The following is a 72,089-nucleotide window of genomic DNA, read 5'->3' as shown; positions in this document are numbered from 1 at the left end:
CGAGCGGGACATTTCCATTGCCTAAACCTTAATGAACGAATGATTTTGTTTGCCGGGCACATAGAATCTACCTTGATCCAGTCATGAAAAGTAGCTGAAAACTGTGGGAAATGTGTCTTCATGATTTTCGCAATTCTGTTAAGTAAAAGTATATCGATCCTAAAAAAGCGCGAGCTCGTTCAGATTAGAGATAACACAACCTAAGATATTAAATAATGTATGACCTTGAGCCGTGCATTGAATACTCTGCAAAAGGTGACCTCATTAGCAGTGGAAAAGTGCCAATCTCCCATGATGCTCAGGAGTATAAACAACATTGCAGTCCCCATGTTCATGGTCATGGTTGCTAAGGGAATGGTGATTTCGCGCCATGGCACATGGCCATCTCCTTCTCATGTAATCCCAAGGCCATCACCGTAAGTTTCCCAAAAAACAGGCCACTGAAAGGAACGGTAAGAATTGTGATAGATGTAATGCCATGATGCGGCCGGCTCGTGATATGGAAGATCCAAAGTTAGGGCAAGCTGTTGTTCAGAAAAAATATGATGTGTGCCACCAACTAGGATTGTGAAACCATCTAAGTATAAGTCATGTGCATGGTTGAATGCTGGTGTGTCCTCCATATTAGCATAAAAGTATGCAGCCAAACTCGGAGAATAAGTTTGGTCAGGTTGAAAAACTAGGGAAGACCACCCAATCTTAGTGATGTAGTCACGGAAGAGATGGCCATAAGTATTGGAATCCATCATAGACTGAAATGATTGCTCAGGAATGAGTTTTGGAGGTGTCATGTTTGATGAAGATACAATGTTTGATGAAGATGTCATGGTAGATGAAGTAAATAAAAGGGTAAGGATAAAGGCAAACTGGATGGATAAATGAGTATGGAAGAAAATAAACCCTCCTGTAATGACATTGAAAATCACATGTTAAAATTATTTTAGTCACAATGTAAATGATGACAATTCTAGTAAGCATTTCTTACAAAAGAAAATACAAAAATAATAACAAAATGCAATGATATATTCGATTATTTATTTATTAACTTAGGATTATTATTTTATTTTTATTTAATCATAAAATCATGGATTATTATGTTGATTTTGGAGACGCATATCATGCACCAAACTGTTTAGTTCTTCAATTTGTTGGCTGAGCTGCATCTGAATGTCCCATTGGCTGGCAGAGAGTGTAGTTTGATTCGCCATTAGGAGAGCGTGATTTTGCAAGGACTGAGAATGATTTTCCAAGATTTCCTCCTGTTCAACATCATGCATTACTTGACGTTCTTGGAAATCCTTAAGAGTTGTAATGATGATATTTTGACGAGCGTGTAGTTCCCGCATGCCTTGATGAAGAAATTGAATGCCTTCCATGGGATTAAAAATGTTTAGCATGACATTTTCATCAAAGAAATGTTCAGAGTTGAGCTTGGGTCGATTCGCTCATTCTATATCGTGAGTCCAAAACCAATGGAGTATCGAGGGAGTCAAAACCATTGGCTCTTTGAAGGGGTGTCTGGAGAAACATTAATATTTGCTCTTTGAAGGTAGAGGTGCTGACCTTCTTGTTTTCCTGGTGATCGCGTTCCAGAGGTGTTGGATTAGACAAAAATCATCCCTTTGAGTATGCAAAATCCAAAGTAGGTGAAATTGAGGCTTTGTGACTTCTGATTGGTGTGATGTACCTACCACATTGTGTCCCAACCAGTGGAGCACAACTCGTTGATTATGTTTCAAAGAGCGTTGAAGAACAACGTGATGTCTATTTCCGACTTCGCCATGAGATATGGTAGCTCGTAGTAAAATTTTAACGTAATCAAATGATGACTCTGGAAAAAGGAACTCCTGGGTATTAATTGGGATTTGAAGTATGTCGGAGATAATTTCCCTAGTCAATTCAAATCGTCGTCCATATGCATTGAAGTAGAATTTTCCATTTTCAGGTCCGCTAAATTGGTATAACATCAAAACCAATTATTGGGAATAACCAACAGCTGAATGATATAGAAGAGGCGTCCATCCTCGACGTACAATTTTGGTGACAGAATAAGGAGAAAACCGGCCATCTTCAAAAAAATTCAAGTAGTCTTTCTCAGACATTATTTTTCTTGGTTGATCCATTTGGAAGTATTACTAAGGGAAGGATAGTGAAGAATGCTTGAAATGAGAATGTCTGAAAAGAAGATATTTATAGTCAATCCATGAGTCTGTACCAATCAGGATTCCAAGTGTAGTTAAATCCAGAATTAATATATGAAAACACAAGTGATTCATGTGTTGTTGTAACACCTACCTTTAGGAACAACAACAATGGGTATCCATAGTAAATCTTTTCATATCGGAATCCCAAAAACAATTAATGAGATGTTTCAATGTTAGAAAATACGGAGAAAAGTTTCACAGGGCAGTTAGACCTACACGTAATTTCAGAATTGATGATCATACCTCAATAATAGAAGATGGATAGAATAATCGAGCTGCGTGTATAACAAGTGTTAGGCGTACCGTGTAGCGTGCACTATCTATTCTGAAAACAATAAGTTGAGATTGATTTATTTTGGTGCGTTATTGATTTTGCTTATTTGTTATTGTTTTGATAACTATTTTATGTTTATGATAAGGTAAAAATACAACTAATATACACAATTATTAAATAGGGTACTTCTCCATTTAATACGTAACCCGTACAAATGGTGAAGAATTATTTAACACACCGTAGTAATATACAAAGCAACAAAGGGAAAAAAAGATGTCGGTTACATAGATCTAGATATTCTGGAGCATGTTATGCATGAGCGACAGTAGAACAATGATAAACACGGTTATCACGAATACTATGACAACCCATTCGTGTTGCTCATGTTCCAATCACTCGATCGGATTCATTGTTTTGAATGAAAAGATAATATGTGAAGATAAAGTTGTGGAGAGTGAGAAAATGGGATGAGTGAAAGTGGATGAGGAGAGTTGGATTTTATAATGGAAAATCTTACCGTTGGGTATCTGACCGTTTGGATCAGTCCATTGGGTTTTGGCAGTTGGGCTTAGAGAGTAGACCCAGTGTATAAAGGAACAAACTAATATATTAGGAATTACAATAATTGCATAACATAAATAATTTCTCATTCAAACCGTCTGGAGATACAATATTATGAGAAATCAAACGATACATAATTTTTCATCACTAGAAAAATAAAAATGCAGTGCATAAGGAAAATAAATGACATAGTCATTTCAAAACCAAGGGAAATAAACAGCTACTGGGAATCCTTCGGGTTAGCAGAAGATGAACCAGGGTTTCTACGTCGTCGGCCACGACCAACTCCTGGCTGAGCTGACTGGTATGGAATGTGGCCTAAAGATTATAGCAGTTGATCTTGGAATTGTCGTTGATCTGCCATCATCATTCTTTGGAAATGGCCTTGGCGATTACGCATTTCTTGCTGGAAGTCATTTTGGGAAGTAAGCATCTCTTCCTGACGAAGAAACATCCTGCGCATGCTAGTGTTCATGTGTCTCAAAGCTTCCATGGGAGTGTTGATTCAGTGCATGGTATCCTCATTAAAACAGTTGGGTGGTGAAGGAGGAGGGGGAGGTACGTTATCACGCTCAATATCATCTCTCGCTATAGGGTCCCAGTGATCCATGACACAAGTCTTGAAAATCGCAAAATTTTCGAAAGACCTTGTTTGCATTAAAGGACTAGCGGACTGGAACCCTAAATTAAGTATAATCTGTGTAATAAGTACAGCAAGAAGAGCTGACCTGTTTGACGCAGTCGTAAGAACATGGCCCAGAAAATAGACCATACATAAGGTATCCTTCTTCTCCTGGAGGATCCATAGCAGGTGTAAGAATGTCTTGTTCACGTTAGACGTCTTTGAAGTTCCAATGACGTTGTAAGCCAGCCACTGAGTAACGGCTAGTTGGTTACGTCTGAGTGAGTGCTGGTACATGCAGTTCGAGGTAGCATTGTATTCGCCCTCGAGAAGCGTGTCAAACATCAACTTCATTATATTCGGATACTCCGAAATCAGCAGTGTCGGACTATCGGAGTTGATTGGAATATTCGTCGTAGTCGATATCAATTCCAACGTGAGTTCACGTTCCAACCCATCCGCCGTAATCCAAAACTCATTCCCCTGAAAACCTCCATTGTTATAGAACTTCAACACTAAATCTTCGGAATAATGAGCTGGAATTCGATGCAAAAGGTAGTCCCACTCCTTACTAGCAATTTCCTCATCAAAAAAGGGATGAAACATGCCGGAATTATAGAGATTTGTAAAATTTCTCTCAACTGTGATTCTCCGATTTCCAGCCATAGAATTATCGAGATGAGTTTCTGAGGGTAAATATTGGTTGTGCGGAGTGAGGGTATGGTGGTGGAAAAAAATTGGACGAATCGGTGGTTTAATGCCCGCGTGCACTGGTTAAATTTGGACTTGGGATGCCGCGTGCGCGAGGGAGTATGAGGGGGAGCAAGATCTAGAATTTTGGGGGGAAGAAATGGGAGAGGCTGACGCGTGGGTTGCCCCGCGGGTTGGGTTTTGTGACTGGACTTGTGAATTGGTTCGGGTTATAATTTTTGGCCCAAGCCCAAATGATTTCCATAAATTCCCCTTATGTCCCGAAAAGTCCCAAAATTTCAAATGTGGAATTTCAATTCGTTTTAACTCCAAATTGAATGAATGAGATATCAAAACGATCAACATTAAAAATGTCATCCACTGGAATATGACAAAATCACATTCAAATCTTTTTATTTTTATTTGGGGGGGTTGAATTTTGTAAAAATAGAACGCAACCCCCCATTTTTATTATTATTATTTTTTTAAGTGGAAATTTTATTGATACTGATGAGGGATTTTACAATTAATTAGGACAAGCGTGCAACAAGCTGCGCCACAAGTCATTTCTGAATAGCAAATCCTATTCTTCTAAAAACAAACTCGTTAGAACCTGCTGTCATAACGTTATTGTCCATAACTTTCTGAAGTCTCTTGAGAAGCTCAACAGCCTGTTGTTCCAAGAAACCGAAAGTATCGAAACTAAATGGAATGAAACAATGCTGGTTAACTGTGCAAGCTTCCTCATGTTTCTCCATCTTCCCTGTCACTGCTTCTCCCACCTCAAAGACTCCATTCCCAAGCCCTACCAACGAAGAGGCGCCAGTTACATCAACACATACATGTCTCCCCTCAGACCAACTTTATATCAATACATCCGCAGGGCGAAGTGTAGATCTTTCCTCATTCGGATCAATGAGAAAATTCACGGGAGCCTCCTTCTTCACTTGTACCCCAGCCCTCCAAAATGCATCACATAAAATATCTCTGACATGATCATGTCGGTATTTGAAACCTAAAAAATGTCTACAATGTGCTGCATGGTCCCCAAAAGCATCTAGTCTTTTTTTTTTTTTTTTTTAGAAGTTTTTATTTATTTACAAATTTTATATACAAATGTACAAGGGGAGATGAACTTGTCAACAACACCGGACTTCAAGAAGAAAATCATTACTGTAAAATCGGGCAACTGTCATGTCTCGACTCGAGCTTAACCTAATCCAGCCGTGACCGTGTGGCTTAACCTTTATGTTTTGGGATTCAAGACGGTACCATCCCTGACCAGTGTGCAATGGTCTAATAATAATATTACCCTTAGTACATATGGTATAGCCTCAAACCGCCCCGAACTGTCATCAAATAGAAAACTATTCGGGGTTGGCCTGGTGAAATCCATTGCCCGTGTGAACAAGGGACCATCTGATGTTGCATATCACGACTCTCTTTGTGCACAATACTTAGTGCAAAGGTGAAAATAAAAGACACGAGTATAAACAAGTTGAGTCTTTTAACGTTAGATCCTCAAGACGAATGTGAGTATTTTAACGTCAGATCCTCAAGACGAATGTGAGTCTTTTAACGTCAGATCCTCAAGGCGTTAGATCTTTTAACGCCGATCCTCAAGCGAATCCCAACTGTGGAGAGGGAGCGGACGACGACGAAGTTTATCCTGCTGAGCTGGTGTCAGACAGTAATGTACCTTATACCGGCTCATATCGGATAGTAGATCAAAACCTGGACAGAAAGGTGTTTGACAATTCATACACCACCCCATCCTTTTCGCACGTCGCTTTCGAGCAAAAGTACTACGACCATTACCTATTCAAGATGGGTGAGATTTATACCAAATGATTAGCTTAAGTTCGCGAGGAAGAGAATAGAAAATGGAAGAAAAGGAGGGAGTTGAAATTTTTGGTATCCATTGTTTACCAGAAGGCACGTTTTCTCGATTAACAGAAGATATTTATACTCAGTTCTGAAGTAGAGTTTTTGTGGACTAAGGTTCCGGCGCTTGCAACCACACACTCTAGGGATTTTTAGAAAAGAAAATAGAAGAGGTCCCGGCTACCCTAATGACGTACTTTCCTTGTTTATATCACATGGAAAGAAGTACACCAGTGAATCTATTAGTCTGTATAGACTGGATCTTTGAGAAGAGTCTATTCGACATTTGGAGAGCGCAACTCATGATAATGTTTAACGCGTTGGCCATTTACTTGAAATTCGTTGTCATCATTTACATTTTTCAAAGATATTTCCCCATAAGGGGTGACAACAGAGACAATGAAATGACCAGACCATCGAGTTTTTAATTTTCCTGGAAAAATGTGTAATCTTGAGTTGTACAACAAAACTTTTTGACCAACTTTGAAATCTTTTCTCAATATGTGCTTGTCATGCACTCTTTTCATGTTGGCTTTATAGGATTTCAAGAGATCATAGGCATCACTCCGAATTTCCTCAAGCTCATTCAACTGCAATTTTCTCTTTGCGCCTGCCGCATTAGTATCATAATTGAGGCTTTTGATGGCCCATAGAGCACGATGCTCAAGTTCAACCAACAGATGACAAGGTTTTCCAAAAACGAGGCGATAAGAAGACATCCCTATAAATGTCTTAAAAGATGTTTTGTATGTCCACAAAGCATCAGATAAACGTAGAGACCAGTCTTTTCTAAATGGATTAACAGTTTTTTCCAAAATGGATTTGATCTCTCTATTAGAGACTTCTACTTGCCACTGGTTTGAGGATGATAAGGAGTTGCCACTTTGTGCGTGACTCCATATTTCTTTACTAATGATTCAAAAATTTTATTACATAAATATTTTCCCCCATCACTAATTATAGCTTTTGGAACGCTAAATCGAGAGAAAATATTTTCCTTTACAAACAAAACAACCGTTTTGTGATCATTAGCACGACATGCCAATGCCTCAATCCATTTTGTCACGTAGTCAACTGCTACCAGTATGTATAGGAAACCATGAGAATTTGGAAAGGGACCCATGAAGTCGATGCCCCATACATCAAAGATTTCCACAATTAAAATGGGATTTAAGGGCATTATATTGCGTTGAGTAATGTGTCCTAGCTGCTGGCAGCGGTTGCATGCTTCACAATGCTCATGTGCATCTCTAAACAGTGTTGGCCAATAAAATCCACATTGTAAAACCTTGGCCGGTGTTTTCTTACCACTAAAATGACCACCACAAGATTGTTCATGGCAGAAGGATAACACATCATTGTGTTCCCAGTCGGGAATGCAATGACGGATTAGTTGGTCAGAACAATACTTGAAGAGGTAGGGATCATCCCAGAAATAAAATTTCACAATGGATAAGAACTTTTTTCGGTCATTACGAGACCAAGATGAAAGAACTTCCTCCGTAACTAAGTAATTTACTATGTCAGCGTACCAATGAGACGAAAAAACGGAATATAAGTGTTCATCCGGAAATGAGTCATAGATAGGTTCGGTATTAGTATCAACATCACCGACAAGTCTTGATAAATGGTCTGCAACCACATTTTGCAACCTTTTTTATCTCTAATATCTAGAGTAAATTCTTGCATAAGGAGAATCCATCAGATTAACCTCTGTTTTGCATCTTTTTTCGCTAATAGGTAACGAAGCGCTGCATGGTCAGTGTAGACAACTATAGAAGAACCCACTAGGTAAGGATGAAACTTATCCAAGGCATATACAACGGCGAGAAACTCTTTCTCAGTGGTGGTATAGTTACGTTGAGCTTCATTAAGGGTTTTACTTTCGTAGTAAATGACAATTGGCTTATCTTCTCGGCGTTGCCCCTAGTACAGCTCAATAGCATAGTCGCACACACACATTAATTCAAAAGGTTTAGACCAATCGGTGGTTGAATTATGGGAGCGGTAGTTAAGGCGGATTTTAAAGTCTCAAAAGCTTGTTTGCAATTGAAACTGAAGTAAAAAACGGCATATTTAAGCAAGAGATTGGTTAAAGGTCGAGCAACCTTTGAGAAATCTTGAATAAATCTCCTATAGAAACCTGAGTGTTCTAAAAATGAAGCGAATGTCGCGAACTATTTTTGGTATAGGAAATGAAGCAATTTTTTCTATCTTAGCTTTGTCGACTTCAATTCCGTCTTTTGAAATGATATGTCCTAAAACTATTCCTTTTGTAACCATGAAATGACATTTTTCCCAATTAAGAACAAGGTTTTTCTCTTCACAACGTGTAAAGACCTTTTCAAGATTTGATAGACAGCTATCGAAAGAATCTCCATATATTGAGAAGTCGTCCATGAATACTTCTATAAAACGTTCAACCATATCACTGAAAATGTGAAGCATGCAGCGTTGGAAAGTACCAAGTGCATTGCAAAGGCCGAAAGGCATTTGTTTATATGCAAATGTACCAAAAGGACACGTGAACGTAATCTTTCCTTGATCAGCAGGATCTATGACTATCTGAAAATATCCTGAATAACCATCAAGAAAACAGTAATATGCATGACCGGCTAACCGTTCAAGCATCTGATCGATGAAGGGCAGTGGAAAGTGATCCTTACGAGTGACTGCATTAAGTTTGCGATAGTCAATGCATATTCGTCATTTCACTAGAATACGAGCGGAGATGCATTCATCTTTATCATTGCGTACAACTGTAATGTTAGATTTCTTTGGAACAACGTGTACTGGACTCACCCAAACACTATCAGAGATAGGGTAAATAATACCCGCATCGAGTAATCTTAAAACTTCCTCCCGTACCACATCTTTCATGGTTGGGTTTAGATGACGTTGCGGTTCACGCGACGTCTTAACATTTTCTTCAAGATGTATGCGATGGGTGCATACACTAGGGTCAATGCCCTTAATGTCATCGAGGGACCATCCAATAGCAAAACGGTGTTGTTGAATGACATCTATTAAACGGGATTCTTGATCGTCAGTTAATTGAGATGATATAATAATTGGATGACTACCATCTGGATCAAGATGTACGTATTTTAATTTCAAAGGAATAGGTTTTAAGTCAGGGGAGGGTGGAGTGGGTATTAAAGATTCTTGAGGAAAGTCGTCTTTCATGGAGTAAACAAATTGATGTTCATCCAAGTCACTGGACAAATAATGGTATTGACTCTAATAACTCGTTTACTTCTTGTGTATAATCATCATCCTCAAATTCAGAATCGCTAAAGGAAAGAAATTGGTATACTTCATCTTCAGGAAAATAGTTTGTTAAATACTCTTGCACAATGTTGTCAACCCTGTTCACCTCACCATCAATATCAGGCTCTGGAATTTGTTTCATCATCTTGAACACATTTACCTCGACCGAAAGATTTCCAAAGGACATGGTCATGGGACCATCCCTACAGTTAATAAGAGCATTAGCAGTTGCTAGGAATGAACGTCCTAAGATGATAGGAATGGAATCACATGCAACTTCTGTATCCAAAATAACAAAGTCTACAGGATAGAAAAAGTCTTGGACTTTTACAAGGACGTTTTCCACAATTCCTTTGGGATACTTAATGGAACGATCGGCTAACTGTAGAGTCATGGTGGTAGGTTTCAACTCATGAATACCTAGTTGTTTAAATAAATAATATGGAAATAAGTTCACACTAGCTTCTAGGTCTAGTAGCGCAGTAGCCGTATATTTGTCACCTAAGGTGCATGGAACCGTTGGTCTACCAGGGTCCTTGTATTTGACTATACCATTATGTTCGGTGATGGATGGAAATTGTTCGGTGAGGAATGCTTGTTGAGGAACATTAGTTCTCCTTTTTGTGGTGCACATATATTTCAGAAATTTTGCATATTTTGGCAATAGCTTTAAGGCATCGAGAAAAGGTAAGTTGATTGTCAAATTCTGAAAAGTCTCTCGAATTTTATCAAAATTCTCATCAGATTTATTCTTTGCCAAGTGTGCAGGAAACGGTGCCTTAGGGCAGAATTTGGCAAAGGGGTCCACTTACTTGTTTCCTAAATTTTGAGATGTTGACTTTGTTGTATTTGGTGAATCCCCCGTAGGTTCATTATAGAAAATAGATTCATTGGAACCGTTGGATTCCTTTGGTTGATCATCCGGCATATGTATGTGATTGTCTACAGTTTTTCCAAATCGAAGAGTAGTGATTGCGTGCACCTCACCTTGGTTGGGAGTACTTGTACCAGGTGCATTGGTGAGTTCAAAGGTCGTGTTTGCTGGCTTAGGGTTTGGAACTGCTTGTTTAGGAAACACGCCTTTCTGACTTTTTTCTTGCGCCAATTGTTGAAGAGATTGTTGGATAGACGTTAAAATTTGAGATTGTTGGTTCATGTAAGCTAAAAGAGTCTCGCTTGTCCTATCCGTAACGAGTGGCGCAGGTTGTGCAACAGGTACTAGATCACGATTATTGCTGAGAAGTTGTTGATTATAGTTGGGATTTGGATTGGCTGGAACAAGGCTGCGGTTGGTTTGATAGTTAGCATCAGAAGTATTTTGAAATTGATTCTTACTTTGTTGGTATTGCTGATTATTTCCTTGGCGGTAAGGAATAAAGTTGTTGGTTGGTCGAACTGGTGGATTAGCGAAACGTGGAGGAGCCCCCAGTTGTTGGTTATTTTGGCGCCAAGCGAAATTTGGATGTTGTCTCCAAGGTACATTAGGAATGTTGAATGCACATGACTCCTCCGATGGTTGAGTAAAGGAAGCATATAATAAGGGACAATATGCATCAGGATGGTCAGGACTAAGACAAACAACACATGGGGAGGTGTCAACATTCATCACCTGTTTTGGTAGTTGATCATTTACTTGAACTGCAAGGGCATCTACTTTTTTAGTTAGGGATTTTATCAATTTTTTTAATTTAGGATCAGGTTTTACCTAAAAAATAGATGTAGCTTTTGTAACAATATCCTTTGATGACCTAGACGATTTAGTGTTACCCCAGTGTGTACCTTTTTTCGCTTGTTTTTCAAGAAAAGTATATGCTTTAGTAGCTCCTTTGTCCATGAAGCAACCGCCGTTCATTATGTCAAGAGTTTCTTTTTGATGATCAGAAAGTCCATTAAAGAAGGAACGAACAAGGACGGCTTTGTCTAGTTGGTGATGAGGACATTCTAAAAGAAGATCAGTAAAGCGACTCCATGCTTCCGTAAAGGATTCATGAGGATTTTGAAGAAAAGAATTGAATTTTCTGAAGCATTTCAGTTGTTTTTCTTCTGAGTGTAAAATTGAAGCATGAAAGCTTGAACAAGTTTATTCCATGTGTCTATGGATTGTGGCTGTTGTCCTGCAATCCAAATTGACGCTTTTTCTGCTAAAGTGAATAGAAATAGCCGAAGCAAGAGTTGTTCCTTAGAGACGGCTGGATGGTGAAATGTTGTGGCCACTTGTTGAAGCCTATGAAGATGATTGTACGGTTTTTCGTGATCCAAACCATGATACACAGGTAACAAACTAAAAACGTTTGGCGGAATTCAAAAATCACCGACAATGTCCTCAAGTTTGATGCAGGAAGAAGGTCCTTCCTATAATGCAGTATAGAAGTCTGACAGGGGCTTCTCAGCTGGTGAAGGATCGTTGGCCATAACGACAAAAGTTAATGGCGACGAAGGATCTTGATGAAGGTAATTAATAGAAGAAGAACAATTTATAGGTGAGAACTTACGCAATTGCTTATCGTATTTTTTTCGACGATAGGTATGTTCAAATTCTTTAGTAGAACCAGACCTTAATCTCATGCAAGCATAAAATTAGATCTAGTTGACATAAAGAACTTATTATTACTTGAATTTTATGATTCTCTTGGAGTATTAAAGTTGAACAACGTAGGCCTAAGCTGCTGCTAATGTAGCAGTAAAGCGAGGAATACGTGTGCATAAACCAACAGCCAAGTTACAAGAGAGATGAGGGAGGTTTTCTGTGCAAGCACAGTTCTAATTAAGTAACCTCAATCTTTCAAGTTTCCTAGACACCGTTGGAATATGATTAAGATTTATGGAATTAAAATCTATTCAAGATCTTTTTTTTTTTTTTTAAAAAAAGATTTATGCAAGGGTGAAAGTACAAGCATGCAAATACGACCTACTCATACAATACTAGATGCAGTAGCATATGAAGATACTCTACTCATACGTATAACAATACAAATAGGCAAGGATGTATCATCGATAAATACTTCGATACGTACATGCAAATATATATAAGTAATACGTATATGTACGCTAATTTATAAATATATATTACGTAGACGGATATCTATAGTTACTGGCAAATTTGAATCACTCATACGTATCTAGATACATTAGCATCAAAAAAATATTATCGTACGTGGATAGATACGACAATGCAAAAATGTTTACTAAACATGCAACGTATTATATCTAAACTAAAATACGACTCTTGTATTGCATAATAATTCGATTTCGTCAATACTCATTGAGATTGCGAGTGTCATATAGAGAGCAGCTTCACCCCGTAGGGTTTAGAAACAACTTACCCAACTCAGATTTTAACCCTCGTTGAAATGTTCTCCTTTTTATTGACAAAATCGACTTATTAAACAAGACCGTGTACTTATACGTAGAGAAATACTAAACATGCAACAATAGACACTTATATGTATAGATAGAGATAACCATGCAAAACAGTACTATTTGTATATATATATACATTAATATGCAATTCATACCCACTTAATTATATATATATATATATATATATATATATATATATATATATATATATATCTTTAATATTAACATGATTCATGCATATTTCTAGCCTAATACGTAAATAATAATCCATAAACTAGTACATAATATCTACATACATGGTATTCATGCCAAAACAGTATAAAATTTGGAACCTGCAGCTTCCCGCAAGTCCGCCAAAAAATTGAAACAGACGTTTCAACCCATCGACGTCGTTAATCCCAGAAGATATTTGAAGTATCTGTTACAGGTCCAGAGAGTTAGGCCTGGTAATGGATCAAGATTTATCAGTGAATGCTGGAGCTAGAACATGAGCATCAACAGAGAAAAGACACCCACGGACGCAGCGGGTTCCACTCGACGCTGAAGTTCAAAGATCAGCATTTGTAGCGAGGATTTTCCCACAATGAGCTAAAATTTTCATAGCAACCTTAGATTCTTGTGTAGTTTACTTTCTCGGTCCTAACTTTTTGTTCTTGAAAGTACCACAAAAAATCTGTTAGTGACCAGGTCTTTTGCGAGACAAAAATGTTGAAAAAAAAACAAAACGTAAGAAATAAGCAAAAATGAAGGAAGGATGAGAGTGGGGGTTCCCCTTGGAGCAATTTTCAGTATGTAGCACAAGTCCTTGGTCTTTAGAATGTCCCCGGCAGTGGTGCCATTTTGATATTCACCTTTTGCTATGTTAGAGATTTGAATCTCTTCCTTGGACAAATTGCGAAAACAAAGAATTTTCCTTACTCACGATCTTCGTGTGCGTATAGTTTTTGAGTAGGGATTCAAACCAACCTAAATTCTAGGACCACTTACAACTTTGTTTTGTTCTTTGGAAACTAGTGAGTAAGTTTAGTTAAGATTTCATTAATACTAACTACATACTTGGTTTCTTTTAATGCACAAAATAAAACAAACTTAAGTTACGTAACATGCAACTAAAACAAGAATAAAAATTTACTAAGACAAAAGTGGAGAGTTAACTTTTTCTCATGTGAAAATAACCTCTATTATTTGATTTTTAGTAAGTGCATCTTAATCTTCCTATAACTCTTAGACAAGTCCTAATACAAATTAACTTGATCCCTAACGTATATGACTCATCTCTAAGATCATACATGATAGCATGTAGAACCAAAGCAATGACTTATTTCTAAGCTCATCACTTTGATTCCTAACTAGACTCTACACCAACTACCATTTTGGGATAGGATGTAGGTCTAGTTGTTCTTCCTAAACAACCTACTAAAATCAAATACAAAGGTTATCCCTCACATGAGCATCATTAACTTCCCACAAGGGAAGGTTTAGCTCATGTTCCTTGGGAGAAAAATATGACAAGTGTGGAATATAAATGTAAAAAGAGAGAGGGAAAACAAGAAGAAAAAGAAACTATATACATATGAACTCACTTGCATGAAGAAGTGAGATTTATTTTCAAGAGGAACATAAAGTTTCATCCATTAAAACTATTACAAGCTTTTTGTTCCAAACTAAAAAACTAAAATACAGACTAAGACTAAGGAACTAAAATAATGTATGGTAAAGGAAAAGAAGTCAGGGGAGTAAATGGAGTGTCCCCCCCTTGTTTTGTTTTCTTCTCCATTTGAGAGAAATCTCCTTTTCTCCCACATGAAACACCAAACCATATTTACTTCCTTCTTAACCACACAATCTACAACAAAGTGACACCTATCTTTTTTCACTATTAACACCTAATCTCATCTAACTTTATTAAGTACATGCAAGGTGTCACTTTTGCACCAATTATTTGCACCTTTGTTTTGACTTGTATGATGACTCATCAAATCTTGTGGATCGGACCCGCATAGTGGATCCAGTGACGGTCCGGTTTTTTGGCAATTTTACAACTTCCCGCCTATGCGTAGAGTTCATCGCCCTGATTGTCTGAGCAGCTCACTTGTCGCATTCGGAGTCCTGGTTCAAGAGGTAGGAGCTTCGGAAGTTTGATGCTTCTGTGCGAATTTGTTGGGCTTCACATGGTTGATTTGGAAGAATTCATATATACATCGTTCCCCGTGCTTTAACGCATGTTTAACCAACATTTTCATGTTTACTACGAATACCTACAAAAGTACGAAAATATACTCATTTCATGATTATTAAACACATAATTAACCAAATTTATATATCTCGATAGGGTTTCACATTACAGTTTTGGGTGCTTATCATAGACGAAATGTAAATGTTGTAAGTAATCAATTGTTTTTTTTTGTGTCCCAGGTTATACACCTCTACAAAAAAACTTTGAGTGACTTTCTTGGACAGATTGGGAGAAAAAGTAACTCTCATGACTATTTTTTTTAATCACTCACAAAGATCGGGAAGATGAAAGGTCAAGTATATTCCTAGCACGCAAAATAATAAATGGCCCGACCCAACCGAAACGACCAGGTGTATATAGTATGAACAATAATTGTTCATACCTATACATAAGCTATGAATAATCACTGTTCGTATGACCAATTTTTATTCATACCTCAACATAATATATTATCAATAATAACATCTCTAGGTGGTAGTATCACTTCCCAATTTCTCCAAATTTGCTTCCAAAACTCGGAATTTCACGGAAATCCAACTCTAGGTGGAAGCAAATTCGGTCACATCACTTGTCTAACTACATCTTTGGAAGCAAATTTGGAATTTTGGATGCGGATGCGACACGACAGTGGTAATGTCGCGTGCTACTCTTAATGTCGCCCAAACTTTTTTTTTTTACTTTGACTAACACACCACGCTATTACTAATGTCGTGCGCCATTGCCAATGTCGCGTGGGTTATTTTATTTTTACTTTTTCAATTTGGCACGACAGTGGGAAGGTTGCTTGGGGGGTTTTTATTTTAAACTTGGGGCGACAGTACCAATGGCACACAACAATAGTACTGGTGCGCGACATTACCAATGGCGCACGTGGTTGACCCTACGTATATATTTGCGTCCAGAGTTGGTCAAAATTTGCATCTAATTTCTTCGAATTTCGCTTTCAAATTTGGAGGTGATACTACCACCACCTACATATACTCTAATAACACTTATTGGAGTATGAACAATCAATGTTTATAGCTATTTGGGGTATTATACGATCAGTAAGAACATATATTGGAGTATGAATAATTATTATTCATATTTATTTGGGGTATGAATAAGAAGCCGGGAGAAACTCTCTAGGACAAATCGAGGGAGAAAGTAACTCGTAAGGACAATTTTTTTTTTCAATCACTCACAAGGACCGGGTAGATGAAAGGTCAAGTATACCCTTGACGAAATTTAAAATGGCTCGGGTAGATAAAATGTCAAATATACCTCTAATGTTAAATAATAAGTGGTCCGACCCAACTGAAACGACCCAGTGTATATAGTAAGAACACCTATTAGAGTATGATTGATTATTGATACCTATTGTTCATACTTTAACGCCATGAGCGAGCCATGAACACTCATTGTTCATATGAATACGAACAATTATTATTCATACCTATTTAGAGTATGAACAATCAATGTTCATACCTCAATATAATGTATGATCAGTAATAACACCTATTGGAGTATGAACAATCATTGTTCATACTGTTCATACCTCAACATAATATATGATCTGTAAGAACACTTATTGGAGTATGAACAATTACTTATTTGGGGTATAAATAATCAGTGTTCATACCTCAATATGAGCTATGAACACTCATTGTTTATATCTATTTGGGGTATGAACAATCAATGTTCATACCTCAATATAATGTATGATCAGTAAGAACACCTATTAGAGTATGAACAATCATTATTCATACCTATTTGGGGTTCATACCTCAATGTAAGCTATGAACACTCATTGTTCATATCTTTTTGGATCGAGTATAAACAATCATTGTTTAAATCTTAACATAATGTATTATCAGTAAAAACACTTATTTGAGTCTTATTTGGGGAAACAATCACTGTTCATACCTCAATATGAGCTATGAACACTCATTGTTCATATCTATTTGGGGTATGAATAATCAATGTTTATACCTCAACATAATGTATGATAAGTAAGAACACATATTGGAGTGTGAACAATCATTGTTTATACCTCAACATGAGTTATGAACAATCATTGTTCATACCTCAATATATTACATAATGTACGTTAACCTATTTTGGTATGAACAATCAATGTTCATACATCAACATAAGGCATGAACACTTATTGTTCATAGCAAAACGACTGAAATGGTAAAATTGGAAAATATTTATTTAAAATCCGGGCTATTTGTCCTTACAAGTTATTTTCACTCGAAAATTGGTTTTCACGGTTATTTACACCCGAAAATTGTCACTAAGAGTGATTAAAAAAAAACACTGGTTTTTTGTGAGTGATTTTCACTCGCAGATGGGCTTAGGTCCAATTTCTTGTATGAATAATCACTATTTATACCTCACATTGTCTTTGAGAGTGATAAAAAAAAAAAAAAAAAAAAAAACACACTGTGGCTATGAGAGTTATTTTAACTCGGAAAATGGGCCTTGGACCAATTTATTAACAAAAAAAATTTAGTCCTCAAGGTAAATATGTACGAAATATAAAAAGTTAAATATCGATTCAACAAAAGCGGAAATTTGGTTATTGTATAAATATAAATAAAAATTGATTGGTTTCCAACAACAGTCAAATAATTCATTCCTTGAACACGAAGAAAGAAAGAAATGGGAGATCAGATAGCAAGAGGAGAAGATTTCGAGAAGAAAGCTGAGAAGAAAATCAACGGTTGGGCTCTCTTCGGTTCTAAATATGAAGACGCTTCTGAACTATACGAAAAATCTGCCAATTGTTTCAAGCTCGCCAAATCCTGTAACTAACTAATCTCTCCCTCAATTTTTTATTTTCATTATAATCGTAACAGATCACATATTTTTTATTTATTTTTTTATTATTGATATTGTTTAGTTATTAAACTAAGGTTTATGTTTTATGATTGTGTGTATCAAGATCAAGTCTTTATTTTGCTACTAATAATAAGTTATCATTAATTAATATAATAATTTTTTGTTTCAGGGGATAAAGCTGCCGCAGTGTACATTAAATTAGCTAACTGTCACTTGAAGGTATAGGACTTTCCATTAATGGATATGTAGATGTTTTACTTTACCTTTATTGATTTTTTATTGGTTTACAGCTTGACAGCAAACATGAAGCTGCTTCAGCTTATGTCGATGCTGCAAATGCATACAAAAAGATCTCTCCTAAAGGTGTTTCTGTTGTTAGCTCCCAGTGTTTATATATTCTCAGTCATGTTATTGAGTCACTTCCTGTGATGGTAAAAAAAAGCCAATTGCTGGGTTTGGTCTAGTAATGTCAAATTTCTTAAGGAATTTCTGTTTTAATACTTAGAAAATGCGAATAAAGGGTGAATCCTTAGAAAACGCCACCATTCAGCAAACCTAAGTCTTGTATTTGGACATAGCTATCTATACGTTTGTGTGTAGCATATTCTTTTCATACTTGGCTTTCCTCGTCTGATTATAAATATCTTATTTTCCATAGTAAAGTAAAAAACTTTATTCTTAGAGATAGAAAAAAGCATGTCGAGCTTTCTGTCCCTAAGTGTTTTCTTACTGTTTTGAAGCTTGTTGTCGTATTCTGTAAAAACTGCACCGGAGTTTGGTCCGTGATATCCTTTTCTCTTTCTTTTTCTTTTGAATGCTAATATTCTTTCCCCCACACACTAATAATCTGAATAGAGATGGCTTTATCATAAAAGATGAAGACAATATATTGGATATTGAAAATTGAACTACTGAGCCTGGGTCTGTATGTCTGATTCTCAAACATTTATGTGAACTTCTTTTGTTACAGCCTCTTCTTTTGACTATTCTTTTAGTTTTTTGTCTGAATAGTTGTATGTCCTTTTGGCATTCTATCTGTTATTTTTTGAACTCATCTCATCTTCTTTGCTCCTTTTTACATTGGGCCGTGTGCAGAGGCCATAACGTGCTTGGAAAATGCAGTGAATTGTTTTACAGAAATTGGCAGACTAAATATGGCTGCAAGACACGCCAAGGTGAAATCCCTATATTCTGTTAAAAATCCATTTCATCTCTGAAATTATAAAGTGTGGGCTCTAGATGCATAACTTATCCTATTTGGTATAATCCTATGAAATATTTTATTTTCTATTATGCTTGAGCGTGGGACTCTCGAGTTTTCACAATGAAGTGAATATGCATATAGATAGATATTTAGGATTGATTTGATGTAGTTCATAGCGCATGTGAGTTTAAATGTGTGTAATGACACGGAAGCACATCTTTGTGCAGGAAATTGGGGAGTTATATGAGACTGAACAAGATCTTCTTCAGGCTATTGCTTACTTAGAACGAGCAGCAGATCTTTTTTCAAGTGAAGAAGTTACCACTTCTGCAAACCAGTGCAAGCAGAAAGTTGCACAGCTTGCTGCTCAATTGGAACAGTAAATTCCTTTCCTTAATTATGATATTGATTATTGAATCCTTGTATTTATTTATTTATTTTTTATTCCTCCCGTTGATACTCTTCATTCTGTTTTGTTTTTGTTTTATACTTGGCTTTGGGGTTCTTTGTATTCCATGATTCACTTCCCAGTAAGCTGATTGTGAACCCTTCTATTCTCGGTGTTATGGAACAATACCACATAAAACCTTGTCAGTCAATACTAGTTTGACCATGATGCTTAGAGACCCTATCCCCTTGCTGAAGGCGTGGATGTGTCTCAAAAGATTGCACCAGTTAATAGAAAAAAACTCCAGTGGCCACCAACTTAACCTGCTTGCTGTCATGCTAAGTATTAATAATCCTTTTATTTGTAGGCATCATCTGGGTATCCACATCTCCAAAAACATGTCCTAAAGGGACTCAGATGCCTTATACTCAAGTGTCAGGCTTGCAGTGCATTAGTTGCATGTTTGGCAAGAGTAAACATTATTTGAGAATGTTTGCCCCTGATAATGACGAATTCTACTTGTGAGAGAAAAAAAATTAACTAAACAAATATATGCACATACTTGCAGATATGCAAAGGCGGTTGAGATTTATGAAGAGATAGCGCGTCACTCACTCAACAATAACCTTCTAAAGTACAGTGTCAAAGGGTATCTTCTCAATGCTGGTCTCTGCCAACTCTGTAAAGGCGACGCCATTGCAATAACCAACGCACTGGAGAAATATCAGGTTTATCCAGCATCTCTTCATTTTCTTTTAATTCCTTATTATTATTATTTTGTCCTTTCTATAGCACATTAGTAGAATTTAATTAGTCATTATGCCTATGCTATGCAGGATTTGGATCCAACTTTCTCAGGGACACGTGAATACAAATTTTTAGCTGTAAGTTTTCATAGAAACACCTGGGACCCTCAGTCTGTATTTAGTTTATTGTGGATTTACTGAGAGTGAGTTTAGTTTCACCAATGAGTTCTGCTTTGCGGAAAGAAAATTTCTGGTCGACGCCTCTGTTAATACAGTTCTATATACTGGTCTTAGTCTATTCAATCAAAGGCTTGCCTAGATCCATCTCCTAGTCTCACCCCAGGTGCCTAGGCCCATCGCATATCCCCTAGGCTCACTTCCAGTGTCCAGACTTTTTACTACATAGGTCTTAATTGCAAAAATGACCATACCATCTGAAGATATAGCTCTAATTATACACTGGTAGTCCCTAGTACAGATAGGTTCTTTTCTCATGTTCATTTGTGGATTGGGCTTACCAATATCCTTCTTGATTATCTCAAAGTTCTAATTTTGAAACGTAATTTGTATGGATCGACAGTGACCTTCCAAGTTTAAAGATGTCTATAAGAGGTTTTTTTGGGTTTGATGGAATTTTCAAAGTAGGAATGGTTGCTGTGGTTAAGAACATCCTAGCTGTTCGTTTTTCTGTTTGTATTTTCCCTACAAACATAGGAATGGTGCACATGTTTATGCATATTAGATGTTTTTTAGTAGTTATTACTTCACTCGTATATATGCCACCTCTATACATTGTCAAGTTTATCTATTCATTTTTCTGTTTGTATTTTTCGTAGCTATTGTATTGTAATAGTTAAGCTATAATATGGAAGTGACTGTTAACGGCAGGACTTAGCTGCTGCTATTGATGAGGAAAATGTTACCAAATTTACTGATGTTGTGAAGGAATTTGACACCATGACACGGCTGGTAAGTTTGTTTTACTTGCGAGTTTTAATTTTGTTAAAGATTTGGTCTAGTTGCAAAGGATTCTGATTCTAGTATTTGTTTTAAATGTCCTAGATTTGGCTTTTGTAAATGTTCAGACAGCACACTTGCTGATTGGTTTTTCTAAAATTGGAAGCAATAGTTTCTGATTTAATTAGTCACATGATATTGACTAATTTCTGGAATTGAAAACCATAATGGCATTCATCAGTTCTTGTACACTTTGTCCTACTTCATTTACGTTTCAGTATTTCTGCTATTTTCATTTGACTCAACATCGACCGGTCTACTTCTGAATTCTGTCTTCTAACTTGTTCTTTACAGTAGAAGTCATGTATACTTTCCTTGTGAACGTTTAAACTGTACACGTTTCACAAGTACAATCTCTGCGCATTTTATTAACAATATCCTTGTTCCTAAGTTGCCCCCTTTTTTTTTTCTTCTTGCAATATCTGCGTAGGATGCCTGGAAGACCACACTTCTCTTGAGAGCAAAGGAAGCACTGAGGGCCAGAGAATTAGAGGAGGATGATCTTACTTAAATGAAGATCTCTTGGACTATATCCCGGTTATTTGTTTACTAATTACTTTTATTCAAGTCAGAGTTTTTTTTTGGTAACTATTCAAGTCAGAGTTGTCATTGTGGGTCTTTATTTTTTTTTGATAATAGTGTGGGTCTTTATTATTATCTCTATTACATTGTATTTTGGTGGGTTTTGGCCTTTTGGGTTTAGTCGAAATATTGCTTGGATTTGTGTGCATAAATCTATGTTTGATAACATGCCATTCTGGTCTGTACACTAATAGTTCATTGAAATGGAAGTATCATTTACTTCACTTGTTGGGGAATAGTTGGTTTTACAAAGTTTTGGTTGATACTTATCTTTTAGACTTGACCATAATAATTATGAAATGAAAAAGACAATAGGAAGGTTATGTATCTATTATTCTGTCTGAAAGAAATGAATTCATATGATGCTACATTGATACGAATTACTCGTAATTTTAGTTACAAGATCTGGTCCAACTTGGATTGAATAGAAATGAAGCAAAGGTAACTGAGTCTCCACCCATGTACATACAATCCTGCGTAGAAGCAACTTAAGAAAGATTGAGAGGAAAAAAAGGGCACTCAGAACGCCCTAGGCATATGAAGTGGGTCAATTTGACTTGCGTACAAATTATAGGCTGTGTTTGGTCCACGGAATGAGGTGTTAGGGGATTTAGTTCCACAAAACAAAACTGGGCCGTAACTTTTTCGTTATGAAAACCGGGACCATCCCAAGTATCCAAAAGAACCAAGGTGCATTTTGAATCGGTCTCTTTTGAATCACCATTTGCATCAGATCACAATTCCACTAAAATGCTTGACGTGACACCTTCATACCGTGTTCATTCCAAACCAGTGGCCCTATATGACTTCAAAAGTTGCCCATCTGTGTGGTGAAACTGTGAAGTTGGGATTCGGTGTCTACCACTCCTAATAAGGGGTCTTATCTCAAAATTATAGTTCGTCCATCTCATTGTCTGGCTAGGTTGTAGACCATCAACTTACCATTTATGCATACGTAAATAGGAAAACCAAATGTTTAGTATTGCAGCATTGCCTGATGTTCTTTATGTCAGATCAACACGATTTTGCTACAAGTTGATCCAACGTTTTCCTTTGACATTTGATCACCTTATAGCCATTACTTTATATATATTGCTCGTTAATCTGGTTATTAGAAATTTTGATAGTACCAATTGGCCAAATGGAAGTTCGAGGTCATGAAAAATATTTCTATACAAGGAGAAAAGACAATCAAGATTTAAAATATGACAAAAGCTGCATAATTCACATTCTAGCACTCAACTACATCCAAATTTCAAGTTCACTAAATGAAAAATGTGCAACTGAAACTACAGGGTCCAATTTCCATAAGATACATACTTGGCAAAAAGATAACATTGAGAACAAAATTTGAGCGCTGGTAGGTGTTGCAAATTTGCAATAACCATTAGCTCTCCCAATTGTAGTCAGAAAGATAAAGAAAAGGAAAAAACAAAAACGGTGGTCTTAATTTATTTTGAAGATTCTTGGACTTCCGAAAGACGATACGAAACAAGTTGCAGAACAATCAAATATATATGTCTGTCTGGCTTATCGTTTTTGAACAATAAGATAGTTGGAGGAAGAACAATGCACCCCATTCTTTTCCAATGGTAAGCTGCCACTAACTCATCAAGACTGGAAGACAGAGATCACCCAGTAGTATATGAGAAGACAAATGAAATCAATCTTTTTTTTTGCTCGGTAAAGTTGAATCTCATTAAATGAAATCAATCTTGCCAGGAGAATCATTATCACCGAGCCTCAGTCAAATGTTGACATCTCCTTACAAACCCCCATCACCTTATAAAAGGAGCCAACCACCTCATTTCAGTCCCATTTCCATTGGACAAATAATATATCTTCTTCCATTTTTCATCCGAGAATGCTTCGCGACGTATCAATCTTTGCCTGCACAAAAGTACAGTGGGCACAAGTTCATGTAGCAACTGCTATGTATTGGGAGAAAAATTAATCATACCAAGTTTTGAAACACACTTCTTAGATAAAAACTTATTCTAAAGGTCATGTAGCCCGTAGTGGGGAAAGCAGTTTGGTAAAGGTGGATCCTCCTGTTGGTACTAGAAGGATGGAAATGCACATATATAATAACTCAAAAAAGGACCACTGAGGATGTTAGAATACAAACAAAGAGCGCTAACAGAATAACTAATCTGTATTTTCTTAGCAACCTCAGATTTCTGTCTGGCAGCATGCTAGTATGGTCAGAAACTTAATTAAATCCAAAACCTACCACTCCATGACCCGTTATGTTCATGCATAGGTCTTATAAAGAGGATGGAAAAGGAGAGGAAATTCCCAAATGGTGAACACTACAGATAGGTTTATAAAATATAAAATGATACTCCTTAATTATATTGTAAGAACCTCTCCTCAAAAAAAAATTGTAAAAGTGGTTTCCGTCTATTGCACTTTCCCTAACAGACTGATCATTTTGACAAGAAGCTTTTCTCTCGTCACGATATCAGCACCAGCACGGGTAAAAGTTCATCAAGTAATGGAATCTTCAAATATGAAAACGGGTTTGCAGAAAATTATGCATCCACTGTTCATTCCAACCCATGCCCAACTTCAGGAGGATATCACTCTTTGACATTTCCTATATGTAAATCAATTCATCTATCTTCACAGTGACATCTATATGAAATATCTTAAGGAGCTAAGGGACTTGAACATTAATATAGTTAATCTTCCTACATTCTACCGTCTCTGAACTCTCTACATATTCAAATTCTTCTTATTGAGAAACCTTCATCAGCAACTAACAAATCTTCTATGACGAATACATGCAATTTTGCATGAGTCCCACAACTATATAGAGTGCAGTCCCATCTTTCCATTTATGGTAAGTAACACTAGCAGATCTAGAGATCCATGTCAAAATATATGTATGAACTTTCAACATGTACAGTTGCGTCAAAAGAATAATAAAAGTCATAGTATCTACTCTTTATGCATTACATTACTACGTCTTTAAACATAACTTTAGCGCTATGACGCTATCTATCATTTTTTTTTTTAAAAAAAGACAAAAAGAAAAGAAAAAAGCTTTTGTTATCAGATAGTTATTCGTTCTATGAGCATGTTCTTGTACTATTAACAGATTTTTTACTATATTCACAAATCAAAAATGAAATCATGTATATCATTCATTTAATTATATTTCAGTATCATCTGAATTGCAAACACTTTCCCATTAAACTCACATTTTCTATTTAAGAAAAATATAATCATACAGAAAAGAAACAATCTATACGGCATTATGAAAGCTAACTGATCATAGCATCAAAATCCTGAAAAATAGTCAACTTACCTAACATAATAGTGGCAAACCACTGCTGCTTCATCTAAACTGTAACGAGGAAAGTCAATACGAGCATTTAATGGAACATCTGGCAAGTCTTTGCGTAGTTTGCCCACTGCTGTTGAATGAGAAAAAGCTCCCACCATCATCTCACTGTGCATCATGGATCTAAACGCACTTACCTACAAAAGGGGGAGAAAATATTAATACCTTTGAACACATTGATCTTCAACAGAAGTACTTACTAAAAGTTCTCTTGTTTAACAAGCTAATTGACCCGATTTGGTGCATATTCAACATCCATATGCAACTACAACTACAGGAGAATAGGGGAATGCTTAAACATACTATAACAGTCAACTTTGGAAAAATTCTACAGGTTAGCTAATAATAGTAACTATGATCGAAGGAGTCAATAGAGCCCTAATCTTCCAAGAAACTAACCAAGGCTGTGTTACTGTAAAAGTAAACGGAAAGTAGCAACATTGAGGCACAACAAGATAGCAGAGTCCTACAGCTAAGTAGTTACTATTTAGTATGTACCAATACCATCCAAGATAGTTTTCCAGAGCCACACAACTAGCGTGCTCATTGAATTTATGTGAAGATAGGAATTCAATAGCATATTTATAGAAAACAACTCATTTTTATAACAGTCAGCACAAAAGCAGTAAAAATTAGTAAACTTACAGTTGCTATTTCTTTAGCATGAATTGGCCGGGTAGAACGGACAGTTATTGGTTCTCCAAAATCGCTGAACGTAAACCAACTATTATACTGAAAATTCAGAAAAGAAGATAAATAATCATGTAGATGCAGAAAATATAACGTCTCTCTGAACACCTGAAGCTTATAGGTTTTATGATTTTATCTAACCTGATCAATTGCAAAAAGCACAGGAATATCTTTCACGTGAGATAACTCTTTTCTCAAGCGAACTACTACTCCTACAGCAGCATGTGTGTGAGTAATCCCTGTTTGAATCAAGTCATACAACGTAGATCCTTCAGGCATCACCATAGAGTCAACCCCTCTCATCCATCCAGCACCAGCACCTTCTCCCAATGGAATTGGATCAAAGATTTGGCAGGGTAATTGTTGTAAACGAGACTCATTGTATTTCAGGAAATCCTGGGGACCAAGTCAAGAGAAAATAAAGTCATATCAGACCACAACCACAGGGAAGATTCAACAGCATGTTTTTTCTGAGATGAAGAAGGTATCCCACTATACCCGCATCAAATATCATAAAACAATAAAAAATAATAAAAATGGGGCTTCTAAGTATTCAAGGATGTATTACTTCTCAACCATTTACAATATCCATGATTTCATTTCTCAGCCCTCGCCTTCCTAAAAGCTTAAAAAGATAGGAGAACAGATTATGGACAGTATAGCATGGTCAAGCACTTAAGGATACGGATTTATGAGACGCAGGCTCCTTAGGTGTCACTCCATATTCATATATAGACTTGTAGTACATCATCAACCAGAAAATTTACAAATACCAATCAGTTATGACTTATAATTGATAAAAGATAATAAAATTTCAAGAAATTGCCAACTTCAAGTAAAAGGTAAATCAAACTCAAAAGCAATGGGTTGTTTTATGATCAATGATTAAAGACAACAATTGCAATGTACAGACTTGTACTACACCAAGCAGCAACACTTACAACTACCATTCAGTTATGAAAAAAAGAAACATAACACAACTCCAGGAAATCACACACTTCAATAAAAGAAAAACATTAATCAAATTCAAAGCAACAGATTTGTATAAATGATAAAACAAAGCAATCTATGAATCATATTTGAAGTTAAATTTATAGCTAAGTCTGGAAGAAGAGCTCTCAAATCGTACCTTAAGGATTTCAGCAGCTTGAACAGGAGTATCCCATAGCTCAGTCTGGGGGTTATGATAGAAGAATCCTCCATGAGTCCATGATTTACCTTTTGGAACATAAAAAACCAGCCATCCTTCTTCACGAGCCCACTGAACAAGCATAGCAAGTGCAATACTCTTTCCGCAGCTGACTGGGCCATCCAGCACGATCTGCTTCTTAACTTTAGGACCTGGCGATGACAGCTTTTTAATCAACTTCATACTTAATCTCTGTTCTTTTTACCAGATCACCCTACTAATTCCTAAAGAACAAAAGATACAAAGTTCTACACAAATGAACTTTATGTTGATTGATTGTGCTTCAAAATCTTAAATACATTTATATACTTAGTGTTATCCAACAAATACAGATCAATTTGATGAGCTTCCTGAGTAAAGTTATTCATATAGACCATTGTTTAGCAGTGTCATCAATCTAACATTTCAATCTTAACAAATTAATCCAAGGTCAGTCTTCTTCACATTTTCTTTCTATAAACTAATTTATATAACAAATCAACCAATCAACGTAAAACAAGTGGTAGATTAATCTATAGGTGAAAAAAAACCCAAACTGCGCACTCATTAACCTAGTTGACACAGTATATCCCTAATGTATATACCGTGTAAACCAAACAAACACTCACCTTTACCATCAGACGTTTTCAACGGTGGATCAACAATGCGCCTAAAATTATCACGAAGATCCAAGAAACTCTGTCGAACTAGTAACCCATTACGTTTCACCTCATCAAACTCCTTTGTCATTCCATCAGGCAATCCTTCTGGTAAAACCGCATTCAAATCATCCAAACTACAAAAGCCCAAAGATACAAAATTTAGCTAAAAGCTTCCAAACTAGTAACTTGGGGAATCTCGGGGCGTAAATTTGCAGCTTATTCTACATTTTTACCAACAAAAACTGCTGAAAAACAAGATGGGCAATTCTAAAATTGACAAAAAAGTACCTGTACTCCAAGTAAAAGCAAGTATGTTTCCTTCCAAGTTGAGAAATAGGCCTAGTGTCAATAAAAAGAGGACGACCATTAGGCCCAACATCAAGAGACTTATCATTAATCTCTTCAGCAAGATGACGTGTACGTGAATCTTCATCAAGACCAATACCTATGTCTTTGAAATCATCAACAATGCTTTCTTCATTTTGAGTAGCAGCACTTTGGGCTGATTTTTTTTTAGATGTTTTTTTAATTTTCTGTTTGAGTTGGTTTTTAGATACCGTTGATTTTGATTTCGAAGCTTTTTTTGATGAGAAATGGGCTGCTGTTGTTGTTGTTGGGATTAATAAATGGGCTTTAGAAGAAGAAATGGCGGATTTGAGGATGGAGCGAAACATGGTTGATGGGAGTGAGAGAAGAGAGTTAAGAGTGTTGGGGTTTTTGCTTCTTTTTGTTGAGGGTATTTTCGGTAGTAAAATGAGGGTTTTTGCTAGACATTGGGCCGGGTCCTCGAACTCCTTTAATTGGGCTTAAATCTTGAGCATTTGTTGGGCTTTAAAACGGATATTTAGAAACACCTCTTTACAGTGTTTTTTTTCTGTTATTTTATGGGCATTTTCTTCAATGCGCCAAAAGTCAAATGCACTCATTGTGCACTAATCCACACCCCTCATCCACTCAAACCAAGGATTGATGATGTATTGTGTTCCGGCCCCCACAAATGTGGCCCAATATAAGCCCAATTCAATACAAGCCCATGCTCAGAGCCCAACTATAAACAAGCCCACGCTCAGGGCCCAACTATAAATAACCCCACGCTCAGAGCCCAACTATAAACAAGCCCACGCTGGAGGCCCATGCTTTCGAGCCAACTATATATACAAGCCCACGCCAGTGGCCCAACTATAAACAAGCCCACGCTTCAAGCCCAACTATAAACAAGCCTTCCGCCGAGAGCCATGCTTTCGAGCCCAACTATATACAAGCCCGCTTCGGCCCAACTATAAACAAGCCCCTTCGAGCCCAACTATAAACAAGCCCACGCCCGAGCCCATGCTCGAGCTTATCTATGAAAAGCCCATCTTTGAAGCTTTACATTCCACGAGCGATTCTCCCCGTTCTCCAACTTAAATTAATCCAGCGAATCGTTCTCCGCCCGGTTCTTCAAACTTTCCAATCCCAGGCGGCGGTTCTCGCGATTCTCCAACTTCATCCCGGTAGCCGTTTCTCGCCAGTTCTCCAACTTCATCCCACGGTGGCCGATGATGTCCCGATTCTCAACTTCATCCCCGGAGCCGAGATGTCCCCCGGCTCTCAACTTCATTCCACGAGCCGACGGATGTCGCCAGCTCTCCAACTTCATTCCACGAGGCCGACAGATGTCCCGGCCGGCTCTCCAACTTCATTCCACGAAGCCGGCAGGATGTCCCCGCTCTCTCCAACTTCATTCCACGAAGCCGAGCCGGATGTCGCCGGCTCTCCAACTTCATTCCACGACAGCCGGATGTCGCCCGGTTCTCAACTTCATTTCCAGCCCGGCAGTTCTCGCCCGATTCTCTAACTCCATCCCACGAGCGGTTCTCCCGCTAAAACTAACTTCAATCCACGGCGGCGGTTCTCGCCCGATTTTCAACTTCAATCCACGAAATGGCAGTTCTCCCGCCCGGTGAAACCAACTTCATTCCACGGTGGCCGGTTCTCCCGCGATTCTCCAACTTCATTCCACGAACCGCAGATGTCCCGCCGGTTCTCAACTTCAATCCCGAACCGATAGTTCTCCCGCCGATTCTCAACTTTATCCCACGAGCGGTTCTCCGCCCGGCTCTCCAACTTCATCCCATGATTGGGCGGTTCTCCGCCCGACTCTCAACTTCATCCCATGATTGGGCCAGTTCTCCGCCCGTTCTCAACTTCAACCCACGATTGGAATATTGGAGAACGAGGAAGTAACTATCACCAATGCTACCTATAAAATCCAACCTTCGTCATTTTTCCCGAACTACATAATCGAGACTTGATCCCAAGCAATATCTTTGGAGTACGAGGGCAACTTCAAAACCGAAGTCCGCCCTCATCTTTCCCCAATCACCATCTCCTTCACCATCTCCAAAAACATTACTCACAACCCCAATTTGGTGTGTTTTGGCAAATCTTGTTTGAAACATATTTGGCGCCGTCAGGTTCCTACCCTCAACCACAAACAAAAGTTACGGCCAATGGCTTCTCGAAAAAATAAACAACGGTGAAAGTATCCCTTTTACCGCACAAGTTCAAAAGATTCACCCTGGCTGCTGCGAATTCATTTTCCAAGTCCGATGGTCCTCGCCATCTGCGGACCGAGAGGCTGGGTATTCACGTGCGGATCCATCAACTCGTAGATCGTCGACTCGGACAATTGGAGAGCAAGAATAACAATTTGAAGAAACAACCGCGTCGACTTCTCAAGATGATTCAGCTCCACGGCAAAAGTGTTTGGGATCGTTTGAACAACGAGACATCTCGTCAAAGACTCGAAAGTACAAACTCCCGCTTTTAATAGAAACCGCGGCGAAGTTAAACTACGAAAGGCTTCATGAAACAAAATGTGCAACCGAAAAGCCTACACTTTCCGTTGTAATCGTAGTTTAATCCACAAAACTCTGCCGACCTAGATGCGGACCACCATGTGAGGGATCACCAACTCACAAAGATCTCATGACAAAACCGGTTTTGCCAATTCGAACCGGGTCTTAAGAGAGATCAGAAAAAATATCCATATAGGTCGGCAAGATAGACTACCCAACCAACGAAAAACCAATGAAGTTCCTACCCCAAACTCTAGGAGGGTAGGCAAGCTTAGTGCAAGTCCTCGCCGCGAATAGCAATACGCTACCGATCTCAACAAAGAAGACTATTCATCAGGCAGTTCCAGTTCACAACCTAATCGCTCAAGTTGTAGTCCTAATCCAAGAGCTCATTGTCGGCCAAAGTATGTTGACAATGGTAGCGATGGAGATGGAGACTCACTTGCAACAGGTCAAGAAAATGGTTCTCGACAAATCCAAACCTCCGTCGTATTCTCCCCGATGTTCACCATAGAGAAGAAGGAACCGATCTCCACTAATCGCTCTGGGTCACCTTCACCTGCATGGATCGGTCGACGGGAACTCACTCCCCTCCTCCAAGAAATCTTGGCCAAAACGCCCATAGTTCGGTCGGGGACCATCGTCAAGAGAATGTTCCATTTTCTGAACGACGTCTCCATGAGATGATAATGAAGCGCCGTTAATGATAAGGAGTCACGAGAAAACAAAATCACTAAATCTCGCTATAGAAAGTGGTATCGATTCTCCTTTCTCTCCGAATCCAAACAACCGCTCATCACAAGGACTTCAAAATAATTCGAGAAGTATGATGAGATTGATGGAGATCCTTTGATGCATCTTGTTAATTACGTAAACAAGATGATCTTATGAACTTTCGACGATTCTCTTCTTTGCAAGTTATTCCCGGCCCACACTCATTGAAATTGAGTCGATGAGATGGTTTAACATGCTTCCGTGAAAGATCCATCCACAATTTTATCGATCGGCTTACAAGTTTGCCGAAAGCATTTTCGGCAACAACCGAAATAACCGAAACATATTGATTCTCTATTCAAGATTAAACAACAAAAGAAGAAAAGCTCAAGAAGTTTGTTATGAGATTTTTCGAAAGCGTTGTTGAAATCCCAGATGCATATGATATTCTTAGTCATTTATGCCTTCAAGGAAGGCATTAATTATGATAGGGACGGCATTTACAACTCTATTGTAAAGACGCCCCAACAACTCGTTATGAACTTTTCTCGAACTCAACAGTTTATTCGAGTTGAAGATAATGCATCGGCACGAGTTCACAGAGATAGGGATCGAATAAGCAAGCCGCAGGAACAGAGTCAAAAACAAAAGTTTCAACAAACAACCGATCAAAAGTCCAAAAGTGATGGTAGGCCACAACAATGGAACGGCAAATAACAAAAGAAACTTCCAGAGTTAAAGCTTACCGCCCTCAACGAGAAGTACGCTGTTATCTATGAGAAGATTAAGGGAAAGAATATCTTATCTCCACCTTTTCCCTCTCCAAGATACCAAGGCTGCACGTGATAAATCCCTCGTGGTGCAAATTTCAACGATGATTTTGGTCATGAAACCGAACAATGCCGATCTCTAAGGGGTAGAATCCAAGGTTTGATCGAGAAGCGGTATGCCGAGGGATTATGTCTTTGGGTAAAACGAAACAAGCTTTAGTCGTTACCGCACACAATGTAATCAAAGTCGGTCATGCCGAGTTGATTCAATGTCTAACACCCAGTAGCAAGAATTTCAATCACTCCAAGATCATCGATCTCAACCACCACTATGTTTATAGTGGATATGATTTTTCCACGAATGGGTCTGAAACTTATGAGGAAGGATCTCTCATTGATCGACAATGACTCGATAGGAGTGCACCATCCTCATTATGATGCCGTTGTAATACAAGCTTTTGTTGGAATTCGTGGTGCAGAAAATCATGATCGATACAGTAGTTCGGCAAGTGTGATCTACAAGCGTTGTTACAAAGGACTCAACCTCCCCGATAAAATGATAGTTCCCGATCCAAATCCTATCATTGGCCCGATGGATGGGACAACAACAACGGTTGGTAGATGCTCTTCTTCCGTGACATTAATGAACAAGGAAGTTACAATTGATTTTTCTTCTCTTGGATTGTAACTCCTCCTACAATGTCATTCTGGGAAGAGATTGATTCACTCAATGGGAGTCGTCGTTTCTACTTTCCATCGGGCTATCAAGTTCGTGTGATGGTGGGGTATGCAAAGTTCGGCGATCGATAGCAGCTTTGAAGTGCCATGAGTCCAGACTCGAAGATTATAAAGATTCGAAGTCAAGGGTAACACCATCCTAAATGTCGATGGGGAAAAGTAGCAATTACAGAATTCCATTGGCGGTAAACGCGCTATGGAGCAAGCGTTTAGGTGGCCCCCGACCATCGATAGACTCCTCAAGTACGGGATCAACAAAGAAGAAGAAACCACTTTTATTTCTCAGCGGAAATTTCCAAGAAAGAACAGGATAATCTCATTGAGCTTTTGAAGAAAAATTGCATTATGCGTTTGCGTGGACGGTCGAACAAATGCCAGGATTGATCCTTCACTTGCATGTCACAGCTGGATATCGACAAAACACAAAAGCCAAGGTCGCAAGAAGCCTCCGAATGGCTCCCCGATCGAAAAGCTCAAAGTGAAAGAAGAGATCGACAAACTTCTAAGTGTTAATTTTATTAGGCCCGTACTATATCCGGAAATGGATATCAAATGTAGTAGGTTCCTAAGAAAAATGGGAAACTTAGAATGCGGTTGATTTTATCGATGTCAATAAAAAATGTCCCGTTTCAATTCGTGATCCTTTGTTCTCAGATTTACGAAATGGTTGATGCCACTTCAGGGTTTAAACGAATTTCTTTTATGGATGCCTCAATGGGATTTTATCAAATTGCATTAGCCGTAAGATGAACAAGAAATTACAACTTTCATAACAAACCAAGGCTTATTTTGCTATAAGGTAATGCCTTTCGGTCTAAAAAATGCACCGCAACATATCGAGGAAATTCATTAATACATCATTTTCAGACTTAGGCAAGTTTATGGAAGCTTATATTGACGATATATGGTCATCAAGTCGCATGAAGAGTCATCACACCTTCATCACTTGCAAAAATATTTTGATCGGCCGATACATATTCGAACGCGTCTAAATCCATCAAAATGCGATTTGGATTAGCATCGAAAATTTCTTTGATATCTTATGACCAAACGAGGCATTGAAGCTAACCCCGATCAAATCCGCGGCAATTACTCGAAATGCCCTCGCCAAAACCAAGAAGCAAATCCAAAGAACTTACGGGTAGGATAGCGGCTTTGGGTAGATTTATCTCAAAATATTCAGATCGGCTCCACCCCTTTTTCCAAGCCATTAAGGGATCCCCAAAATGGGATGAGATGTGTGGACGCTTTTTTGAAAATGAAAGAATACCTAGTACGCCCCGCCAATTCTTGCTAGTCCCACCACCGGACAAACAATTGGCATCTATTTGGCAAAGATCGAAATAGCCGCGGAGTGCCGCCTTATTCATTGATGATGAAAATGAACACCAATTTTCTTCATAAGTAAGACCACTTTACGTAAACAAGGTATTCACAGATTGAGAAAATAGCTCTCACTTGTCCATAGTGCACTAAGATTGAAGCCTTATTTTCAAGGACGTATCATCAATGTCTACAATCAATACCCTTTGAGAAAAAGTTCTTCAAATGCCGATTCGAGCCGATTAGCGTAATGGGAAACATATTTGAGTGCCTACCTAAATTATCTACAAAGCCCGATCATCCGAGAAAGGCCACGAATGGCATCACTTATGGCCGATTTTCCTGGCCGATGACATACCGACCATGGAAGAGCGCTTTGGCGAACCTCCTCCTAATCCACAACAAGGATCGTCCCGCTCCATCCACAAGTGCGAATTCTACTTTTATGGACTATACACACGGACGGGTTCCAAGAACAAATCAGGTTCAGGCCTTGGTTGTGTTTTGATCCGACCGATGGCGAGAAAATTGAAAAATCTGTTAGCTTCCGATTTTGGCGCGATCAAACAATGAAGTCAATATGAAGCGGTTCTTTATGCAATTTTAACGCACTTGACACGGGGCCAAAAAATCGAAGTTATTCAATCGACTCAAAGCTTGTTATGTAATCAATTTGGCGGATCTTTTGTTGCTTTCGAAATGATAGGATGGTTGCGATATGTCCAAAAATGCATGAGCTATCCATTCATTTCAAATCCATTTGTTCTCACCAGCTGCTCGAATGATAATCGCCATGCCGATGCCTTTTAGCCTATCTCCGCCGCTAGCTTGATGTTAACAATGAAAGAAAAATCTATATTGATTTCCAACCTTTCCAAGCATAACCTGCCATAGAAGAACATGTTCAAAACTTATATATTTGTTTCATCTATGCTATTTTCGGACGACATCTCGGAAATTCAATTCGAGCAAGTGAATGCCGCCGTAACAAGGAAAAGAAAGAGAGAAGAGCTAGCTCAATCGGGCGGCACAAGTTCGAATCTCACTCGTGAGGAAGCAATTTCAAGAAGATTTAGCCGATTATCAAGGTTCACGATCATCGGTTGAGAGTGATTCTCCACCCACACATGATGCCGACCAAATCAATGTTGATATGGAAGATGAGTCCCACGGCGGATAATTCTCCGTACCACATTTGGATCTCCAATCCATCGACGGTGACACTTCACCGGATGATTGGAGACCTATTTATTTAGAATTTCTACAACATGGAACTCTATCGAGGATTCATGCGCTTCCTACAAAATTAAAGAGATGCCCGGAAATTTGTCATAATTCCAAATTCTAAAGGAAATCTCCTACTTTATAGGAAAGCAAATAATTTCAGTCCTCTTTTTTCGGATGTCTTTCCAAAGATCAAGGTCATCTAGTTCTCAAAAGAGATACACGGACTTTGTGGAAACCATTATGGGGACGTAGTCTTGCACATAAAGCCATGACTCAAGGATCTTTGGTGGCCTAGCATGCAAAGACACTCAATGAGAATTTGCCTAAAAATGCATACCATGTCAAAAACATGCAAATATGGGCAAACTTCCAAAACGGAACTCCACCCAATTCTAAGCCCTGGCGAGAAATGGGGCTTGGATATTGTGGGACCCTACCAAAGGCTCCCGGAAGTGTAACGATTTTTATTGGTTAAGTGATTATTTCACTAAATGGGTAGAAGCTCAACCGCTTGTCAACATCTCAAAGCGGATGTACGGCGTTTCTTATGGAAAGACATCGTTTGTCGCTTTGGAATTCCATCTAACATCGTCTCGACAACGGTAAACAATTCGATGTGGAAGAAATTTACAAATTTTCGCCCACTAAAAATTCAGCATAATTTCTCCGCCCATATTATCCACAAGCAAATGGACAAGCGAAACAACCAATAAGGCGATTCTCTCGACTTTGAAGAAGAAGCTTAATGAAGCAAAAGGAAATTGGGTTAAAGAGTTGCAAGAATTACTTTGGGCTTATCGCACCACTCCAAAGCATTCTACCAATCTTTCCCCTTTCAATCTAGCTTATGGCATGGATGTCCGTCCTCCCGTGAATTAATTGCACCAACTACAAGGACGTATAAAAGACAAACTGGTAACAATGATGCCGCTTCTAACTTTGGTGGCGGACTCAATTGATAACACTTTCGAGAAGAAGCTTTACAATGTCTAATAAAATATCGTGCAGCCATGAAACGCAAATATGATAAAAGCTTTGCCTCAAGAGTTTTGAACCGTAAGATCGGGTATTTAGCCGCGAAACAGGAAGCTCATTGAATCGGGAAGTCAGTCGAGAATTGGGAAGGACCGTTCATTATTGATAGACCAAAGATCCAAAGGGTCTTATTTCCTTCGTCGAATCACGAGAAAAATTTGCCAAGCCATGGAATGCTTTTCATTTGAAAAAGTTTTATCGTTGAATGTTTGTTTTTCATTCATTGTAATCATTTTATAATTCAATAAAATTCGATCCATCTTTCGCTTTTAACTAGAGATCAAATATCCCAAATTTCATTACGTTATCATTACACTATGGGGGCTTACACCCCAAATTTCATTACGCTATCATTACACTATGGGGGCTGGACACCCCAAAATTTCATTACGTTATCATTACACTATGGGGGGGCGATTCCCCAAATTTCATTATGTTATCATTAAACTATGGGGGCGATAACCCCAAATTTCATTACGTTATCATTACACTCATTGGGCGACACCCCAAATTTCATTACGTTATCATTACACTATGGGGGCGACACCCCAAATTTCATTACGTTATCATTACACCAAATTTCAAATTTCATTGCGTTATCATTACACTATGCATTTTATGGCACACCCAAAATTTCATTACGTTATCATTACACTTATGGCGACACCCCAAATTTCATTACATTATCATTACACTATGGGGCGGGCGACACCCCAAATTTCATTACGTTATTATTATATTATATTTACACCCCAATTACGTTATCCTTAATACTTATATCTATTTTGCCGACCTACCTCAAAACTGGGGTTACACAACTATTATATATTTTGACCAACCTATTACGATTACCAATCTGGATAAAAATAGATAAAACCAAATATCATGAATACAAATTGGAAAAAGAAACATAATTGAAAGAAAGAAAAATCGAACCTAACCTCACATCATCATAACAATAAAGAATAAAACTTCACTCAAGAAGTTGTGCATAATGTTATCCTCCAATGGAACTGGAACACCTAATAGATCCGACGGAGATACATCTTCCAACTTCCTATAATACATAGTATAATAACTGACACCGCTGCAATTTTTCCCTTTCTCGAGAATCTCTTGATTTCCAAAGTCCAACACTTGCCGATGCTTCACGCAACACCCTGCATTTCTTAATTTCAACCGCATGCTTCTAATTATATCATCCTTCTCTTCACACCCTACTCTAAAATTTTCCACCCTCTCATGACATTCATCTAACTCCTTCTTCAAAAATGCATTCTCTTCCAATAGTACCTTGTAGTCTCCTCTAATCCCTCACCAAGAAACTTGTTTTTGACAATTCCAATTTCTCACATTTTAAAATTGCAACTTCATCACTCAAAACCTTTCCGCTCCTTGAGAACAACAATTTTTGATTCATTTTCGACACTTAGAGCTTTCATGATATCTGCTATTTTCATTTGACTCAACATCGACCGGTCTACTTCTGAATTCTGTCTTCTAACTTGTTCTTTACAGTAGAAGTCATGTATACTTTCCTTGTGAACGTTTAAACTGTACACGTCTCACAAGTACAATCTCTGCGCATTTTATTAACAATATCCTTGTTCCTAAGTTGCCCCCATTTTTCTTCTTCTTGCAATATCTGCGTAGGATGCCTGGAAGACCACACTTCTCTTGAGAGCAAAGGAAGCACTGAGGGCCAGAGAATTAGAGGAGGATGATCTTACTTAAATGAAGATCTCTTGGACTATATCCCGGTTATTTGTTTACTAATTACTTTTATTCAAGTCAGAGTTTTTTTTTGGTAACTATTCAAGTCAGAGTTGTCATTGTGGGTCTTTATTATTATCTCTATTACATTGTATTTTGGTGGGTTTTGGCCTTTTGGGTTTAGTCGAAATATTGCTTGGATTTGTGTGCATAAATCTATGTTTGATAACATGCCATTCTGGTCTGTACACTAATAGTTCATTGAAATGGAAGTATCATTTATTTCACTTGTTGGGGAATAGTTGGTTTTACAAAGTTTTGGTTGATACTTATCTTTTAGACTTGACCATAATAATTATGAAATGAAAAAGACAATAGGAAGGTTATGTATCTATTATTCTGTCTGAAAGAAATGAATCATATGATGCTACATTGATACGAATTACTCGTAATTTTAGTTACAAGATCTGGTCCAACTTGGATTGAATAGAAATGAAGCAAAGGTAACTGAGTCTCCACCCATGTACATACAATCCTGCGTAGAAGCAACTTAAGAAAGATTGAGAGGAAAAAAAGGGCACTCAGAACGCCCTAGGCATATGAAGTGGGTCAATTTGACTTGCGTACAAATTATAGGCTGTGTTTGGTCCACGGAATGAGGTGTTAAGGGGATTTAGTTCCACAAAACAAAACTGGGCCGTAACTTTTTCGTTATGAAAACCGGGACCATCCCAAGTATCCAAAAGAACCAAGGTGCATTTTGAATCGGTCTCTTTTGAATCACCATTTGCATCAGATCACAATTCCACTAAAATGCTTGACGTGACACCTTCATACCGTGTTCATTCCAAACCAGTGGCCCTATATGACTTCAAAAGTTGCCCATCTGTGTGGTGAAACTGTGAAGTTGGGATTCGGTGTCTACCACTCCTAATAAGGGGTCTTATCTCAAAATTATAGTTCGTCCATCTCATTGTCTGGCTAGGTTGTAGACCATCAACTTACCATTTATGCATACGTAAATAGGAAAACCAAATGTTAGTATTGCAGCATTGCCTGATGTTCTTTATGTCAGATCAACACGATTTTGCTACAAGTTGATCCAACGTTTTCCTTTGACATTTGATCACCTTATAGCCATTACTTTATATATATTGCTCGTTAATCTGGTTATTAGAAATTTTGATAGTACCAATTGGCCAAATGGAAGTTCGAGGTCATGAAAATATTTCTATACAAGGAGAAAAGACAATCAAGATTTAAAATATGACAAAAGCTGCATAATTCACATTCTAGCACTCAACTACATCCAAATTTCAAGTTCACTAAATGAAAAATGTGCAACTGAAATTACAGGGTCCAATTTCCATAAGATACATACTTGGCAAAAAGATAACATTGAGAACAAAATTTGAGCGCTGGTAGGTGTTGCAAATTTGCAATAACCATTAGCTCTCCCAATTGTAGTCAGAAAGATAAAGAAAAGGAAAAAACAAAAACGGTGGTCTTAATTTATTTTGAAGATTCTTGGACTTCCGAAAGACGATACGAAACAAGTTGCAGAACAATCAAATATATATGTCTGTCTGGCTTATCGTTTTTGAACAATAAGATAGTTGGAGGAAGAACAATGCACCCCATTCTTTTCCAATGGTAAGCTGCCACTAACTCATCAAGACTGGAAGACAGAGATCACCCAGTAGTATATGAGAAGACAAATGAAATCAATCTTTTTTTTTGCTCGGTAAAGTTGAATCTCATTAAATGAAATCAATCTTGCCAGGAGAATCATTATCACCGAGCCTCAGTCAAATGTTGACATCTCCTTACAAACCCCCATCACCTTATAAAAGGAGCCAACCACCTCATTTCAGTCCCATTTCCATTGGACAAATAATATATCTTCTTCCATTTTTCATCCGAGAATGCTTCGCGACGTATCAATCTTTGCCTGCACAAAAGTACAGTGGGCACAAGTTCATGTAGCAACTGCTATGTATTGGGAGAAAAATTAATCATACCAAGTTTTGAAACACACTTCTTAGATAAAAACTTATTCTAAAGGTCATGTAGCCCGTAGTGGGGAAAGCAGTTTGGTAAAGGTGGATCCTCCTGTTGGTACTAGAAGGATGGAAATGCACATATATAATAACTCAAAAAAGGACCACTGAGGATGTTAGAATACAAACAAAGAGCGCTAACAGAATAACTAATCTGTATTTTCTTAGCAACCTCAGATTTCTGTCTGGCAGCATGCTAGTATGGTCAGAAACTTAATTAAATCCAAAACCTACCACTCCATGACCCGTTATGTTCATGCATAGGTCTTATAAAGAGGATGGAAAAGGAGAGGAAATTCCCAAATGGTGAACACTACAGATAGGTTTATAAAATATAAAATGATACTCCTTAATTATATTGTAAGAACCTCTCCTCAAAAAAAAATTGTAAAAGTGGTTTCCGTCTATTGCACTTTCCCTAACAGACTGATCATTTTGACAAGAAGCTTTTCTCTCGTCAACGATATCAGCACCAGCGGGTAAAAGTTCATCAAGTAATGGAATCTTCAAATATGAAAACGGGTTTGCAGAAAATTATGCATCCACTGTTCATTCCAACCCATGCCCAACTTCAGGAGGATATCACTCTTTGACATTTCCTATATGTAAATCAATTCATCTATCTTCACAGTGACATCTATATGAAATATCTTAAGGAGCTAAGGGACTTGAACATTAATATAGTTAATCTTCCTACATTCTACCGTCTCTGAACTCTCTACATATTCAAATTCTTCTTATTGAGAAACCTTCATCAGCAACTAACAAATCTTCTATGACGAATACATGAGTCCCACAACTATATAGAGTGCAGTCCCATCTTTCCATTTATTGTAAGTAACACTAGCAGATCTAGAGATCCATGTCAAAATATATGTATGAACTTTCAACATGTACAGTTGCGTCAAAAGAATAATAAAAGTCATAGTATCTACTCTTTATGCATTACATTACTACGTCTTTAAACATAACTTTAGCGCTATGACGCTATCTATCATTTTTTTTTAAAAAAAAAGACAAAAAGAAAAGAAAAAAGCTTTTGTTATCAGATAGTTATTCGTTCTATGAGCATGTTCTTGTACTATTAACAGATTTTTTACTATATTCACAAATCAAAAATGAAATCATGTATATCATTCATTTAATTATATTTCAGTATCATCTGAATTGCAAACACTTTCCCATTAAACTCACATTTTCTATTTAAGAAAAATATAATCATACAGAAAAGAAACAATCTATACGGCATTATGAAAGCTAACTGATCATAGCATCAAAATCCTGAAAAATAGTCAACTTACCTAACATAATAGTGGCAAACCACTGCTGCTTCATCTAAACTGTAACGAGGAAAGTCAATCTGAGCATTTAATGGAACATCTGGCAAGTCTTTGCGTGGTTGCCCACTGCTGTTGAATGAGAAAAAGCTCCCACCATCATCTCACTGTGCATCATGGATCTAAACGCACTTACCTACAAAGGGGAGAAAATATTAATACCTTTGAACACATTGATCTTCAACAGAAGTACTTACTAAAAGTTCTCTTGTTTAACAAGCTAATTGACCCGATTTGGTGCATATTCAACATCCATATGCAACTACAACTACAGGAGAATAGGGGAATGCTTAAACATACTATAACAGTCAACTTTGGAAAAATTCTACAGGTTAGCTAATAATAGTAACTATGATCGAGAAGGAGTCAAATAGAGCCCTAATCTTCCAAGAAACTAACCAAGGCTGTGTTACTGTAAAAGTAAACGGAAAGTAGCAACATTGAGGCACAACAAGATAGCAGAGTCCTACAGCTAAGTAGTTACTATTTAGTATGTACCAATACCATCCAAGATAGTTTTCCAGAGCCACACAACTAAGCGTGCTCATTGAATTTATGTGAAGATAGGAATTCAATAGCATATTTATAGAAAACAACTCATTTTTATAACAGTCAGCACAAAAGCAGTCAAAATTAGTAAACTTACAGTTGCTATTTCTTTAGCATGAATTGGCCGGGTAGAACGGACAGTTATTGGTTCTCCAAAATCGCTGAACGTAAACCAACTATTATACTGAAAATTCAGAAAAGAAGATAAATAATCATGTAGATGCAGAAAATATAACGTCTCTCTGAACACCTGAAGCTTATAGGTTTTATGATTTTATCTAACCTGATCAATTGCAAAAAGCACAGGAATATCTTTCACGTGAGATAACTCTTTTCTCAAGCGAACTACTACTCCTACAGCAGCATGTGTGTGAGTAATCCCTGTTTGAATCAAGTCATACAACGTAGATCCTTCAGGCATCACCATAGAGTCAACCCCTCTCATCCATCCAGCACCAGCACCTTCTCCCAATGGAATTGGATCAAAGATTTGGCAGGGTAATTGTTGTAAACGAGACTCATTGTATTTCAGGAAATCCTGGGGACCAAGTCAAGAGAAAATAAAGTCATATCAGACCACAACCACAGGGAAGATTCAACAGCATGTTTTTTCTGAGATGAAGAAGGTATCCCACTATACCCGCATCAAATATCATAAAACAATAAAAAATAATAAAAATGGGGCTTCTAAGTATTCAAGGATGTATTACTTCTCAACCATTTACAATATCCATGATTTACTTTCTCAGCCCTCACCTTCCTAAAAGCTTAAAAAGATAGGAGAACAGATTATGGACAGTATAGCATGGTCAAGCACTTAAGGATACGGTTTTGAGGAGCGCCAGGCTCCTTAGGTGTCACTCCATATTCATATATAGACTTGTAGTACATCATCAACCAGAAAATTTACAAATACCGATCAGTTATGACTTATAATTGATAAAAGATGATAAAATTCCAAGAAATTGCCAACTTCAACTAAAAGGTAAATCAAACTCAAAAGCAATGGGTTGTTTTATGATCAATGATTAAAGACAACAATTGAAATGTACAGACTTGTACTACACCAAGCAGCAACACTTACAACTACCATTCAGTTATGAATAAAAGAAACATAACACGACTCCAGGAAATCACACACTTCAATAAAAGAAAAACATAAATCAAATTCAAAGCAACGGATTTGTATAAATGATAAAACAAAGCAATCTATGAATCATATTTGAAGTTAAATTTATAGCTAAGTCTGGAAGAAGAGCTCTCAAATCGTACCTTAAGGATTTCAGCAGCTTGAACAGGAGTATCCCATAGCTCAGTCTGGGGGTTATGATAGAAGAATCCTCCATGAGTCCATGATTTACCTTTTGGAACATAAAAAACCAGCCATCCTTCTTCACGAGCCCACTGAACAAGCATAGCAAGTGCAATACTCTTTCCGCAGCTGACTGGGCCATCCAGCACGATCTGCTTCTTAACTTTAGGACCTGGCGATGACAGCTTTTTAATCAACTTCATACTTAATCTCTGTTCTTTTTACCAGATCACCCTACTAATTCCTAAAGAACAAAAGATACAAAGTTCTACACAAATGAACTCTATGTTGATTGATTGTGCTTCAAAATCTTAAATACATTTATATACTTAGTGTTATCCAACAAATACAGATCAATTTGATGAGCTTCCTGAGTAAAGTTATTCATATAGACCATTGTTTAGCAGTGTCATCAATCTAACATTTCAATCTTAACAAATTAATCCAAGGTCAGTCTTCTTCACATTTTCTTTCTATAAACTAATTTATATAACAAATCAACCAATCAACGTAAAACAAGTGGTAGATTAATCTATAGGTGAAAATAACCTAGTTGACACAGTATATCCCTAATGTATATACCGTGTAAACCAAACAAACACTCACCTTTACCATCAGACGTTTTCAACGGTGGATCAACAATGCGCCTAAAATTATCACGAAGATCCAAGAAACTCTGTCGAACTAGTAACCCATTACGTTTCACCTCATCAAACTCCTTTGTCATTCCATCAGGCAATCCTTCTGGTAAAACCGCATTCAAATCATCCAAACTACAAAAGCCCAAAGATACAAAATTTAGCTAAAAGCTTCCAAACTAGTAACTTGGGGAATCTCGGGGGGCGTAAATTTGCAGCTTATTCTGCATTTTTACCAACAAAAACTGCTGAAAAACAAGATGGGCAATTCTAAAATTGACAAAAAAGTACCTGTACTCCAAGTAAAAGCAAGTATGTTTCCTTCCAAGTTGAGAAATAGGCCTAGTGTCAATAAAAAGAGGACGACCATTAGGCCCAACATCAAGAGACTTATCATTGATCTCTTCAGCAAGATGACGTGTACGTGAATCTTCATCAAGATCAATACCCATGTCTTTGAAATCATCAACAATGCTTTCTTCATTTTGAGTAGCAGCACTTTGGGCTGATTTTTTTTTAGATGTTTTTTTAGTTTTCTGTTTGAGTTGGTTTTTAGATACCGTTGATTTTGATTTCGAAGCTTTTTTTGATGAGAAATGGGCTGCTGTTGTTGTTGTTGGGATTAATAAATGGGCTTTAGAAGAAGAAATGGCGGATTTGAGGATGGAGCGAAACATGGTTGATGGGAGTGAGAGAAGAGAGTTAAGAGTGTTGGGGTTTTTGCTTGTTTTTGTTGAGGGTATTTTCGGTAGTAAAATGAGGGTTTTTGCTAGACATTGGGCCGGGTCCTCGAACTCCTTTAATTGGGCTTAAATCTTGAGCATTTGTTGGGCTTTAAAACGGATATTTAGAAACACCTCTTTACAGTTTTTTTTTCTGTTATTTTATGGGCATTTTCCTCAATGCACCAAAAGTCAAATGCACTCACTATGCACTAATCCACACCCCTCGTCCACTCAAACCAAGGATTGAGGATGTATTGCACAAAAGACAAATTTTTTTGAGTTAAAATTCATTCATCTAGTTATATGAACTCCACTTTATATGAACTCCAAATAAACTCTACCACCAAAAATGGATTAATAAGATGAACTGAGGAACTTTTTTGGTGAAGATAGTTTTCTCATAATAGAGAATATTCTTACAAAAAAATCAGCCCAAACGAAATGTTTAACCTTGTCAAAAGTTGTTTTGAAATTTGAAAAATCTAGACCGTTGGATAATTTTATAACATTGCAAACAAATTTTGATATACGTCTAGACATCTTCGAATGTGCTGATTTTTTCTTCTAATGATGACCTATATTGTGGGACTAACATCTCCACCAAAAATCAGCTTATAATTCATTGGTTTCCATAGTGGAGTTTGTTTGAAGTTCGTATAAGTGGAGTTCATATAACGGGCCGGTTCTTATATTTCCTACTTCTTGATAACTTAAAAGAGTTTTGCAAAAGAGAAATTTGTAGATAGATTTAGAAAATTTTTTTATAAATAAGAAAACATTATTTTAAGATTAGTATAAAAAACAATTTAATGTATCAAAATCACAGATACAATTTTTATCTCCAATTTTGACTCTCTATTATAATGTTGAAAAAACATTGTAGAACATGTGCTAAACTTTAAAAGAGTTAGAAAGGTTAATTAGATAAAAACTTTATTTTCTTCACGTATGAATTTCACTTCTACCACATTGGTGTCAACGTGTCTATACCTATAAGATCTTCACCCCATAAGAAAATAGCTATTTAAGACCAATAATTTGATTGTGTTTTTTTGTTTTCAAATCAATTTTACGAAAAATTTCAACATTTTTTCAAAGAGTTTAGAACCTTCAATTCAAATACACTTTCTTTTGAATATGCATTTTTGCAAGAAAAACAATGTATTGGGTTATATTTTTGGAATCAAACCAAATCGCAAACTGATTATAATAGTCGGACTTCCTGATTGTAGTAGAAAGGCGTGGGTAGATAATTGAAATGGGTAAATAATCATCATGACAAGCGTTATCTTTTGCTGGGAGTAAACCTTGCATTAGATAAAATGAAAGTATAAATTATTGTATATTACTAAGCAAAAACAAAAATCAAATAGTTGATGTGATTTATTTCTCGATTCCCCTTTTTCTTGTTATTTACAAGTCTGTTTCTATTAATCAGTAGTTTGAAACATAACAGTTGGAGATGATTTATGATAGGCTCATAACTTCTCCACAAAATTTAGACAATTTATATTACAACACTCCAAAAAAAAAAATAGTAAAAAAATATGAACACATACCAATAAGTGATTTTCTGCCCACAAAAATCCACAAAGTTATACCACATATATTTTTCACAATATTTTATGAGCTAGCTAGTTTAAATTAATGTGTTTTTTTTTTTTTTTGTCTGTTTGTTTAAAAAAAAATTATATTGTTTTTTTTTTTGATAAATATCATGCTAAGTTATTGCCTTTGTGCTATTTCATTACCTTCCATTACACTTTCCTTACCTTCCCTTTTCCTTTTCTTTGTAGCTGTCAAATTTGCATAAAAATTGCTAACTAATTTTAGTGAGATTATAAATGTTTAATATAAAAGAAGATATTTTTTTGGTTTGGTAATCTATATAATAAGATAAGGTTTTTTTTTTCCACTAAAAGACAAAATAACATACAAAGGACGGCTCATATTTGTTTGAACAAGATCAAACGGCTATTGTGCGCTGATTTTTCTTGCATGTTTTTGAAAATAAATTCAAATTTGTATACTGCGTGCGGTTGGTACAAGGTGGTAGCTCGAGGGTTGAATCTCCTGTTATTTTGGTATATTTAGTTTTCATTTTAAGTTTGAAGCTTTGAGATTTTTCGGTCGGTTGGTTCACCTTTGGTTTTTGAGATGGAGGCTAAAAAATAGAATAAATAGGAGAATAAAGTAAAGTAAAGCCTTTTGATTTTTGTTCCCAACTAAAGTTAAAAAGTTGGCTCTCGTTATTTTTTTTTTTTTTTGGTAACTATTTTGTTTCTGGCACGTGGTACTATTTTGAAGGAGGCAAATTAGACTTTGGTTATTATTGAATTAATGAACCTTTTTCCAATTTTCTTAACAAATATGTCATTTAATAGAAAAAAATCTATATCATCAATACAAAAATAACTAAATATATTTTATATATTATATAAGAGGCTTTTGAAAGCTAAAAGGCGGTTAAAATTGGTTTTGGAGCTAATAGGTCGAGGGTGATATGCAATTAATCAGATATACCGAATGTATATATTTGGCCCTTTTCAAAATTTATAATAGTATAATAATATCAAATATTTCTAAATAGTTATTAGCGATCCAATCACATTTAACCAACTCAATCTTTACTGAGAGATATCAAACCCAACAATTATATTAAATATTTAAATAAATAAGAGGAGATAAGAGATAATATATTGGGATAATACAATAATTTGTTTATTTAACTTTTGTTAAGGATGATAAAATAAGTAAACTCTTAGCTTTGTTTGTTGATTATGCCTTTTTATTATAAATCCAGTTTAAGAATCCAACAATTTGTTAATTTTAATTATATTTTTGGAAAAGTGATTTATTTTTTTGGTTTAGTGAGAAATGGTCATTCGCCAATTAATCACTCACTCAATCGGTAAAAATTTATCGGTTTATAAGCGATATCTGATTAATCGGCCGATATTGATAGCATAGCTTGGAAAGCACTTTAGATTACATGCCTATCCCACTCTAAGCTCTCCATCCTTTTTCATGTTATGGTGACTAAGGTCTTCACCCTACATTGGTTGAAAATCTATATATTAGTCCATCATGCAACTTTATTTTTCGAAGATGACATTTTCTTTCAATCTAAAGCGTGTCAAAAAAATTCGATGAGTACCTTTAAGATGGACCACGACTTATGATGTTTCATTGTGGGAGTAAAGTCCTTCAAGCCAAACTATGGACTGCTGGTGAGAAAGCTATAAATCCAGTATTTATCCCAAAAATAATATATTTGGATCCCTCACATTTGGAGTTTTTCTTTCAAACTATATATCAAGGCAACAATTCCCCATTCGACTAGCTTATGCCATGACAATTAGTAAATCGAATGGACATTCAGTGAGACATTGATTTGAGAACACCAAATTTTAGTCATAGACAATTCTATGTGGCCATGTCAAGATGTGTTTCTTCAAAAACAATATATGCAAAAATTGTACCACAAATATCGTATGCCCAGGACATTAATAATACTAATGAGAAAAGGTGAGTGAGAAATTAAAGATGATGATTTAAAAATTGTCTTATTAATCTTTGTGTAATATTTATTTGATCTTGAGGTGGCGTTACAATAAATGTTTATTGTAACATAAACAAAACATCCATGGATAATGTGTTGGATTCATATGTGTATCCCTTTATTTCAAAGGTCCCTCTTTCAAAACACGAGTATATTTATTGATAGTTCTTTGAATTCCATTTTTCTCTTCAATATATTTGCCTATAATAGCGTTTAGACTCTTGGGTTTATGCTCTTAATTCAAGGCTTTCTCCCCTTATTTGTTTCTCACTCTGATATGCCTTGATTTAATTAAGGTGTTGTAAGCGATAAGTGCAACAAGTTGGTTTGTGAGAAATGAAATACATAGAATTGTCATAAACCCACTTGAGTGTTGAGTGTTTCGATGACATGGATATGAAGTATAAAACTGCTGGAAATGAGTAGTGCATTTTACATATCCCTATCTTTATAAGCTTATAACATGGATTCATTACTGCCATGAAAATTGTCTCTTGGGGTGTTGTTTAAATACAATGTGTCTTGAGTGCCATATGGCACGGGCATTAACTAGTTTTCATATATCACAAAGATCATTACCTAAAATCACAACCTAATTCCAATATCATCATCCTTCTGTAATAGTTATCATATTATGGGGATGTAGCTCAGATGGTAGAGCGCTCGCTTAGCATGCGAGAGGTACGGGGATCGATACCCCGCATCTCCATATAAATTTTTCCTTATATTTTTATTTTACCCACCACATAGCTAACATAGTCCCCTGAGCAGCGAATAGACTAAAGTAACGACAAAACAAACACAGTCATGAACACTCGACTTAAACAAGCCAAAAATAGCAGGTGCCTGCCGTCTTTGATCATTTGTTTATACCAGAAAAAACTGTTTTTATTTTCGTCGTCTTCCTTCAAATAACTCCCAAACTCACTTCACTTTCTCTCCATCTCAAAACACTTTCTTCAAAATGGCTTCTTCTTCTTCTTTACTTCCCAACACCAGTAGACTCACTTCCCACAATGATTACAAACTGCCACCTGTCATTTCTTCCAAGCAATCTTTTATCTCTTTTCCAAACATTGTTTCAAACAAATTGTTATATAAAAGGAGTTTGAGAACTTTGATTAGGTGTGTGAAGACTGAAGTGAGAGTGGAACAGAAGGGGAGTGTGAAAGATAAGGTTTTGAGAGTTGGTCTTGTATGCGGTGGACCTTCTGCTGAACGTGGTATCTCTTTAAACTCTGCAAGATCTGTTCTTGATCATATTCAGGTACTTAATTAATTAAATTTTTTGTTTTTTAATGTAATTGTTGTGATATATTTGATTTGTTGATCACTGATATTTTTTATATTTTGGTATGATGAAGGGGGATGGTTTAGATGTGAGATGTTACTACATTGATTGCAATCTTAACGCTTTTGCGATATCTTCTGCACAGGTCAGTTGATTATTATTGATTGTAATTGATAATTGTTGTACCAAGTAGATTATGAATTTGAGTATTATATTAAGTAATAACAAGTAGTCGATAAGTACAGTGAGTGTTGTGACTGTGTTAAGGATTGGCTTCTATATTCTCATTGTTTATCCTAGACGATATTTCTTACTTTGCATCTGATTTTTCCATATCCACTACTATAGGTATACTCAAATACTCCTGCAGATTTTGACTTCAAACTTGAAAGGTAAGCGATCAAACTTGCAGTTATTGGCCCTTTTATCGAACTTATGTAGACTAGATGATTATATTAATATTTCCTATTGGCATTGCAGTCTTGCACAGAGTTTCCAGTCCTTAGCTGAATTCACAGAACACCTTGCTTCTTCCGTGGATATCGTATTCCCTGTTATACATGGTCGCTTTGGTGAAGATGGTGGCATTCAGGTTTGAGCTCAATGCATTTGAGATGGTATTTTGATGCTTCTGAGCTAATACTAACTTAAAAGACTTTGCACATTTTGGATTTCAGGAGCTGTTGGAGAAAGCAAACATTCCGTTTGTTGGCACACCATCGCAAGAATGCTGCAGGGCTTTTGATAAGGTGAAGGCTGTAACAATAATTGTTTCAGTTAAATCTTCTTTTTCCTAACAGGAAGGTATTATGTTAGTAAGGGACAGAGGCATAATATTTTTATCAAATACTAGAGAAAAATTAGAACCGATGAGAAAAATTAGAACTCCTTTCAACCATAGAAGAAAATTGACAAAAGAAAAAAAAATCAAATAGAATTATGTACTTCTCTAGTAAAGAATTCTATGTGCAGAAAGATGTTTACAGTGCACTTTTAGCATTCACCACCTTTCTGGATTTAGAAGTCACAATTATTATCTATTCTGAAGCAATGTGAACCTTTTTTTGTTAATTTCAAGACGTTTTCAGTTGTTCTCCATTTCAAATAGTTTACGATGGTTTTGCGGTAACTTTTCATTCTTGCAGATTCATTGTTAACTCTTCTCTTTTACAAAACTGGCAGTTCGAGGCTTCCCTGGAACTCAAGAAACAAGGATTTGTTACAGTACCTAATTTTCTAGTGCAGGTGCGAAATCAAAATGCATCTTTAATTAGTTGTTTTGCTATATTGGTTAGGTGTGTTGAATCTAGAATCTGTCATATATATCGCTTTTGGACCACAAACAACAAATAATAGACGTAGATTTGTTTAGATGCCTTTTGAGCATCCTTGTATGTTTTTATGTCATATCAGTTATCATGTGTAAGTACGTCTCCAATGTCGTTTAAGAGTCTACGTTATCGGTTTGCCTGCTGAAGAACAGCTTGTTTTGGTGAGAATTATAACTCTATCATTATAAGTATCAAGTTCGTATTTGTAAGGAGTTTCAAGCTTTTCCTTTAAAATTGTTGCTGTTAGTAGATTATTAAATTTATTGAACATACCAATGCGGCTCTCTTTGTTGATAAATTTCACAGTGTTGTATTTATAGTCTGCTGTTAACCACTTCGTCCTCCAGCACACATTTTGAACTTGTATGCTGTTCTTCCTTTACATATGGGCGTCTGATTCAATAGTCTGACTACTGGGTTCTCGATCATATTTTGTTCCAGTTTTGGAAATGTTTGGATATGATATTTTTTGTTTCCTTTTGGAACTTAAGGATGTAATTATTATGGTTCAGTTGAAAATTCAGAGTCATTGGTTACCTCTGGCTCTGCTAATTTCTTTCTATATGTTGTTCAGGGAGGGACAATGATTAAATCTGAATTAATTGATTGGTTTCAAAGCAATCAAATTAACAGTGACAAGGGGAAAGTTGTGGTAAGGGATGCTTTCTGGCTGTAGTTTGAACCTTGTAGACGTATCAGGAGAAAATTATTCATAGCACCCCATCCTTTGTCTTTCCTTACGTAATTTCAGGTAAAACCAGCAAGGGCTGGATCAAGCATTGGTGTTACTGTTGCATACGGGGTCGATGACTCCATTAAGAAAGCCAATGATATCATTTCAGCGGTATGTAGGACTTTGGCAAATGGTTAAGGTGTCACCTGGTGATTTTAATTAACAATCTTACTCACTTGTTTTACAGTGCTGGTTTATCTTATTGTTGTCAGGGGATCGATGACAAAGTCGTTGTTGAAGTATTTCTTGAAGGAGGCAGCGAATTTACAGCCATTGTTCTTGATGTTGGATCTGGTTTTGAATTCCATCCTGTAGTTCTCCTCCCAACTGAGGTGTGTACATTATCATTTATATGAAGTATTGAAATGAAAATAGAGGATAGTCATTGAGAGAAGTGGTGAGGAAAATCAAATAGAGAAGTTTTCTGTTGATGTTTCCTTCTTGTTATCATCTTCATTGCCGTCCTCATTATCATTGCCGTCCTCATTATTGTAGTCTACTATAAATTTTACCACTATTATTTTTATAATTATAATTTCTAAATATAGCCTTTACTGTTATGACTTATGAGAGTACAAATGAACAAGTAGATTTGAAGAACGTTATGACCAGCAAACATCGAAGAGCTCTTATGCAAGCGTACACACAACAGTTCAAATATGTAATTATTTAGTAGAAGTTTGTAAGTGTTTGGTAGAAAGGTTAAATTTGTCTTTAGGTTGGACCTTATACTAAAGCAACTTTTACAATTATACAGACATTACAATTTTGTTAAAGTTGCTTAGTGGTTTTACAGAAAATGGTTCTTGGAATAGTACAAACTGTTGCCATAGAATGGTACTTAATTTATAGAATCAATGACCAGGTGGAGCTTCATTTCCATGACAATGTTAGGGAGGAGGATGCAATTTTTAACTACCGAAGGAAGTATCTTCCGACTCAACAGGTATGCATATGCTGACATCTACTTTTAATTTGCCTAACTTATAAGCGACCATGTCCACATCCTCTTTTATTTTACCCGATGAACACATACATGCATTCATCTGAACTCTGAAGTCTAATGTAGAAAGGGAATTTAATCTCTTTGAGACGTCAAGTTCTTCTTGCTATTTTCCTTTTTTCCGTAATCAATTGACTTTTTGCGTGCAATTGCTCATTTTTATCTCATGGTCCTAGAAGTTGCCAATAATCTATTCATATCATATACTTAAAGATGTAAAAATGACAACATTTCCTCTCAAGTCTCAGTTGCGCAGAGGAGCACAAAGAAACCATGAATACTCCACATCTTTGTTATTGACTCTACATGGAAATGAGCAAATTGCTGATTTTTGGTGAGGATGTTAATTTCTCAACGGGAAATTTTCTGTCACCTAAGTTTAGCATTCTGACTCAAGGGGCCAATGAGCATCTTTTAAAGCGATAGTGGTCATTCCAAAGTCTCGAAACCTATTATGTCAATGTGAACTCGTCTCGTATAACTTTGTTACAGTTTTCTGTTAAGGTGCAGAGACACCGGAATGAGAAACTTAAGGTGATCTCCATGACAACATGAACATCCTCACCGAAAATCAGTCGTTGACTTTCTCCATTTGGGCCCATCAGCCGTTTAAAATCATGAGTCGAATTTCTTGGCAATCTAGATCCCCACTCATGTGTGATTTTTCTTCCTATTTATCTTCCATAAAAAACGTCTTTTGTACTTTTTTCTTTCATAGGTGGCATATCACACTCCACCTCGTTTTCCTACTGAAGTAATTGAACATATAAGAAGAGGAGCGTCTCTATTGTTTCAAAGGTTTGGCCTACGTGATTTTGCTCGGGTGGATGGTTGGTTTCTGCCATCTTCAAATCATGCATCTTCATGTACAGGTAATGATGACAAGTTTGGAAAGTGTGAATCGGGTACCATCCTTTTTACGGACATCAATCTGGTAAGATTAGTGACACTGTTCATTTGTTGGTTATTTCTGCACAAGTTTCTTCCAGTACTTATGTGTCAAATTGTTTTTCTCTCATCTGGAATAGATTAGTGGTATGGAGCAGACCAGCTTTCTGTTTCAGCAAGCTTCAAAGGTGCCTTTTCTTTCATCACCAATTAAGTAATCTTAGTTAGAAGTAGCGCCCACTGTGTCTTCCATATGATATCTGCATATTATCATAGTAGTCTCCATAGAACAAAATGCCCTTGAATATTATGGTTTCTGTCGTCTTTTCCAGGGATAGGCACTCAAACACCGTGGTCGATATTTACAGTGTTGAAGTCTGGTTGGCATTAATTTTATAATTTGGTAAAAAAATGTAATCTGCCAATGCAACAGTGAAAATGTCAGTGAAGTTTTTGAAATTTCACGGGTCAAAAATCAATCTGCATTTGTGATGGTTGCTCTTGACAGCCACTTTTTGAGTTGTGATGATAAAGTATTGTTAGACTTAATTTCTTATTAGCCTTGTGCTTGTATCCGAAAAGCAGTTCCCAATGAGATGGATCGTACAAAGGCATAAAAGAAGTTGTGAGTATCACGTTACAAGTTGTGCCCACAACGAGCATTTCATTTTCTTTCCCTATATCAGAGTGTTAACTTTGGATGCCATATCACATGTGGGGGTCTGATAATCACTAGTCACTGAATAATTATGAGTAAATTTAGACACTTTCCCCAATCTTAACCTAAACTGGGCATAAACAACAAGTACATAGCATTGCAAATTCTATTTTTCTTAAAACAGGGTTTGAGAATACCGGTCGTATGAACCAGCAGTCTAATATAAATATATGTTTCATGCAGTTGAGCTCATCTATATGCTAGTCTTAGTTGAAAATTATAGTTTGGAAGCTCTGAAGGATACACATTAGTTTCTGCTGTCAATCTGTGATGAGATTTTTTTTTTGTTCTCCAGTGAAAGATACACTTACTCAGGATTCGTAGTCTAACATTCTCACTGAACATACTTGTGCTTGATTTCTGAGATTATAATTGGCATTTATTTTTTATTTATTTGTTTCTTTAACTTTTATTGTTGATGTGCATCTCAAGGTCTTTTTTTTGGCATTCAGGTTGGGTTCTCCCACTCTAACATCCTCAGAACTATTATACAACGTGCTTGCTTGCGGTTTCCTGTGCTTGCTCCATATAGTAATGCATCAAATGCACTAGCTACAAGACTAAAGTCCACGCCAATCATTCCAAAAACGAAAGATGCTAAAAAGGTTTTTGTTATCTTTGGAGGAGAAACTTCAGAGCGCCAAGTATCCTTAATGAGTGGAACAAATGTTTGGTTAAACTTGCAAGCCTTCGATGATGTAAGCCTGATATTACTAAATCATTTTGTATCTTGTCAATTCTATTATTCATGTTACTTTTTTTCTCCTATTCTCAAATTCATTTAACAGTAACAATTGATATGCAATACGCTGATTGCCTGTATGGCCTCCTGTGTTCACATAATGGCTTTTAACATAATTTGAGAACGTTCTCTTTTCATTAAAATTGTTTCTTAAAATTGGCGCATTGAACTCAAAACCAAATGGAAATGAGTAGAGGGTCCCTAGGATCGTATATATGTTATGACTCTAGGCAACTTCCCAAGGTGTAATTACATATCCAAGTACATTTATTTGCATTCCTCATTCATTCTAATTGGACATATTCTATTATGAATTTCAATACTTACTCATTTAAGGCAGAAAATGGAAGGAAACGAGTCCAAGACGTTTGTGAAAGCTTTGGTGTTGTTTCCTAACTGGTTGAAGTTTATTTTTGCTGCAGCTTGAAGTAACTCCATGTTTGCTTGGCCCTCCAAACGGATATTCCTCAAATATGCAAGAAGATAAGGACTATAACGTCTTCTCTAAAACCGTTTGGTCTTTACCGTAAGCGCCAATTATATATTGATAATCATGATTTTCATTTGTTTATAGTAGATATCACTCTCCTTAAATAAAGTCTAAACACATACTAACGCTTCACCTACTCTAGGTGGGGACTAACGCCAGAATCTGGCCACTAGAAAACGTGAAGCCCTAGGTCTGAAACCTGGCTCCGATACCATGTTAAGCATCATGAGCATCCAACTTAAAACCAATTGGTGATATGTGGAGAGGCCCAGGAACATTTAAACTCTAATGCAAGGCTTCACACATCCCATGTGGGACTATAAAAAACATCTCAACATGCTTAGTCATGTGTGGCATTATATGAGCCTAACACGTGGACAACACATGGCTGACGTGTAGTAAAAGGGTCCATTTGGGCCAAACACAATAGCCTGCTCCGATACCAAGTAGAAATCTAGAGTCGTATTGATAATAGCAAAATTTAACGATTACATGGGACTCACTCTCCTTAGCAAAAGTTGATGATTACATGGGACCCACTCTCCTTAAATAAAGACTAAACACTTACTAACACTCCTACCTATTCTATGTAAGGCTAAAAACTCATATCGTAGAACACTAATTCTTATATCTCTCTACATTTAGAGTATCTGAAAAGGTTCAAAAGTACTTATTTCCACTTGTAAGATATCTTCTTTGGGATTTTGCAGTTATTCTCTTGTTCTACGACATACTACGGAGGAAGTTCTCGCTGCTTGTGCAGAGGCTCTAGAGCCAGCTAGAGCTACATTGACATCTCAATTACGGAAACAGGTGATGGCTGATCTAGTGGAAGGCCTGAGTGAACATAGTTGGTTTACGGGGTTTGATATATTCGATGTTCCACCTGTGAAGTTTTCTCTGGGGCAATGGATCAAACATGTTAAGGAAATTGAAGCAACGGTGTTCATTGCAGGTTTAGTTTCTGAATCATTTACTGCTATTAATGACACAATACCTAAGACAAACCCTAGTAAAGACATTTCTAAATACGATCGTATATCTCTCACATAATCCTCTAAATGTTCTATTTCTTTTGGCTATCATTTTTGTTAGTTCCCTTTCTAACTATACAATGTGGTTAGAAATTTTTCAAGAGAGTATGATTTTGGGGTCAGTAAATTTTTAAATTTATACTTTTTTTGTTCATCTTTCAACTGCTCTTTATTAGTGCTCGGGTTTGATTACTTTGATATCTCTTAAATTTTCCCTGGATCATTCGAGCTAGAGGAAATCTGACAGTTGTCTTTGTACGAACTCAACATTTCATAGTTTTAAAGTTTTTTTGGCAATTATTCTCAACAGTACATGGAGGAATTGGTGAGGATGGTACCATTCAGTCTTTGCTTGAGGCTGAAGGAGTTCCTTTCACAGGTTTATATTCCTCAGACTTATTTCAGCAACACCATAACGTAGGGCCTCGTAATCAATCGGTTAGCTCTGTTCATGTTGCAGGTCCTGGTGTATTTGCTTCCAAGACGTGTATGGACAAAGTGGACACATCTCTTGCACTTAGTCATGTATGATAACTAAATACCTTGTACTCCAATCCTTATAGATGACAATGCATGATATAAACGTCTGCTAAAAATATTGGACGTGTCTATCTGTTTTGTTAGTATAGAGGAATATAGCATTTGATCTTAACATTTTGATAATTACTTGGGGTGTACACCACCAAGAAGTGATCACACTGCATCACCTTTTTCCCCAGTTAAGTTGAATATGCTAAAACATATATTCTTTATATTATAGTAAACTTTAAAAACAAGGCTGTACAGTTGCGTAGTCAAATTTAAAGAACCCATGTAGGATAACATATAAGGCTGTAGAAGCACCAAATTTATAATGCACTATGTTGATATTCTCTGAATATTTTTGGATACTACTTATTTTTTTGATAGGTTAAATTTATTGATTAGGATGTAAAGAGGATACAATGTGAGAGAGAAACTCACTTACATGATACACCAGCTGTACACTGGAGGACCACACACATCCCAAGTCCTAATGCCCGTTATAAAGAACTCCTTAGTTAACCCACCCACCCCCATTACAAAGACTCAACAAACTACATTCTGAATGTTGATAAGAAATCCCAATTGTCATCCCTATCACTAGCAGATATGTCATTGCTAGCGAACACATACTATAGTCTACATGATCATCTTCATGTTCCACCTCCATGTTAGACTGATAATTGTCTAAACCCAGCCCCATCATTTTCTCAATCCGGCACTCCTCACTATTATTTTCATGTATTTCCCCAAAAGAGTTTTTCAAGGCCCGTTCTTCCCAAACCAGATGATATCCCCAATTTGCCTGCTAATGGCATGACCATGTATTTGATCCAATCGCGAGAATCATCCATGTTTCGGCAATTGTATATTCTTTTGGATACTACTTACTGCAAAAGACAGGGGATATAAACTTTCACTCTCATGGAACGACACAAAACAGTTTCACGTTTTGAGTTTTAATTTTTAAATATCATAATGAACCAAGTGAGTTAATTGTTCTTAGTTTACTGATACTTGTACTTTTGTGCTTATATCCCTCTCCATGTTATGTAACTGAAATGATTTCTCCTTCCCTCAATTAATTGATTCCACTCTTCTATATGTAGCTACAAGATCTTGGGGTGCTTACAATAAACAAAGAAGTTCGAAGCAAAGATGAGCTCCTGAGTATGCCCACACTGGATATTTGGCTTGAGTTGACCAAAAACCTGCAGTGTGAAACATTATGTGTGAAACCAGCTCGAGATGGATGCTCTACTGGAGTTGCGAGATTATGGTATGACCAACGTATATAATTATGACATTTTACTGATGCTGTTGTAGCTCAACTCTTCTGGTGATGACCGTGCTGTTTTTGCAGCTCCCCGGTAGACCTTGCGGTGTATGCAAATGCTTTGAGGGATTGTCTTCTACGGATTCCTTCGAACAGTCTATCAAAGGTGTCAACAGCTTTTTTATTTTTAGATCAATTAAACCTGACTTTCTATTAGGTCTCCAGTCATCTGTCTTCACAGAATACAGCTTTCCTTTAATACACATTAGGCTCCAACTTTCTGTTTTTGATAACAGTAGTTTGGCGCAACAATTTAACTGTTTAGTAACTGGAATAATTCATCTTATGTGTGAAAACAAACAAAGAAGTTTAGTCCTCAAATCTACACATGCATTCTCTGTGAGGTCACATATGGATTAAGTGTTGACTTTGTTAGCATTTTTTATGTTTATGATCAAAATCCGATAATCGTACGCTGAAATAGTTTAGAGCACATTGATTTTACATGCATTATTCCTACATCATAATGTAGAGATCAGTTATGTGAATGCTTGTTGATTTGAGCTGTGTATTGTATATAGGAAGACACTTATTTTGTCTATAATATCTTGAAGGACTGATGTTATGTGAAAATAAAAATGGTAATTTTTCTCTATTGATTCTGAACGATTTTATTTCTCCTCCAAAAACAAATTCTTAGGCACATGGAGTCATTGAGTTGCCAAATCCTCCTCCAGAGCTGCTAATATTTGAACCTTTTGTTGAAACTGATGAGATAATCATTTCATCGAAATCACCAAGTGAAAATTCACACCACCTCATATGGAAAGGAAACAGTAGATGGGTTGAAATTACTGTTGGTGTTATTGGGAAACGTGGAGCTATGCAATCTCTAAGTCCCAGTGTCACTGTTAAGGAATCTGGTGACATTTTATCTCTTGAGGAGAAATTTCAAGGTACTACTTTATGAATGTTGGTTACTGATTGCACATGTTAAACTGATGCCTTAGTTGTATTACCTTCGTTTCTGATGGATTTGAAACCAAAATCATTGTCGCCTACTTACATATTGCTTGTTAGTCTATGAAAAGGAGAGAAGAAGAAGCAGAGAAAAGAAAATGTTGGCGTGATAGTGGCACCCATTAGATGATAGGATTAAGCTCGGGCTTCAGAAACTTTGACAGATCTTTATACCTTCACAAATATGTCTTTGAACATATTAGGAGTTTCATCCTTGTCTCCCCCACAATAAAATGGAAGTATTTTTTTTTAATTCTAGAAGTACTCAACTAAGGGGGGAATGTATCCTCACCTCAGCTTGCATGTGCTAAAACTGGAGTAGGCTGATTGGCGTCTTTTTGTTAATTATGAATGTTGTGAAGTAATATCTTTTGAAGATCTATGAAAGAGGCATTTAGAATTTATAAAAAGAAATTTTGTTGCGAATGGTCTAATTATATCAATTATGTAAATTTGGTTTTGTTCTATGTGCCTTAAAGTCTGCTGATACTTGATTTTACAGGTGGAACTGGCATCAATCTAACTCCGCCGCCATCCTCAATTATGAGGTTCATCAAGAAAACCCTTGATTTTATGGAAATTGAATTCCTTGTCCATAATTTCTTTTTAATTTAATATTTAAACAGAAAAGTCTGTCGGTTTAAATGCTGAAACAAGTGCCTGGTGAAAATAATCAGAAAATTTTCCAACTGTTAACCTGATAAAATGTGGTGGGATTTGAGCCTGAGCAGGTAGACTCCACATGATTCTAATCATGCGTGATTGTTTCTTGAGAAGGCCCCTTATTAACATTTCTTGAACTTTTTGCCAAACACATCCTTTTTTTTTAGAGAGAAAATAGGAGCTCGACTGTTAGCAACTTGTTCAACTATTCCTGATACTCCTTTGGAAATTTCAAGTTAAAAATTATATTATTCATGTCTACTCACATCCCAGCTTTGTTTTTTCTTCTCTTGTACCAGTAATGAAGCCCTAGAAAGATGTAAACAGAGAATAGAACTTATTGCAAACACTCTCGGACTAGAAGGATTCTCACGAATTGATGCATTTGTAAATGCTGACAGCGGGGAGGTACGTTCACTTTCAGATGTAATATTAACGTTACTGTGTTTCTTTGCGAATTTTGTTGGTATAGGAGTAGACGTTGAGACTACCATTTCCTCATTTACTTATACTGGACATGTATGACCAGTCTATTGAGAACCTTTACAGTGCAGCATTAGGATTTAGGAAAGAAAAGTATTTTGATTTTGTCTTTCGACAAACGTGCATTAGGTTGAAAGGCTGTGCTGAGTTGCTATCTTTTGTCCACATGTGAATATCTTATATCAGATGGCGCCTAAGACCCACCTGGGCACCTATGACTGAGATTGCGTGAAAAATAAGTCTGACCCATTTGACGGGTCAGTACAATGGCCCTTGTCTCATACATTTTCTTCCAGTAATCGGGCCACCTCGCTGTAGAACTGCATAATAGTATGATACAACTATTTACCTTCTTGAAGTATCCACATATCGTCTTCCCGCTATGGATGGGATTCAAAGAGTCGTACTCTTTCTGGTTTGTCTAACTGCGTCATGTTCTTTGTTACTGCCTAGACATTACATGTAACTTGCCACGGTTATTTTGAATTATTTGCAGGTGTTAATTATTGAAGTTAACACAGTACCAGGAATGACTCCCTCTACGGTGTTAATTCATCAGGTAGATAACAGTCTTCAGTTCAAAATGACATTTCCCTTGAATACCATCTTTATCATTTCAAATATTTTCTTTTCAACCTTTCAGGCACTTTCTGAGCAACCTCCAATGTATCCTCAACAATTCTTCCGTACGCTGCTCGATTTGGCGTCAGAGAGGTCCAAGTAATCCCCCTACCAATTTACAAGACACTTCCAAAATGAAATAAAATTCTTTTGTACATACTGCTCAAACTCAGGTTTAAAATCTGAACTTACTTTACTGTCTGCCCCTTTCACCTCTGGTATCATCACCCAAAGGTTTTACCAACTTTGCTAGTTGGCACCTGCTTCTTTTCTTTTCATCTTATACAGTCAATACTTAATACCATTAAGGAATTCATCCAGTACACCAAAACTCATTTTCACATCCTTTGAGATGACTTTTGATTTGGTTTCCAGGCTCATCACTACAACAGAAATAAAACAAATTCAATTATCAATAAAATTCAATTATCAAAAAAAAAAAAAAAAAAAAACAGAAATAAAACAAATAATATCATGTATACAATGAAGCACAGTTTTGTGTTCCTTAATTAGTTAGGATTTTAAGATTGTGTCAGAAGCGTGAAAAAGGTTATAGGTCTTCAGCGCGAGGACATCAACATGAGCTGAAGTTCCTTAGTTAGGATTTTAAGATGATGTCAGAAGCGCCAAAAATGTTACTGGCCTTCAGCAGGAGGAGGACACCAACATGTGCTGAAGTTTGTTTACAGAAAAGAAAAAGAACAAGAGAATGCCACAAACCCCCTAATTATAAAACTCTATTGCCCCAATGATTGTTTATTCCATTGCCATGAACATATAAGAGCATGTTGTTAGAACTTAAAACTCAAAAAGACAAATCCAAGCAACGGGCTACTGTTCCAAATCTTGGCCTATGTTTTGCTGGCTTATGCGAATTTTTCTCATTACTGCAGCTTTTGATGATGGATTCCTCTAATTAGTGTTAACTAGAGGTCAAGAAGTTGACAGCTTTGATCCACTCTGTGTCTATATGTTCTGTTCTTTGCAATTAAAATATTAAGACAAACTTTCGTGCTTAGCAACTAAGCTTACTTAGTTTAAGTATCGTTAATTAACATTAACAATCCATCTAAAGATGTTAAATAGGTTATTAAACAACTTATGACAAATATAATGCGGTGTCGTTCATCAATTTATAGAAGACTAAATTGAAAAGTTCGCCGCTCTTTTGAACAAAATGATTAGTCAACTCTTCAATTCACATTTAACAAATAAGGTGATGGAAAACACTGAATATAAAAAAGAATTTAACTACATACATTGATAAATTAAAAGAATTGGAAGCACATATAATATTGGGAATATTGCGCTTTACAACATCAGCTCCCTTAGTTTTCTGCAACAACTATAGCCGACAAGACTACAGTCCCACACAATTTCTGGAGGTAGTAACCCCTCCATCCACAACGAGGTTATGACCACTTACATATCTAGATTCATCACTAGCAAGGTAAAGAGCAGCCTCAGCTATATCTTTAGGCCTAAGAGTTGGACCCTTCAGGTTTGCTAAGCTTCTCACAAACTCTTCCATCTTCTCTACTTCTTCTTGATAAGGGGATCCTCTTCCTACTTGCATGCAATCCTCTTCCTCATCTTTAGAGTCCTCAGGCTTCTTCCATGCATTTATAAGCATGGGTGTAGCAACCCCAAATGGTGATATACAATTAACTCTAATCCCATATCGACCAAGCTCGCATGCAGCATTCTTTGTAAGCCCAACAATGGCATTTTTGGAAGCTGTATAAGCATGAGGTCCAAGTCCTCCCATCACTCCAGCTACACTAGCTGTAGAAATGATACAACCTGTTCTTTTTGCCATCATCACTCTTGCGGCATGTTTCATGCCTAATGCAACTCCTTTGACATTTACATTCATAACTCTGTCGAATTCTTCTACATCAAAATCAATTATGCTCTTGTGTTTTGATTGGTTCCCAAGGACTCCAGCATTGTTGTAAAAGATATCAAGTTGGCCATATCGAGAAATTGTTGTATGGATTAGGTTTACCATGTCTTTTTCTATGCTAACGTTGCAATGTACAAACATCGCCCATGGCTGTAAGGCGTTAGCCAGGGCTATTCCGATAGAATCATTGACATCTGCAATGACAACCTTTGCTCCATGCCTTATAAAGAGCCTTACTGTTGCTTCTCCAATTCCTCCAGCGCCACCAGTCACAATTGCTACCTTTCCTTCCAACCTGAACAGTGGTCAGACAATCAGTCAGTTGTATGTAGGAAACAGTTGGCTGAGTTTGGCCAACCGTAATAGTCACACAGTAACCAGTAATAGTCATAACAAATGCATTATTAGTTTTTCTATAGAAATCATATTTTATTATATACAATGTGATACCTCATGATGGTAAGGATGGCTGTGTTTTTTATTCTTTATTAATTACAAATTGTATTACTACAAGGCTGAAACCCCTGCATCTATTTCAACAACTTCTATATAGGTTAGCTAACAAGTCTTTGTATAGGCTGTAGACCATCTTGTGTTCTATTCATTTGTAATATATGCATGTAAACATATATACTTAGCTAAAGAAGAGAAATGAGGTTGAAGACTGGGAATAAGTACCTTCTGTAGTGGGGAGAGTTGTTTTCTCTGCTCAAACCATGAATTCCTTGAAGGGGTTTCTCAACCATCACTTGAGCAGGCATTGTGTGTGAGTAGTTTTTTTTCTGTTATAGATCACAATCACAAAGAGATAATGAAAGAGTGACAAAGAAAAAGAGAGAGAGAGAGAGAGAGGGGGTAAAAGAAGGGGAGAGCTGATAGTTATGTGTTGTGGCCTTGTGGGGTTATTAGTAGAAAGAGATGGGCATTTATAGAGAAATTGGTGAGGTCTAAGTGGGTGGGACGTTCTTCTATAGTGGAAAAGGAAATTTCTTAGCAATGCTATATCCCTTACTCTAAGCTTCGCTTGCCCCTCAAGGCTCTAGCATATGCCTCTCTATATTTATATCCAACTGAAAATACATCCTCATCCAATTAATAGATGCTTAATAATCTACTTGAATAATGAATCAAAATACTAGGAAAATTAAGCCATGCTGAAATGACTATTTGTATTCCATATAAATCTGTTAATTATTGCGATTCACTTGTCGGAAGTTAATTAACTAGCTCTCTGTTTGCGTATAAGCACACTTAGTACTCTATACTTCTACAGCGCATTTGTATTTGTTTCTTGCCCACCGAAACCGAAAAAAAGAATGATTATACTATAAAATGTAGTAAGTTAATTAGTAACTAGGCATATTCACGCCTTGTTGTATTGAACAAGGCCACAGGACGACCATGCACCATGGTGCTTTTAGGCATTTAGCTTGCAAAATCTAATAAATCAACTTTGAAGTAGGAGTCCTCCCAGCATGTGACGATGATCTCCACTTCGATTTGGTCATGGATTTTCTTCTTAATTAAGTTTATTATATTAGTATATCTAAGTCCTCAATCTTCATTTTCCATACACATAGTACAAACGGGAGAAAAAGCGAGACTCTACAGACTGGAACAAGCACCAACCAGCTAGTTGGTAAGTCGTATTGTTTGACAAAGTTACCTTTACATCTCACTCTCTCCCTCAGCATCTGTCCAGGTTGCTTCCCTAAGCCTAACAAACACAAGAAGTCTCACTTTGAACATCAATTACAACCCAAAAATGTCAAAAAGGCTTACTTAGCTAGTTGTAATTAATACTGGGTCACCAAGAGTAGTTAATGTGTCCATACATCGTTTAGTGCAGGCAGTATCTGAACTGGAATTTCTCCACACACGCCAGGGGAATTAACAAATCCTTATGAACAAGAGATCTCCCTCTCTTTTATTTAATGCAATGATGACCAATTTTTTTGGTAGCACTACGTTGTTTGTTGTGACGACACTAAGCAGTTTTCTGGTATATATTCAATTTCACAAGATTACTTCACGGTTCAAAAAATCTATTAAGATCGAGCTATATTTTGGATTCCTGGTGATATGACTGCTATCCAAACTTATTATTATTATTTTTTCGATACGCTATCCAAACTTATTGGAATGCATGTAGGTGGCTACAAACAGGGTTACATCCGTGGGTGTATATTTTTTGTTTCGTTCAAAATAAACTATTTAATCACGGAATCACCTGTGTGTATAACTCACACGTACGTCTTAGTGCAGTGGCAGAAGACTGTTCGTTTTAGAGTGGTTAATTGTAATTATCGAAAAAAAAAAGTGGTTAATTGCCGACAGCATCCTCCTTGCAAGTATCAGTCCAAAGAAAGAAGAACACAAAACTACTTATAGTCTTATAGTATTATCATGCTGATGGTGATTGTGAACCAATTGTTTTGACTTGATGTTCAAACATTTGACATTTTGACGGATCAGCTCTTAGATGATGGAATATTTTTGGAAAAAAGTCGGCTATCCGGAGGATATCCTCATAAAGACGAGATTCGAGACCGTTGGATGTGTGATCCAACGGTCCGAAAATAAAAAACAATAGTCTCGAAACCCTCGTCCCTGTGAAGATATCCTGGGGTAGTATTCAAAAGTCAAATTTCATTGTTCAAACGAAAACTCAAGGTAAAAAATAGAACGAAAAACTTTGTCAATTAATGAATTTATTTTTCAGTTTAATATAGTTTTAGTTTCTTTTCCCGCTAATCGTAATCACATAATGTTAGTCAACGAGTCAAGGACTAAACCGTAATTAACATGGAGAAAGGTAAAAAGTGGGAATTATAGAATAAAATCAAGTTGACTATTTGAATGTCTTATGAAAAGCAAAACAGGCTGTTGTTAGTTTCTCTACTTTGGGCCAATTGCAATGCGGGTCAAACTTTTTGTTTTTGTCTATGATATGATTTAGAAAAATAGAACATAAAGTTTTAAACAGTGTTGAGTGTTCACGCAACTTTGGGCACTTGCTATTTAGAGATGGTTTGCACTTTGAAGAAACATCTCACCAAATCAAATTGGCGATTACTCGATCTTCAAACTCAAACTTGTAGAGAAGGTAGATTTTTATATACATCAAGAGGACTTCCACATACTATACCTAGAATTAGAAGGATAGAAATGAAACTGAACAATGTAAGATTTGGTAAAACATAGTTTACCAGATCATTTGTACATTTTACGCAAAACTTTTACTGCAAGTCTGTAATCTATGGGAAAATTTAGCATTGGTGCTTTTCACAATGCATACATAAAATGAAAAGAAAACTGTAATGATTTTGGCACCGTACCTAACCGAAAACAAGTGGAAAAAAAATTAAGCACCGAAGTTGATGAAGTATGACAAACAAAAGACTAATTTAGTTCTGTTGTTTGGTATAATTGTATAGAAGAAAGCACTATGGCATCTTCTTAGTGCGTACTATACCATACATGTACATATATGGGTGGGAATACTTTTAGAATATAATTCTCTAATGCAATTATTAGTGAGAGACACTATAGTATGGGTCAGGACCGCCTTGTTGGTTGAGAGAAAACCATATAAACGAAATACATATAGCGTACTTTATGTTGTTCTTGTGTCACCACAATAACAAATTAAATGTTAGACCTTGTGTATTTTATGTTTGTTCAGAAGAGTGAAGAGTGAAAAACTAAAAACATCATGCATATATATATCCATATATATATATACATTGTCTAATAACAGAACACTCAGGCCCGGTCAGGCCCAAGGAAAGAGAGCCCATGAATTGCTACTGGCACGCAGAGTTGCAACCTTGCAGCCTGCACTTCCTCCCCAAGAACAAAAGATCTTGGTGTCTTGGCAGTTGGCACATCACAAACTAAAACAACTTAAATATGCAGACTAACCTAAAAGACTTATTACAATAACAAGCACTTGCTATAAATAGTGCTCTAAAATCTAAATATATCATTTTTAAGTTTTAATTTCTTAATTAATTTAACAGTAGTAGGTTTAGGATTTAGGAGGGGACCAACTCCAATGGCTCTGAAGAAAACACTTACATTAGTTTGGATTTTTCTACGAAATTATACATAATCTATTTTGTCTTCACTTATAGTGTGGCATGATAATCTATCCATTTGCATGGTCTCTGTATTGGGTAAACTAAAGAATTTTCAATTGGTTTTGATTCAATCCCGTCTTTTATATTTGGTAATTCTTTGCATATACACATATAAAACCATACAAAATTGATTGACCGCCCACAATGGCTGGTTACAGCTGATTGTGTATCCAAATACAGATCAATTCGAATCTCATTACAGAATTGAAGAGGCTTTTTTAAATTTGTGCATTATCATTTATCATTCCTCTTAATTATCAAAATATAATGTCGTGCACAAACTTCTCTACAATTTTGTGATTATTTATGATCACTATCATCATTATTTCTAGTTAATGTATTCACATTTCGTGAACATTTTGGTGAAATTGATGCTGGTAAAATCTTTCGCTTGAAATGGGAACTAGTTAATAGATATCGCTTAACAATCCGAATCATCTCGACTCCAACTAGATATGATGGAGGTTGGAGCACATAATTAAAAAGAACGTCGATGCAAAAAATAAAATAAAAAATGTAGTCCGTACATTCATGAAAATTAAACTAATTGAGATTAATAATTTAGTGAGGGTTCAACAACAATGTGAACAAAATTATATACTAATGTGAGCACATAATTAAAAAGAACGTTGATGCAAAAATTAAAATAAAAAATATAGTCCGTACATTCATGAAAATTAAACTAATTGAGATTAATAATTTGGTGAGGGTTCAACAACAATGTGAACAAAAATTATATACTAATTTTGGTGATAACAAAGATTAATGAACAATAGAATACACTTTTATTATTGAAAAAAACACACAATACATGTTTGCGGAAAGTGAAATAGATTGTGGAGGGGTCCGAAGTCCAGACTCAGACTCCGTTGTAAAGTTTTCATGAACGGGATGCAAATAGATGCTAGTGTTTATGGAAACCAGCTATTGGGCTTGATTTCTGCTAGATTTGTTGGGCTTATGGACTCTACAAAAAATCAGATTAAGGAGAACCCAAAGCCTGGTTTATAAATAGGGTTTTTTTAGATTTTCTCCTAAAAATAATGAGTATTTGGAGTTTGGTCCTCATTAATTGATTTATTAGGCTTTGATCTTCCTAAATCGTCTTAACTAATAGACTATTTGTAGGTTGTTAGTCAAAATGATTTAAGAGGACCAAAGCCTAATAAGTTGATTAGTGTAGACCAAACCCCAAATACCAATTATTTAGGAGAACCAAAACCTAAAAAAATGATGAATTATACTTGAAAATTATTTATTTCTTCACTTATTTTCGGCTAGATTACAAGAGGAGGGGTGCATATAAGAAAACGTCCCTTACTCAGTGCAGTAGTGAGTTCTTACATTGCCCTTAGTGATTATGGTGAATGCTGAACACCTGTTACTTTTAAGAGGGTGTACAACTGAAAGCCTCGTCCTAATTCCACCTTGTGAATAACTTCATATCTGTTCCATAACTTATTTGTCATATTTATGTTGCCAAATTTTCACTCTTGAATCATCTCAAAATGATGGTTCCTCTCAAAGGTTGTTCTATTTCTCAAAAATGGGAAAGGGGGATCTGATTTTATGCGGTTTCATATACGCATAATCCAACACTAGTTGAAAATTATATTAACATGTCACAATTAATTTAAACACAACAAAAACTCGTACCAACACATACACATACGCAAAAATATACATATTTATAACTATCAATTTATTTTCGACATGTGGTAACAAGGTCAAACAAACAAGACTATTCAAAATAAAAAAAATCCTTAATCAAATGCAACAAAATAACTTAAAAGAGTTCTAAAAAAGAGGGGTTTTTGATATTAGACTATAAACAAGACTCATTGTTGCTACTAAGAGCATTTGCAATGCAGGGAAATAAGGGGGGTTTGTGAAAACTTTCACCTAGTTGGGTCCAAAAGTGCTGTGCAATGCAGGGTGAAAAACTCGGTGACTATTTTCCCCAGTTCAAAACAAGGTGAAACTGTCCACCGAGATAGTCACTGACTTGTTAATTTCGGACGGGATGTTGAATTCCGTCTGAATTACAAAACTCACCAGACGGAATCCAACGTCCCGTCCGGAGTCCTAACGGCTAGTTTACCAATGGTCAAAAAGTCAGAACAGTAAAAAACGGTCAAAATAAAAAACTTTGGTATATATACAACATTTGTTTAATTTCAACTCACACTTCCAACAATCATATATCATATTTCTTCTTCTTTAAAATCAGTTCTTAAAAAAAACCAAATATCAAATGGCATCAACACAAGCATCTCAAGCAAATGGTAGCACTCAAGCAAAAGCGAGAACTCAATTTAGCATGTCCGATGATCAAGCTCTATGTCTTGCTTGGATAAAAATTAGTGAAGACTCCATTGTTAGTGCTTTCCAAAATGTAAAAGGATTTTGGAATCGTGTAACAAACGAGTTCAATCAAGCACGTGGGTCGGATAGGTCTACCGATTCAATTAGCGGTAGGTGGAAATATATTTCAAAAATGATGAACAAGTTTGTTGCAATTGTGAATGCGGTGGAGGCTCAACATGCAAGTGGTACAACAATACAAAGCCGGGTAATTACAACGTTGTCAATTTGGAATTTATTGATTATCTTAGTCTTAGTCTAATTATTACCGTATTAGTCTAATTATCTTAGTGTATTTATTATTTCCATTTTAGTCTTAGTCTAATTATTATCTTAGTCTAATTATTATTTTAGTTTAATTATCTTAGTCCTAGTGATTATTTTAGTCTAATTACCACTATTTTATTTTTTAGTTGTCCGAGGCAAGGATGACGTACCAACTACAAGAAAAATCGGTTTTTTCACTTGATCATTGTTACGCTATACTCAAGGATAATCCAAAGTGGAGTAACGTTTTTGAGACAAGGTCAAGCCGCCCCACAAAGGGAAAAGGTCGCAAAAATGATGGTGAAGATTCAACTTCTAATTCACCAAGTGTTGGTGGAGTTGAATTGGAGGGTTCTCAAGAAATAGAGCGTCCAAAAGAAATGGAGCGTCCTCTTGGATCGAAGAAAGCCAAGTCCAAAAGGAACCAAGAAAAATCAGTTGGTATGTTGGAGGGTTACTTTACACGTTTAGAGGATACATTTTCACAGGATGCAAATGAAACACAAAAATGCTTAGAACTTAGGGAAAGGGAACTTGGGCAATTGGAAAAAAAATCGGTTTCAAAAGATGCAATATGAAGCTAAGATTTTAGCGACCAATACAAGTGTCCTCCATCCCGATACCACTTTTATAATCGAGCAACAACAAGCTGAAATACGTACTGAATGGGCAAGAGCTAAAGGTGGTTCTAACTCTAACTAAGCTTATGCAATATCTAGTATTTTATTTTAATTAAAACACTATGTATTTTAATTAATGCACTATGTATTTTAATTTCACTGTTTTTTTAATTAATGCACTATGTATTTTAATTTCATTGTATTTTTAATTAATGAACTATGTATTTTTATCTATCTGTTTTTTTTTAATTAATACACTATGTATGTTCTGTCCAATATAATTATTTTAATAGAAATACAATTACCAATAAAATTAAAATACATAGTGCATTTAGTTCATTAAAACACAACTCATTAAACACATAAGAACTTATAGGAATTACATAGGAAATACATTAGGAAATACATAGGAAATATGTTGGAACTTAATAGTTCACGTTAGGAAATACATAGGAAATACACTTTCATTTCCATTTTAATTTTCGTCTCCTTCTCCCTCATCTGAATCCGACCAATTTGGATCATAAATTGGTACCGGATCTGCTGTTTCTTCAATGCCAGTCCAATTAAAAACATGTTCAACTAAGTCCTTTTGAAGATTAGTATGTGTAACTTCATTTCTGATCTTATTTCTTGCTTCAATCATCTGATAGACAAAATGAAAACCATCATCTTCCTGAAAGAGCGCAGGTATTGTTTCTTTCCTCTGACCTTTCCAATTCCAAACTCCAATTTCACGTTCATTCTCAACAATCATATTATGCATTATAATGCATGGTTTCATTATGTCTCCAAGAACAACAACACTATGACAACGCGCAGAAGCCTTAACAATATGCCATCGTGCCTGCAAAACTCCAAACGTCCTTTCAACATCCTTTCTTGCAGCTTCTTGACGTTGAGTAAAGATCTTTTCATGCTTATTTATTGGATAACGAATGGCTTGAACAAATGTGCCCCATTTTGGGTAAATACCATCATCAAGATAATATCCCATATCATAGTCATTACCATTCACATTAAATGCAACAGCAGGAGCCTCACCTTGCTCTAATGATTCAAAAACATGAGAACGATGAAGCACGTTAATGTCATTATGCGAACCTGGTAAGCCGAAGAAGTAATGCCAGATCCAATAATGTTTGTCTGCAATGGCTTCAAGTATCAAAGTTGGTTCCTTCTTGTACCTTACATGTGTTCCAACCCATCCACTTGGACAATTCTTCCACACCCAGTACATACAGTCGATTGATCCAAGCATTCCTGGAAAACCCCTTGCCGCATTTTCAGCTAATATCCTAGCAGTGTCTGCCTCAGTTGGTCGTCTCAAATACTCTTCCTCAAACGCCGTGATAATTGCCTTGCAACAACGCTTCATAGATACATTTGCTGTGGAATCTCCAATTTGTAAATACTCATCCGTTGAATTAGAAGAACAACCAGTTGCTAATTGTGCAACTGCAGCTAGTCCCTTCTGTAATCCAGAAATTGCTTGCCGACCCAATCCATCCACCGTGTCTTTAAAGCAATCATCGAATGATGCAACAGTATGCAACATATACATAAAAAACTCTCTTGTCATCCTGTACCTTCGTCTAAACTTATGAGGAGGCCACCTACAAGGTGTTGTGAAGTAATCCCTTATTATCTTTTGTTTACTGAAATCACCACCATCTCTAAACGTGTCTCTCTGCCCTTC

General features: G+C 36.6%; 5 protein-coding genes, 1 long non-coding RNA gene and 1 other non-coding gene across 8 annotated transcripts; 4 read left to right on the top strand and 3 right to left on the bottom strand.

Moving 5' to 3' along the window:
* Positions 1-17,569: 17,569 nt before the first annotated feature.
* On the top strand, positions 17,570-21,906 carry ALPHA-SNAP2 (alpha-soluble NSF attachment protein 2). Its single transcript, XM_086576207.1, has 9 exons — positions 17,570-17,892; positions 18,097-18,146; positions 18,218-18,290; positions 19,023-19,102; positions 19,359-19,510; positions 20,088-20,247; positions 20,356-20,403; positions 21,154-21,234; positions 21,713-21,906. Exons 1-9 carry the CDS (start codon positions 17,748-17,750, stop codon positions 21,791-21,793), a joined length of 870 nt encoding a protein of 289 aa, XP_086432333.1. The 5' UTR covers positions 17,570-17,747; the 3' UTR covers positions 21,794-21,906.
* A 1,164-nt stretch (positions 21,907-23,070) lies between these two features.
* Positions 23,071-28,455, bottom strand: LOC147483578 (uncharacterized). The gene is made up of 7 exons (XM_086580378.1): positions 28,022-28,455; positions 27,701-27,867; positions 27,033-27,244; positions 26,045-26,299; positions 25,859-25,945; positions 25,178-25,350; positions 23,071-23,754 (listed from the first exon to the last, which is right to left on the bottom strand). Exons 1-7 carry the CDS (start codon positions 28,405-28,407, stop codon positions 23,643-23,645), a joined length of 1,392 nt encoding a protein of 463 aa, XP_086436504.1. The 5' UTR covers positions 28,408-28,455; the 3' UTR covers positions 23,071-23,642.
* A 10,872-nt stretch (positions 28,456-39,327) lies between these two features.
* LOC147483577 (uncharacterized) lies at positions 39,328-44,717 on the bottom strand. Its single transcript, XM_086580915.1, is given in 8 exon segments — positions 39,328-40,044; positions 41,455-41,551; positions 41,554-41,626; positions 42,137-42,223; positions 42,323-42,577; positions 43,312-43,523; positions 43,958-44,124; positions 44,281-44,717. Coding segments are annotated over 8 exon segments (1,389 nt in total). The 5' UTR covers positions 44,667-44,717; the 3' UTR covers positions 39,328-39,932.
* Positions 44,718-48,912: 4,195 nt separating this feature from the next.
* On the top strand, positions 48,913-48,985 carry TRNAA-AGC (transfer RNA alanine (anticodon AGC)). The gene has a single exon. It is a non-coding gene; the product is annotated as a tRNA-Ala (tRNA).
* Positions 48,986-49,103: 118 nt separating this feature from the next.
* Positions 49,104-61,434, top strand: LOC147483575 (D-alanine-D-alanine ligase family). 2 transcript variants are annotated; one of them, XM_086576129.1, is made up of 24 exons: positions 49,104-49,543; positions 49,641-49,712; positions 49,916-49,959; positions 50,048-50,159; positions 50,245-50,316; positions 50,750-50,812; positions 51,473-51,550; positions 51,650-51,742; positions 51,844-51,963; positions 52,497-52,577; positions 53,353-53,568; positions 53,663-53,710; positions 54,693-54,938; positions 55,405-55,508; positions 56,183-56,427; positions 56,817-56,885; positions 56,967-57,031; positions 58,138-58,307; positions 58,392-58,470; positions 59,005-59,260; positions 59,827-59,872; positions 60,287-60,395; positions 60,967-61,029; positions 61,114-61,434. In XM_086576129.1, exons 1-24 carry the CDS (start codon positions 49,241-49,243, stop codon positions 61,192-61,194), a joined length of 2,835 nt encoding a protein of 944 aa, XP_086432255.1. In that variant the 5' UTR covers positions 49,104-49,240; the 3' UTR covers positions 61,195-61,434. The 2 variants fall into 2 exon arrangements, with proteins under 2 accessions (XP_086432255.1, XP_086432256.1); XM_086576130.1 differs by having other exon boundaries at positions 49,219-49,543; positions 50,713-50,812.
* Positions 61,435-62,257: 823 nt separating this feature from the next.
* Positions 62,258-64,032, bottom strand: SDR2 (NAD(P)-binding Rossmann-fold superfamily protein). Its single transcript, XM_086576131.1, has 2 exons — positions 63,676-64,032; positions 62,258-63,292 (listed from the first exon to the last, which is right to left on the bottom strand). Exons 1-2 carry the CDS (start codon positions 63,756-63,758, stop codon positions 62,452-62,454), a joined length of 924 nt encoding a protein of 307 aa, XP_086432257.1. The 5' UTR covers positions 63,759-64,032; the 3' UTR covers positions 62,258-62,451.
* LOC147483574 (uncharacterized) lies at positions 63,366-63,790 on the top strand. Its single transcript, XR_015203901.1, has 2 exons — positions 63,366-63,498; positions 63,556-63,790. It is a non-coding gene; the product is annotated as an uncharacterized LOC147483574 (long non-coding RNA).
* Positions 64,033-72,089: the final 8,057 nt, after the last annotated feature.

Source organism: Coptis chinensis, chromosome 8, assembly GCF_015680905.1.
Source record: "Coptis chinensis isolate HL-2020 chromosome 8, ASM1568090v1, whole genome shotgun sequence".
Classification (NCBI taxonomy): domain Eukaryota; kingdom Viridiplantae; phylum Streptophyta; class Magnoliopsida; order Ranunculales; family Ranunculaceae; genus Coptis; species Coptis chinensis.
The sequence above is the reverse complement of the archived record's forward strand: the minus strand, read 5'-3'. Positions and strand labels throughout refer to the sequence as shown.

Coding starts and splice junctions, on each gene's coding strand:
- ALPHA-SNAP2 (XM_086576207.1), top strand. CDS start 17,748: ATGGGAGATCAGATAGCAAGAGGAGAAGATTTCGAGAAGAAAGCTGAG. Junction 20,248..20,355: donor ACGCACTGGAGAAATATCAG/GTTTATCCAGCA, acceptor TATGCTATGCAG/GATTTGGATCCAACTTTCTC. Junction 20,404..21,153: donor GTGAATACAAATTTTTAGCT/GTAAGTTTTCAT, acceptor TGTTAACGGCAG/GACTTAGCTGCTGCTATTGA.
- LOC147483578 (XM_086580378.1), bottom strand. CDS start 28,407: ATGTTTCGCTCCATCCTCAAATCCGCCATTTCTTCTTCTAAAGCCCAT. Junction 26,300..27,032: donor AAGCTGCTGAAATCCTTAAG/GTACGATTTGAG, acceptor CTTGGTCCCCAG/GATTTCCTGAAATACAATGA. Junction 25,946..26,044: donor TGCTTTTTGCAATTGATCAG/GTTAGATAAAAT, acceptor CTGAATTTTCAG/TATAATAGTTGGTTTACGTT.
- LOC147483575 (XM_086576129.1), top strand. CDS start 49,241: ATGGCTTCTTCTTCTTCTTTACTTCCCAACACCAGTAGACTCACTTCC. Junction 53,569..53,662: donor TTTTTACGGACATCAATCTG/GTAAGATTAGTG, acceptor CATCTGGAATAG/ATTAGTGGTATGGAGCAGAC. Junction 56,428..56,816: donor AGCAACGGTGTTCATTGCAG/GTTTAGTTTCTG, acceptor TATTCTCAACAG/TACATGGAGGAATTGGTGAG.
- SDR2 (XM_086576131.1), bottom strand. CDS start 63,758: ATGCCTGCTCAAGTGATGGTTGAGAAACCCCTTCAAGGAATTCATGGT. Junction 63,293..63,675: donor AACTCTCCCCACTACAGAAG/GTACTTATTCCC, acceptor ACCACTGTTCAG/GTTGGAAGGAAAGGTAGCAA.